The following is a 72089-nucleotide window of genomic DNA, read 5'->3' as shown; positions in this document are numbered from 1 at the left end:
TTCACAATAGCAAAGACATGGAATCAACCCAAATGTCCATCAGTGATATACTGGATTAAAAAAATTTAGTACATACACACTATGGAATACTATGCAGCCATAGAAAGGAAAAAAATCATGTCCTTTGCAGGGACATGGATGAACCTGGAAGCCATTATCTTAGCAAACTAACTCAGGAACAGGAAATCAAACACATTTCTCACCTGTAAGTGGGAGCTGAACAATGAGACCATGTGGATACAGGGAGGGAAACAACACCCAACGGGGCCTGTGGCAGGAGGATGGGGAGGGAGAGCATCAGGAAAAATAGCTAATGCATGTTGGGCTTAATATCCAGGTGGTGGGTTAATCTGTGCAGCAATACACCGTGGCACATGTTTACCTATGTAACAAACCTGCACATCTTGCACATGTACCACGGAACTAAAATAAAATAAAATACAAATATTGAGTAGGCTGATAATTGGAGGATAGAATGACAAATATAAGAGGGGGTGAATAAGAAAAAACTACAATTAATATAGTTCAAACGCAACTATCATTAATTTAAAAACTGTCATTAATATAGTTCAAACGCAACTAAAGAATCAAACACAAATGCATAAGAACATAGCGGTGAAAACTTGGAACAACTTTAAAATAAAGCAATAATGAAAATGAACTAATAAACATGGAATATTATAATAAATATTTCAAAGAGTATTTTTTTTGGTCTTGCAAAAAAAATCAAGAAGAATCCTAATTGGAATGGCTTCTATTTATTAAATGCCTATGATTTTTCAAGCACTTCACAACTATTATCTCTAATCGCTATATGATTTTGTTTAATTATATATTTTAATTTACACGATGCACATTACTGGTGGCCCAGAATAATTTAAGAAGCTGGGTCAGGCGCAGTGGCTCATGCCTGTAATCCCAGCACCTTGGGGGCCAAGGCAGGCAGATCAACTGAGGTCAGGAGTACAAGACCAGCCTGACTAACACAGCGAAGCCCCATTTCTACTAAAGTATAACAATTAGCTAGGCATGTGGTGGCAGGAGCCTGTAATCCCAGCTACTTGGGAGACTGAGACATCACAATCACTTGAACCCGGGAGGCAGAGGTTGCAGTGAGCCGAGATCGGGTCACTGCACTCCAGCCTGGGTGACAGAGTAAAACTCCTTATCAAAAAAAAAAAAAAATTTTTACAAGTTCGCACTTTAGGACATATTAGACTCAGAAGGGTATACTATCAAAAACTGAATATCTGAGAAGTCTAAGAATAAAAATGAGAATCTATGAATTCTGAGAATTCATAAGAAATATCTAAAACTGACGTAAGCTCTAGATGTCTATGATTCTAACAGTTGGAATTTAGATACAGGCCACATTTGACCAATGACAAGTGAAAGTTGCCATCATAGCTGGGATCGCTGTAGTCAACAAAATCTCAGATCTTAGAACATAAATTCATTGCATTGTCTCCTGGGTCTTCATATAGCAACAATCATGATCATAATACAAATTTCATCATAGCCAGCCCAAACGGTGCCAGCAACGTATTTCCCTAAGTCAGGACAATTTTCACATCACAAATTCCAAGGCTACATACATGGAATAAAAACACATATTTGATAGATGTTTTCTGAGGCCACAAAGTCATGTCAGATCAACATTTGCTGAGTCCTGATTTCTTCTAGTATTGATATTGAACAGTAACCAACTTTATTTGATATGGAACAGTAAGAGTACACTCTCAAAATTTTATTTTCCTGATATTTTGCATGTCAACTAATGGGAGTGACAACAGATTATTTCACTTTTGGTGTTCTCACTTATTTTCTATTAGTTAATTGTACCAATCATGTAGGAACACTTAGGATATGCCTGACTCAGTTTCACTTAGTTTCAGAATAAACTTATATATGATTATGTTACTCATTTTCCAATATACATTATACAAATCTGTCACCAACCACCTCAATTTCTATCAGAATTGTGGGAGTGATATTTTTCTCATTGAAGCACCTGGTTTTTGTTTACAGTATAATATTGTAACTGTTTATTAGGATGAGTTGAAGGTGGGCGCTAAACAGAACAATAATAATTTTCCCATGAAATTCCACCCCTTCTCATTGGTGCCATTCACTTACGTAACTGTGGCTGTCAATGAGGATAAAAAAATTTAATCTATCCTACCATGTAAATATATGAATTAATATTTTATTGAGTCTTCAGCTGTTGCATTGTGCTGCTTAGCTCATTTGTCACCAGTTAATTCAATATTTAAAACAGAATTTTAAAATATTTCATTTTATTTGAAAGTGAATATATTTTCTATAATACTGTTATTTATATATTTTTAATATTTTTCCAGATAGAATAGTTTACAACAATTTGAGAATAAATCAATATGGGACAATTAGTATTTGTAGGCTTGATCTTATGATGATGCACTTGTACATATAATTTGAATTGAAGGGAAAACTATTGGCTTCACAGATTTTCCCTACCTAGAATGACTCTTCTGGGAATTTTTTGTTTAATGTGTAAAAAGGATTCTGGGAGATCTTTAAAGGAAAGAGGAAAGCGAATTTGATTATTAATGACATCCTAATGAGTTTGGAGTCATCCTTTCTAAATATGAAGTGAAAGTCTTCAGGGTAAGCTTTCTCTGAGTATTAGTGAGCCTTCCATGTGGAGTGATAATAAAACTAGGACATTCTGTCCAAAATGATTTCATATGTAGTAGTGGAAACTGAGGCCAGGAATGGGGAAATGGTTTAGACTAACCATTCCAAGTGGAAAGGTAATCTAGTACTATGTTCTTTTTCTGAGTATTTTTAAGTGTATATATTTATTTTGAAGAATATCAAGCAATAAATAATCCAGGTTAATTTTTGGTATATGTATCTGTCTTTTTTCTGGATAAGGAAAGTACCAATACTTTTTGCCTTGAATGTATTTTACTTATTTCCATGCTCAATAGAGAGACCAAGGCAACATATATTTTATTATTTATTAATTTTATCATTGTCTCTATTTGTGTATGTGTTTGAGTGTCTATATATCCCAGAAATATTTATTTTTACTCATATGAAGGAATGAAAATGTTATCAATTGCCTAGAGATAACTACCTTAGATCTTAGCCTGGTTTTTAGGTTAGTTAACATGGTAACCAGCCATGTCTTCTATGGCACATTTTTCTAGGTCTTTTTTTTCCACGGTAAAACACATGGCTCCAATTGAATAAACTCTAAGGCTCCTGTAGGACTGAAATTTTATTAAATCTTTATAGATATAATTAGACAAACCACTGTTTGTAGTCTATTTTTGGATATGGAAATATGAAATTAACAAGGAAAATGTTTCATTTCTATAGCCCTTTTCACAGCTTCCTTCACTTCCTTGTTCCTTAGGCTGTAAATCAATGGGTTTAACATAGGAACCACCAGGGTATAAAATACAGACACCACCTTTTCTTGTTCTAGGGAATACTGGGAGTTTGGCTGAATGTAACTAAAGCTTATCGATCCATAGAATAAGGTCACGGTAATCAGGTGAGAGGTGCAGGTGGAGAAGGCTTTGCGTCTACCTGCTGCTGAGCGGATCCTCAGGATAGCAGCAACAATAAAGATGTAGGAGATCACCACAGTCAAAAAAGTGAGCGTGGGAATAATGCCAGAGAAGATCAAAAGCAACAATTCATTCATAGATGTCTCAGAACATGACAGCTTCAACAGTGGGGGAAGATCACAGAAGAAGTGACTGATGACATTTGGCCCACAGAAAGACAGTTTCACCAAGCCAATTGTATGTGTCAGTGAGTTGATTAAACCTCCCATACATGACCCAAATACGAGCACAATACAAACTATTTTAGTCATAGCTACTGTATAAAGTAAAGGGTTCACAATGGCCATGTAACAGTCGAAAGCCATTGTGGCCAGCAAGAAGCCCTCAGTGGTAAGGAGAGACACGAATAAAAAATACTGCACAATACATGCAGAGAATAAGATTGTCTCCCGCTCAACAAAGAAGTTCAGCAGCATTTTGGGTGCAAAAACTGATGAATAGCAGGCATCAACAAATGACAGACAGCTGAGGAAATAATACATGGGTGTGTGGAGTTTGGGAGTTACATAGATTAGAAAGAGCATTCCTAGATTTCCCACCAGGGAAATGGTGTAGATCAACAGGAACAACAGGAAGAGGACCATCTTCAGTTCAGCACGATCTGTCAGTCCCAAAAGGATAAACTCAGTAACCAATGTAAAATTAACATCAGCCATGGATTTGTGTTTCTTGATGCCTGTTAATGATATGGAGATTGGAATTAATTCAGAGTAATGATACCGCAATATCAAGACCATTTGGAATCCCTACCTAGCCATGTGATATGAGTTAGTGACTTCTCTGATTGTCTTACCTATAAAATCAGAAAATTTCAACACTTTATTCAAACACAGTTTATTTACTTATTCCATAAAAAATTCCATGAGTGAAAAAAAAAACCCCAAAAATATTAGGGTCTTAGCTTAAGGCTGCATTTAAAATTCTGGTCTTAATGGGAACAAAAATCTAAACTAAACTGTATTTTACATCTATATAAAGAAAAGAAAAAAACCTAAAACAGAATTAACATTTGACCCAGCAATCCCATTGCTGGATATATATTGGGTATATATCCAAAGGAATATAGATCATTCTATCATAAGGACACATGCATGTGTCTGTTCATTGAGGTAGTATTCACGTAGCAAAAACATGGAATCAACCTAAATGCCTATCAATGGTGGACTGGATAAAGATGTGGTACATTTACACCACTGAATACTATGTAGCCATAAAAAGTAATGAGATCATGTCCTTTGCAGCAACATAGATGGAGCTGGAAGCCATTATCCTAAGCAAACTAACACAGGAACAGAAAAGCAAATACTGCATGTTCTCACTTACAAAGGGAAGCTAAACATTGAGTACATATGGACCCAAAGAAGGGAACAACAGATACTGGTGCCTACTTGAGGGTGGAAGGTGGGAGGAAGGTGAGGATCAAGAAAGTACCTACTGAGTACTATTCTTATTACCTGGGTGATAAAATTATCTGTTCACCAAACCCCCACGACACACAATATATCTATATAATTAACCTGCATATGTACCACTGAACATGAAATAAAAATGGAAAACAAAAGACAGAAGAAAAGCCCAGTTCACAAAAGCATAAGAACTAAATTTGGAAATAGAATGTATGTCCCATAGAAGCCCATTTTTACACTTCTAATTTCAAATTTAATAGTTGCTAATGTCAAATGTATCGAGATATAAGAGTAACTGTACTATGGCATTTAAACCTGAAATATTCGACTAACGTCTTCATGCTTAGTTCCTACTCCACAGTTTTAAAGTTAGATATGACAAAAGCTAAGGACCGAAGGCTCGGGAGTCATCCTTTGAAAGTAACCAGAGGCCCTGGCTTCTCAGAAGAGTGCTTACTGGGAATGAGAGGAGAAGGCACTCTAAACTGAAATGTGAAATATGGCAACAGCAAGTTATAATTGGTCTTTGATATCCAATAGAAATACTTTACCAAGACTCAAGAAAAATAAGTTCTCATACTTTTTCCTGAGAAAAAGCAAAGCAAATCCATAAAATAAAGTAAACGTATACAACATACAGATACATTTGCAATGCTTTCTTTTCATATTGCAATGCAATTCTTAGAATATGCAATGTCTTTTTCAAATAACCAATGCATATCTGTCAATTATTACCACATTTTGCCTGAAAAATTAACTTTTATTTACAAAAATACAAATGTATATAAATTGGTACCATCTTCTAGGCCTAGATTATTGTGCTTTTAGCAGGCTTTGTCCAGACTCTTAATTGGAGTACCATGTACCATTTTTTGGAATCAAATGAGAAAAAAGCCAATTCCTAGTTACTCTAAACCATATTTTAAACATTAAGTCAAGTGTCCTACTAGATAAGCGAAATTTATAGATGGCTGGCTTCCTTACATAGCCATGATACTGTACTGTACTTTCTCTCATTCAGTCTTTGGCATGCTTCGAAAAAGGGTGTCTTAATTTCCCGACCTGGGTTCCAGTAACTCAGAACACCGATTTACCTTTCTGCTCATAACAAAGTCCTGTTTGTTTAAGAAGCATAAACAGTAGAACTGGGAAGGAGTGAAGAGCACAAGGCACCGGTCTCCTTGACAGGGCTGGATTCAGCACTGGATCTATCTACGATGGTGATCAGGGTCAACATAGCAGCCTTCATCATCCTCCTTCTGTAAAGGGAGTGTGTGAGGACACCATGGACAGAGGTGAATCTTCCAAAAGGGTGGGATGGAGTACATTGGCTCTGGGCCTCTTTGAACCAGGTGAGGATATAAATAAATACTTCAAACAAATTGGGATACTGGCAGCTTTGCTTCTCCAGAATAAAAATAATATGTTTGGTCACTTCGTTATCTTTTTACTTGAGAGATACAATTCTTGCAGAGTATGTAAAACTCAGGAAAAGAAGAAGACTACTGAAATAATGACAAACAAGCAGAGAACTTTGAGATCTGGAGCATCTACAGGGATAGGTGAATAATCCCCATGGGAATATGTAGTTATGACTTAGATTACAATTCCTCTTTATGAAAGACTGTTCCACTGAATTAAAACCCTGATATTTTTCATTATTCCAATGAAAGTTACACAACTATTTTGAAGCTAATGTAGAAAAATAGATTGAAGTGTAGTATGAGGGTGAGAACAAATAGCCAAGTTACAAGTTCCTCCTGTCCCTGTAATTTGAAGTGTTTATCAGATAAAAATATACTTTTTCAAGTATAAAATACTTATACTTTTTAATACTTTTAAAAGTATAGATATATGAACCGTTCTCTTTTCTTCATTTTAAAATGTTTTAACTAATTTGTAGAATGCATATGTTATTCAAATAAGTGAGTTTAACTTACCAATAGAAGAAAAAATGTTCAATACCTCAGCTCATTTAGAAACCTCCATAACCACCTCTTTCCATGGTTTATCTCTCTGTAGTCTGCCTAAGACAAACACAAAGACAAAGCACGGACAATAATTAGTTAAATTTGTCTTAAATTTATAGTGATGCATAAATTAAGTAAATGATATTGTAATAGTTACAGGTAGCAGCACTGATATTCAAACTTATTCTTTACAATATGAGAATCATAGGTACAACTTCCTTGGCATGAAAGTAAGAGGAAGATGATCAAAACACACATATGTTTATTACAGCACTATTTAAAATAACAAAGACATGGAATCAACTCTAACGCCCATCAATGATAGACTGGATAAAGAAAATGTGGTACATTTACACCATAGAATACTATGCAGCCATACAAAGGAATGAGATCATGTCCTTTGTAGGGACATGGATGAAGCTAGAAACCATCATCTTCAGCAAACTAACACAGGAACAGGAAACCAAACACCGCACGTTCTCACTCATAAGTAGGAGTTGAACAATGAGAACACATGGCACATGGAGGGGAACATCACACACCGGGGCCTGTCAAGGTGTGGGGAAGGGAAAGCCTTAGGACAAATAGCTAATACATGTGGGCCTTAAAACCTAGATGATGGGTTGGTAGGTGCAGCAAACTACCATGACACACCGTATACTTATGTAACAAACCTACATACATGTTCTGCACTTGTATCTCAGAACTTAGAGTAAAATTTAAAAAAAAATCAAAACATAAACTTGTCAGGCCAGGCATACCGTAATCCTAGCACTTTGGTAGGTGGAGGTAGTTGGATTTCTTGAGCTAAAGAGTTCAAAACCAGCCTGGGCAACATAGCAAAACCCCTTCTCTCCAAAACACACAAAAAACCTGTGGTCCCAGCTACTCAGGAGGCTGAAGTGGGAGGTTTGCCTGAGCCCAGGAGGTCGAGGCTGTAGCAAGCTGAGATTGCACCACTATACTCCAGCCTGGGCGACAGAGTGACACCCCTTCTCAAAAATAAATAAATAAAATGAAAATGAAAAACACAATTGTATTAGAAGATAATTTTAGACAAAAAGTTTAGTTATGTATTTGTCTTAGTTCAAATTGTTGCAGGAGAAAGGAGTCAAGATGTAGACCTCAAGAGAGGGTTCCTGGATCTGATGCACAAAGGAATTCAAGACGAGTCACAGAGTGTGATAAGAGGTAGTTCATTGAAAGCTACTCAAATACAGATCATGGTGTCCTCAGAAAGCAAGCAGAGGAACGTCTCGTCTTTAAGCTTTATTTATGTTGAAATCTTATCTGTGTAAAAATGAGGCTAAGCTATGTCTACCTGCAGGTGAGCTGACATCGTAGCAAAATTTATTATTCTGCTGATTTAAAGAAAACTATCCTTGGCATTTTAGTGTCTAAGCAAATCAAAGCATAACTATAATTACCTTAAAAGCAAAGTTGTTACACAATACTGAAGCATCTAGACTTTTTTTTTTTTGTCAGAGGAGTTTGTCCTTACACGCTTTATTCAACTGCTTCCTTAACTGTAATCATCTTATGACCATGGGCAGTGACAGGGAAGGAATGTGCATTGCTAGTTTTAAGATGGAGCTGATTTTAAAGTGGCGTCACCCTGGCTTTTCTGTGTTTGTGGTTCCCTAACAAAATGGGAATAAAGTCCCTGGAGTTAATCCTCTCATTAAAAGGATATAGTACATATATTATTAAAAATTCTTCTTTGTTTCTTGAGGGATTTAGGAAACTGAAGAACTTAATGGCTCCCCTAAGGCATTTACTTTCCTGAAGTTTACAATGAATAAAGGGAAATGTGGGGCAAGTGTGGGGGGAAAACCAAATGCATGATCTCTGAAAAAATTCAATAGAATTGCTCGTGGTGCTTCCTTGGTACTCTCTCATGCTTTTAAGAACACGTTACTTGGGCCTAGTTGTCCAAGTAATAGAAAAAAAACAGCAAAAAAAAGCAATAACATAAAAATATCAAATCAATTCCATTCCTTGTTTCCTTTCCAAGAATATCATCAAAGAAAATTAAAACTACTATTTCTTAAAAGGCTTTCTTAAAATTAACCCAGTCCCCCTCTCCTGATTTATTCCTCCAGTCCTGCGGGTGTCCCCTGATGGAGTCAATATTGTGGCTTTTTCCAGCTTAAACTGTATCGTGAGGGATTTTGGTGACAATGTTTCACATGTTTCTCTTACATATGTGGCTACATAAGAATGGGCCTTTATTCTTTATACTAAAAACAATTAAATTTCATCTTCTTGAATTAAAATGTGTTAGTTTCCTAAATTAAAGGTTAATGGAGCAGATAGTAGGGGTGAGGACTGGGTGATATTCTAAGATGAGTTAGTACAGGAGATGATCCATTATCTCAGAAACCTTAAAACATTCTAAGTACCTATGATGCATTCTTTTTTTAAAATATAATTTATTTCCAATCTGTATATGAAGAATAAATAAATAAATATTATTTTCTCCTAGAAAATTGTAGATTAAGGAAAAAAGAATCTGAAAATACTTTATAAACATCTATATTTGCAGGCATTCAGCTGACAAGAACTTAAACAATAAACAAAACAAGCAACCCAAAATTTAAAACAAAATACAAAAAAAAAAAAAAACCACAGCAAGTAAGTACATTCAGAAGAACCTAATGGCTTAGTTAGGATATTTAGAGTATTTCTGAGAATGCAATTGAATTTGTCACATGGAAACACTCAATTGCATTATTTCAAACTTATTTAGCTTATATTTGTCAATGTTAGGTTTTTTGTCATGTAAGAAGTCTTTTTGTGAAAAATATTATTTAGAAGTTATATTAATGAATGCATTAGGTCTCTCCATATTAAAATGTCATATTTCAGAGAAATGTTTTTTAAAGTAAAAGCTGTTGACAAATATAATACAATAAATTTTAATTATTTTAAAATGCATATAATTGAATGAGTTTTGACAAATGTGGACTCCAGGGCAATTACTAGCACAATCAAAATATAGAACATTTCCATCATCCTCCAGACCTCTTGATTTACTGCCAAGAAACCCTTCTCTCCTACTGTCAAACCCAAGAAGCTTCAAATCATCACTATATTCCTATGTATGAGATTTGCTTTTGTAGAGTTTCATAAGATTGAAGTAATTCAATGTATGTTTGTTTTTTCTTGATTTTTTTCAATCTCAACAGGTTTTGAGAATCATTCACATTGTTGCATGTATTGCTAGTTTTTTTAAATTGTTGAGTACTATTCCAATGTATGAATTTTGTACATTATGTTTATTCAGTCACCTGTTGCCTAACATATGGACTGTTTGCAATATTCAGTTATTATTTATACAGTGGCTATAAATATTAGATTAAAACTTCTGTTTAAACATAACTCTCTGTTCTCTTGGATAAATATCTACTAGTTAAGTCTTCCAATAAGTCAACATGTATACCTATCCATTTGTTTAGCCCTTCTCCAATTTCTTGTAGCAATGCTTTGTAGTTTTGGTTTTTATAATTGAGTCTTGACTTATTTTGTTAAATTTATTTCTAAATATTTTTTTGCATTTTTATACTAATTTTAATGAAAATATTTTTCTAATTTCAGTTTCAGATTGCTTGCTAATAATATGTAGAAACATGACTGATTTTTATATATTGTTGTATGACTTGCTTAGGAATTTTTAGATACAGAATAAAGTCCCTTGAGTATAATGAGCATTATACTTCTCTTTTTCGACTTGAATGCTTTTAGTTTCTTGTAGATTTTATTGTTCATTTCTTGATTAATAATTTTTTTCTTCTTCTAAATTTTTCTTTGCTGACATTTAGGCCTGTCAGAACTAGACTTTGTTTTTGTGTATTGTATGTTATTTAATAGGAATCTCCAGTAAAATATTGGATAAAATCGCTCTACCAAATGTAGAAAGTCTTGTTTATTATCATTTCAGGACTTTTTGCTTTGTTCTGTTTGATTTTTTTACTTCTTTCTCTTCTCCTCTGACTTCTACAATATATCCATTAATATCGTTTATTATGTCCACAGATTTCTGAGGCTTTGTTCACTTTTCTTCATTCTTTGTATTTTTTGTACTTCAAATAGAATAATTTCCGTTGATCTGTCATCAACTGTACTAATAGTTTCATCCATCATCTCATACCCATTTTTGAATCCTTCTAGTGGATATTTAGTTTTAGTAATTGTACATTTTATCTACAGAATTTCCATTATGTAATTTTGTTGTTCACTTTCTTTTTATTGAGATTTTCTATTTAAAAATCTGATTAATAATTACTGTCATACTTTCTTTTAATTACGTATATGCATTCAATTATTTGACCATATTTTTGTAGTGATGGTTAAGTCTTTTTGTCTGCTGAATCCAGCATCTGGGTCATTCAGAGAGTTTCTACCGACTGATTTTTTTCCCCAAGTAACATTTTTCTGTTTCTTTGCAGGCCTTGTACATTTTTGTTGAAAACTATACATTATATAAAATATATTTTAGATACTCAGCATTTTATATGTGCAGCTTTATTAAACTATCTTGGCTTTTTGATCTGATTTGTTTTAGTTATTGTTTTAAATATATGTATAAAAATATTTCCACTGCCTTGGCTACTTGCCTTTTACTCTATAAATAAATTCTTCCATATTAATAGAGTTTAATTTTCATTGTGATGTTCAGAACCTTTTGTGTCCTATTTAAAAACGACTGTTGCTAATAAGTTTACATTTTATTATTCTACCTTTCAAATTTTCTGTATTTTGATGATTTACCTTATGTTTTAAACTATGAATTTTTGCAATACTAAATATAATACACTGTTCCTTTTTCTGTTTATCACACAATGCTAGAGATTTAGATTTAACTCCATTGATTCAGTCTATGTTTTGTATGAGTATTACCATACATTTATATTTAAATTTATCAATAAAATGTTGGTGTTGTGCAGCCAAAATTTAATCACTATTTATAATTATCCACAAATTTCATAACTACTCTCCCCTTTACTTTCTATCATGTTTTGGTTACAATTCTGTTTTCATCTTTTTGTCTAAGAACTATGTTTAACTATGTTAAAAAAATACACACACAGACATATATATACACACACACGTTGTAAAGTACCTTAATTTTAAGTATACAGCTTATTTAAAGCTTTATATTTATGTACATCAGTAAAACTACCACCCAAATTATGATACAGACATTTTCAGCACTTCAAAATGCTTCCTCATAGTCAAAATATTTAGTTTTACTTGTTGTTAAAACATGTACAAATGAAATCTTACATATAGGCTTATTGTGTCTGCTTTCTTTTTCTGAACATAACAGTAGTGAAATTATCTATGTGAATGTTTATATTAGAAGTTTTTCTAAAGCTATACAGTCTTTTATTTTGTAAATGTATTAACATTTGTTAATTAATTTTCTTAATGAATTTTTTTCTAGTTTATAAATATCATTAATAAAACTTCTAAAGAGTATTTTTGTGTATGCATTTTGGTGAACACGCACAATAATTTGTAAGTGGAAGCACTGGCACTGGGACATAAGTTAGGCATATGATCTGCTTGTTGTCAAACAGTTCAAAATGCTTTTCCATTTTTACGTAGCTGTCAGAAATATTTGATGTTGAACTTTTTAATATGTTTTTTGGTTATTTTGAATGCTTTCCATTGCAAAACATTCTCTAGGATTTTTGGCTTCTATACCCAATGTTATCTTATAATTATCTCTCTTTGTAATGTATTTGTTAGATTTTAATATCAGTGTTTCAGTGTACTTAAAAAATTAATTCTTCCTTTCATCGTCTCTCCTAATTTCACTTTCTTTCTTTCTGTTTTTCTTACTCCTTTAAATAATCTTAGAGTTATATTCCTTATCCTCTAAATATCTGGAAAACACTGTCAGAGAAACAGCTGAACCTGAACTTTTATTTTGGATATATTTTATTATTAAAAATTCAATTTCTTTAATATATTTAGAAGTATTTACATTTTCTAATTCTTTCTACCTGTTTTGGTACGTATTATTTCTCAAAAATACTTCTTATTTTATCTAAGATTTCATCATATTGCATTTTAAATAATTATAGAATCTCTAATGATATTCTGCTTTTTACATGGCATTAGCAACTTACATTTTCTCTAATTTTTCTTGATCAATTTTGCTACAATTGCATCATTTTTCTTCCACTTTTAAAAGCATACATTGCTGTTACTCTCTTATGAAATTTCTATTTTATTTTTTCTATTGAATTTCTACTTTTTTCTATTTTTTTCAATTTAGTCTGTTTTAAAAATATCAACTTTACATTTATGTTTTAAAAAGCATAGTTTATTGATGAGTGTGTTGATCGATCATTTCCAAACATGTAGAGATTTTTTAGCTGGCTTTCTGTCATCTATTTAAAATTGAATTTCACTGTGACTAGAATATATATTCTGTATAATTTCAATGTTTTAAATGTATTTTATAACACAGCGCAGTCAATTTTTAAATGTATCATGTGCATTGGAGAGAATTAGCATTCTGTAGTTGAGCTTGGTATTCTATGCATTTCTATCAGGTCAATTTAATTGCTCATGCTGTGATTTTATTTTTCTTGGCTTAGTCTATCAATTATTCGGGAAGCTTTTATAAACCCCCAGCTATATTTGTTAAACTTATTCTCTCTCTTCCATCAGCTTTCTTATAAGTATTTTGAAGCTATTTTATTAGAAAGATACACTTTTGAGACTATTCTTTCTTCCTATTTATTTATTTTACCAGAAAAAAATAATACTTGTTGTTGATTTAATTGGTAAATATTTTTTACTAGTCCTCACATGTTTGCCCATGTGGCTGTTATTCTTTTTGTTTGTTTGTTTTTTTCCTGATTTACAGTTTTATTTTATTCTACCTTGTTCATACAGGATAAAACAAAACAGAATAATATTTTGCACAAAAACTCAGATAACATGGCTTACAACAAAATACAGTGAGTCATCCTCATGAGCATGTGGACTTGCTGTATCTCTCTCACCTTTAATTTTTTTTTAAGTAAAGAGCTACAAAGATGGAAAAATCAGCTGTATGAAAGGCTGTTGACAGTAAGATTTCTGAGGACTTACCAAAAGTGGTGGCTGTTGGTGACCTTGACAAAAGCATTATCAATAAGATCAAACGCCTGAATAAAATGGGTTTTATAGAAGGAAAAAATGGGGTGTTGTTCTTTCTTATCTTCTGTTTCCATTTGGAATAACTTTATTTCACTTAAAAATTATTTCAGTATTTCCCATTTTGTGGTTTGACAGAATCTCACATTTTTCAAGACCTTTGTCAATAACATCTCTATTTTCCTGTATATTTTTGACAATTTTTTCCTAAGAAGAGAAATTTAAATATTTACATTTTTCTTTCATATTTTTAATATGTCATTCCATTTCCCCTGCTTTCATAGCTTCTTTTAATAGTTTGCAATAATTCTTAGTGTTGTTCCTTTGAGCATGATGTGCCTGTGTGTGAGTTTCTCTGCATTTTTTTTTTTGGCTTGGGATCTTGTAACCTTGAATATTTTGTTGAGGACTCATCAGTTTTAGAAAAGTTTTAGTCATGACCTTAAGATATTTATTCTATCTAGGCTCTTCTCTCTCTCTTTTTTTTTTTTTTTTGAATTTTAACTACATTATATTTTATACCATTTGATTGGGTTTCACAAGTATCCTATGATCTGATCTGTATTCCTAATTTTTTTCTCTGTCTGTGCTTTAGTTTAGACAATTTATATTGATGTGTATTTGAGTTTACCAATCCTGTCTTCTGCTTTCTCTAATATGCTCTTAAATTTTCCTTATAAATTCTTATTATATTTTCACAGTTTGTGGGTTTTTAGAAATCCAATAGTTTCTATTTTTATTAATTTAAATTTCTCTTAAAATATTTTGTTAAATGATTTTTATTTTAAAATTTTCTTTCACCTATTAATCACATTTTTGAAGTATTTTTCTAACTTCAATATGTAGATTTTCTATGGGCCTGCTTTATTTTGTGAATTTTTACTATTGATTGTACTTTCTGACTCTTTGCATATGAATAAATGGATGATACAAACTGAAAAGGACATTACTTTCCACAAGGGAGGGTTTTGCTTTTTCCTGCAGGCAGAAAGGATGAGGTGCCGATTGTATTAATTCAATTATTAATTGAGTTATTATTGGCTTGGTTTATAGAGAGACCTCATTTTCTTCTTCTCATCACTGTTTCTGGGCTGTGGACTTCCCAAAGTTTTGATTAGGAGGCTGGTCTCTTGTCTCTGTCTCTCTCACCCCATCTTGCCCTTTAAACATGCAGGTGATTAAATTTTAACTCTTTGGATGTGTGAACTCAGCTTCATTTCCCATACATCTTCAAACTGCGGTAAATATTTTTTCTTTTTAAATGTAAATAATTGAATTTTATTAGTTTTCCCAGGATTCTATTCCATTGAAACATTTAACCTATAACAATATAAAGGATAAATTTATGTTTTTAGTTCAAAGTTTTTTTTTTTAATACTTTAAGTTGTGGGATACATGTTCAGAAAGTGCAGGTTTGTTGCATAAATATACACATGCCATGGTGGTTTGCTGCACCCATCAACCCGTCATCTACATTAGGTATTTCTCCTAATGCTATCCCTCCCCTAGCCCCCTACACCCCAAAAGGCCCCAGTGTGTGATGTTTCCCTTTCTGTGTCCATGTTGTCAGGCCTCTGAGCCCAAGCTAAGCCATCATATCCCCTGTGACCTGCACGTACACATCCAGATGGCGGGTTCCTGCCTTAACTGATGACATTCCACCACAAAAGAAGTGAAAATGGCCTGTTCATGCCTTAACTGCTGACATTGTCTTGTGAAATTCCTTCTCCTGGCTCATCCTGGCTTAAAAGCTCCCCCACTGAGTACCTTGTGACCCCCACTCCTGCCCACCAGAGAACAACCCCCTTTGACTGTAATTTTCCTTTATCTACCTAAATCCTATAAAATGGCCTCACCCTTATCTCTGTTCCCTGACTCTCTTTTCGGACTCAGCCTACCTGCACCCAGGTGAAATAAACAGCCACGTTGCTCACACAAAGCCTGTTTGGTGGTCTCTTCACACGGATGTGCATGAAACGTGTTCTAATTGTTCAGTTCCCACTTATGAGTGAAAACATGCAGTGTTTGGTTTTCTGTTCTTGTGTTAGTTTGCTAAGAACGATGGTTTCCAGCTTCATCCATGTCCCTGCAAAGGACATGAACTCATCCTTTTTTATGGCTGCATAGTATTCCATGGTGTATATGTGCCACATTTTCTTTAATCAGTCTACTACTGATGGGCATTTTGGTTGGTTCCAAGTCTTTGCTATTGTGAACAGTGCCACAATAAACATAGGTGTGCATGTGTCTTTATAGTAGAATGATTTATAATTCTTTGAGTATAAACCCAGTAATGGGATTGCTGGGTCAAATGGTATTTCTAGTTCTAGATCCTTGAGGAATCACCACACTGTCTTCCACAATGGTTCAACTAAATTACTCTGCCACCAACAGTGTAAAAGCATTCCTACTTCTCCACATCCTCTCCAGCATCTTTTCTTTCCTGACTTTTTAGTGATTGCCATTCTAACTTATGTGAGATGGTATCTCATTTTGGTTTGGATTTGCATTTCTCTAATGACCAGTGATGATGAGCTTTGTTTCATATGTTTGTTGGCTGCATAAATGTCTTCTTTTGAGAAGTGTCTGCTCATATCCTTGGCCCACTTTTTGATGGGGTTGTTTGAAGGGGTGGCTGCCCCTCCACACCTGTGGGTGTTTCTCGTTGGTTGGAACGGGAGACTTGAGAAAAGAAAGAGACACAGAGACAAAGTATAGAGAAAGAAAAGTGGGCCCAGGGGACCGGCGCTCAGCATACAAGGACCCCCGCCAGCACCAGTCTCTGAGTTCCCTTAGTATTTATTGATCATTATCGGGCGTTTCTTGGAGAGGGGGATGTGGCAGGACAATAGGGTAATAGTGGAGAGAAGGTCAGCAGGAAAACATGTGAACAAATGTCTCTGCATCATAAACAAGGTAAAGAAAAAAATGCTGTGCTTTTGATGTGTATATACATAAACATCTCAATGCCTTAAAGAGAAGTATTGCTGCCAGCATGTCCCACCTCCAGCCCTAAGGCGGTTTTCTCCTATCTCAGAAGATGGAATATACAATTGGGTTTTACACCCAGACATTCCATTCCAGAGATAAGCAGGAGACAGATGCCTTCCTCTTATCTCAACTGCAAAGAGGCCTTCCTCTTTTACTAATCGTCCTCAGCCCAGACCCTTTACGGGTATCGGGCTGGGGGACAGTCAGGTCTTTCCCTTCCCATGAGGCCATATTTCAGACTATCACATGGGGAGAAACCTTGGACAATACCTGGCTTTCTTAGGCAGAGGTCCCTGCAGCCTTCCTCAGTGTTTTGTGTCTCTGGGTACTTGAGATTAGGGAGTGGTGATGACTCTTAACAAGCATGCTGCCTTCAAGCATTTGTTTAACAAAGCACATCCTGCATAGCCCTTCATCCATTTAACCTTGAGTTGACACAGCACATGTCTCTGCAACACAGGGTTGGGGGGTAGGGTTACAGACTAACAGCAACTCAAGGCAAAAGAATTTTTCTTAGTACAGAACAAAATGGAGTCTCTTATGTCTACTTCTTTCTACATAGACATAGTAACAGTCTGATCTCTCTTTCTTTCCCCCACAGTTGTTGGGTTTTTTTTCTTGTAAATTTGTTTAAGTTCTTTGTAAATTCTGGATATTAGCCCTTTGTCAGATGGATAGATTGCAAAAATTTTCTCCCATTCTGAAGGTTGCCTGTTCCCTTTGATGATAGTTTCTTTTGCTGTGCAGAAGCTCTTTAGTTTAATTAGATCCCATTTGTCAATTTTGGCTTTTGTTGCCATTGCTTTCGGTGTTTTAGTCATGAAGTCTTTGCCCATGCCTATGTCCTGAATGCTATTACCTAGGTTTTCTTCTAGGTTTTTATGGTTTTATATCCCACATGATCTGTTCTACCATTTTGACTTTTTCCTCCTTCCTCTGTTTACTCCAGTTCTATCCTTTTTGTTGTTTTATAAGCAATCCAGGATACTTCCTACCTCTTGGAATTTGTTCTTGGCTATACCGTTTTTCCAGAAAGCTCTTCCTTTAGGAATTTTAATGGCACTCAGATTCTTACATCATATTTCTTTATCTCCTAAAAATTTTATCATACTAGTGACACAAGTTCAAAATCTATGTCATTGTAAACGCTTTTCTCTCAAAATCAAAACAAAAACCACAAGTCTAATGATTTCTGAAGTCCTTTTGATGATTTTCATTAATTTTCTCTTGAATATGTCTCATTCTCTCTGTTACTCACCCGTAGCACTTCTTATCTGTCTCGTACTATTTTTTTCCCTATAGGTTCAGAGTAATTTTTCCCAACCTGTTATTTTACCTTCTAATATTTTGATAACAATGGAATCATGGAAACTTTCCCAAAGCATATAATTCACATTTCATTTAGAGCTTCATTTATTAGCCATTGAGCCTTAAAACATGTTATCTTATCATTAAAGGACTTTCATACATTTGGTTCTATATAATTTGCCAGCCAACCTTATTGTCTATTGAAATGCCTAACCTTGTTTTTACTCTAACCCCTTACTTTGAATTTTGTCCTGCTTGTCTCTTTAATCACCTAGCCTTGCTTCTCATGTGAATAAAACTCTCTCTAGCTGGGAAGGCTGGACAAACTCCATTTGACCCCTTAATTTACAAGACACTAAGGGCTCCTTACCCAACCCCCTTTCCTAAGGAGTTGACCTGGGTAAACAGATCCTCAGCATTTTAAAAGAACCCAATTAACTGATAAGGTTCTAACACCATCAATGTATGAAGTTCCCAGGATTTTTCTCGAAGAGATAACAACATAAAACCTTGAGTTCGTGTCTGGCATAGACCCTATATCTAATTATAATGAAAGATTTAGAACCTCGCACCTGGTACCGTTGCTCTTCTTGTAACCATTTGTCTTTTAAGTTGTTTATCTCTCTGTAACCATTTAGCTTCTTTTGATTCTTGCATGTTTTTACTTCTGTAGAATTACTGCATTTAAGTCCCCCTCCCCTTCCTAAACCTAGGTATAAAAGTTAATCAAGCCCCTTCCTTGAGGCTGAGAGAATTTTGAGCATTAGCCGTCTCTTTGGCCGCCGGCTTAATAAAGGTCTCTTAATTCGTCTCAAAGTGTGGCGTATGTTTTGACTCGCTTGGGCACAACATATTGCTTTTGCTTAAAAATTCCATGCTAGAGCCAAACATATACTTTTTAATCTTTAAATAATCCCTCCCTTTTACCAGATTTATCCATTCTTCTTTCCTCTAACAACTTTTTGTTCACAGTTTAAATGTTTTTAGGTTTATATCACACATGTTATGCCCAGACCGTTTGTTCCCCAAAGAAGACCACCAGAGTCCAGAGTCAAAGCCAAGCGGCAAGGATCTTTATTACAAGTTCGAACCTGGTCCCTCCATTCCACCGCATACAAGAGGGCCCCCAACAATGCGAGTGTTTGCTTTTTTATAGCCTGAAAGTTACAGGGGAACAAAGGAATTCTTTTGGTTCCCGCTCTTTCAGTAAAACTTTGAACGGCTGTCCCCTCATCTGTCCCCTTATCGGAGACTTTCCTGGTGGTGTTTGTACTGGGCTTGTTTGTTTTGAGCCCGGGGGAAGTTTAAGAGATATATGGTGATATGTGGTGGGATGGGAGGATGGGATGTGTTTGTACTGGGCTTGTTTGTTTTGAGCCTGGGGCTGAGGAATGTGCCCAGCTCTTTTCATTCCCCCCCTTTCTTTTCAGGTATTTTTTTAGAGCCAATCTTGGGTCTTATAAGTCTGATTCTGTTTCAGCGTTTACAGGTTGGTATTGGGCTCTGAGGACCATGAGTTGTACAGTGTTAAACCTTTCTTTAACGAACCGCAAAATTCTGTTAACAACACAAGGTCCTACGGTAAGCAGAAATAGTAGACTCAGCAGGGGTCCAGGGAAGGGGGCTAACAGAGAAAACATAGATGAGTTCCACCATTGGTCTGCAGCTGAAGCAAACTGCCGTGTTCTTACTTCTGTGCTTAACTTGCGTAACTGTTGGACTCGGTCTTCCACGAGTCCTGATTCATTTATGTAGAAACAACAGTCTTCCTTTAGAAACATACACGTTCCCCCTTTTTTAGCAGTGAGTAGGTCTAAGGCCCTCCGGTTCTGCAAGGTTACCTGTGCTAGGGACGTGAGCTGCCGCTGGAGGGAGGCAAGGGACTTAGCTGACTCCTCCATAGCAACGGCAAATTGTTGGTACAGCTTGTTACTTTCTATAAGGGTGTGACCTAGGGCTCCCCCAGCCAGTCCGGCCGCCATGAAGGATGTGGTGAGGGAGATTCCTGCAATGAGGGGGAGAAATATGGCTCATGCAGGTCTCGGTCTAGGGTCTGGGTGAATAACAGCACTAGTCCAGTTACCGGTATACCCTAGGAACTCGCCAGCAGTAAGTAGAGTTAACCGGGGAACTAATGTGACAGGAAGACACAGTAGGTTGGTAACAGAGGGGCTTGATATGTTTTTAGATAATGTTCCATTACACCAGAAGAATATGCCTGACGGAGCCCTTAAGGTGATGTTAGGGGGCGTTGCAGTGATGTTGCAGAGGCTGGAATTAGTTCCTGAGAAACAGTAGGGAAACTTCTCTTGACTGGGGTTTAGGTATAGTGGCACGTTAGGGATAGGGGCATATGAGAGGTTTTGGTGGTTGTTAGCTTGGGCAGAGGTGGATGATCCCCATGGCAGGGGGACAGCGGTTAGCGGTGGACGCCCTAGAGTGGCACATAGAAAGCAGCCAGACAGGCTGTGAAGTCCTGTAAGGTTGGCAAGTTCTAATCCTTCTTGCAATAATTTTAACCAGGAAAAAGGACGTAAATCTTGTGTCAGGCGGTTTTCTTGTCGCTAGATATTTCCATGGACCAGGGGCCGTACCTGCACTAGACCCCGCCACAGATAGAGGTGACTGCTAGGCCATGTGGAGGCGGAGGAGTAGTATACAGCCCCGTGTTGAGGCGTGGTCCAGCAGGAGTTCCAGGGGTCTCTAACTATCCATGTATATGAAAGGTCTCTATCTCGTCTGTGATGGAAGGGCCATCTGGGATCTATCTATTCTTCTCCACCCCACCATTGGTATTTATGGATGTTACAATAGTTATAAGGGCAGCCGGCACTTTGGTGCCACCAATAGTGCTTACAATTGTATTCAGTCTGATCATACTCGAAGCATATTATTTGTGCCACTGGTTTGGCTACTGGGAAATTGGTAAAATTTAGTAAAATTGGGCTATTGCACCCTGAGGAGGGGCAATCTGCACTGGCCACTAATTTCCCGGGCTTATGAGGTTGCCCAGGGTGGGTTTGGTTTTCATAAAGCCAGAATCTCCAGACAAAGGGATTAGGAGCTGGCTTTATGTTTTCCCCAGCGGCCACTAGGGCGACTAATGTTAGAGTTAGACTACCTAACTGCATGTTTGCAGTGAGTTATGCTGCCGGCACAGGGTGAGTTTTAAGGGGTTGTTCTTAGCTCTGTCCACAGTCCACGTGTCCGGTGCTTCAGCCGCCGCTGCCGTGATTGGCCCCAGAAGGTCGGAGGTTGGGTCCACTGGCTTGACGTGGGTGTAGTGGATCCACGACGCAATGCCTTCTACCTTCAGGGCGGTGGGTGTGGTCAGGAGTACTTGGAGTGGTCCTTTCCACCTGGGCTCTAGGGTCTCTTGTCGGTGTCGCTTAACCAGGACCCAGTCTCCCGGCTGGTACGGATGGGGTGTCGGTGGGGGACTGGTCTCATATAGCTCTCTCAGCTTGGGCCAGATTTCTTGGTGAATTTTCTGTAAGGCTTGTAAGGAAAATAAGAATTCAGAGAACCAGGGGTGGAGGTCTGCCATACATGATTTCGTAAGGGGTGAGGCCCAGTTTGTAAGGGGTATTACGGGCCCGGAACAGAGCATAGGGGAGAAGGACTACCCAATTAGCGCCAGTCTCTATAGTCAATTTAGTTAAGGTCTCTTTTAAGGTCCGATTCATCCTTTCTACCTGTCCTGAACTCTGGGGCCTGTAAGCGCAATATAGTTTCCAATTTGCCCCAAGGATGGAAGCCAAGTCCTGACTTACCTTAGCGATGAAAGCGGGCCCATTATCTGACCCTATCTGGATGGGGAAGCCATACCTGGGAAGGATATCTTCCAGAATTTTCTTTGCTACGACCTGAGCAGTTTCTCTTTTGGTTCGGAATGCTTCAGTCCACCCTGAAAAAGTATCTACAAAGACAAGTAAGTACCGGTACCCGTACTTTCCTGGCTTTATTTCAGTAAAATCTACTTCCCAGTAGATACCGGGCCTGGTTCCCCTGAGCCTTGTTCCTGCTGCAGCTTGAGATTGGGGGTATGCATTGTTGAGCTGGCAGACTTTGCAACTTGTCACGATACTGCTGGCCGTCTCAGCTATATGTCTGATTTTGAGCTTGGAGCGTCTGATCAGGTCTATCATCCGCCGGGCCCCCAGGTGGGTGGTTCGGTGGATGTGTTCTAACACCTGTTGTCCTAATTTTTCTGGTAGGATGGTTTGGTCATTAGTATCAGTCCACCACCCATTCTGGATTTGTTTCAGGGGAAGTTTGTCAATCCACTGGAGATCTTGTTCTGAATATTCAGGGAAATATGGCAAGTCCCGGGGGCCCGGGTCAGGGAGCTGGAGTGCAAGGAGTTGGCTGGGAGCCTTCGCCACATTTCTTGCAGTTTGGTCTGCCAGAAAGTTGCCTTGAGCAGTTGGAGTAGTTAGTTTCTGATGCCCTGGGCAATGTACAATGGCTAATTTTTCTGGCCTCCATAGGGCTGTTAGCAGGGCTAGGATCTCTTGCTTGTTTTTTATCTCTTTTCCTTCAGCCGTCAGTAACCCTCGCTCCCTGTAAATGGCCCCATGTATATGCGCCGTTGCAAAAGCATATCGGCTGTCTGTATATACTGTCAGCTTTTTCCCCGCCCCTAAGGTAAGAGCTTGGGTGAGCGCTATCAGTTCGGCTTTCTGGGCCGATGTCCCCGGGGGCAGGGGTTCCACCCAGATTACCTCAGTCTCTGAAGTTACTGCCGCCCCAGCGTATCTCTGGCCTTGATGCATGAAGCTGCTCCCATCAGTGAACCAGACGAGGTCGGCGTCAGGAAGTGGGTGGTCCTGCAGGTCTTCTTGAACTCCGTGCACCTGAGCTAGTATCTCGGTGCAGTCATGGAGTGGGGCGTCCAGGTCCGGGTTGGGCAGCAGCGAGGCAGGGTTTAAGGTTGTTGGGGGCAGGAAAATTATCCTGAGAGGATTTAGTAGTAGTCCTTGGTAGTGGGTGAGCCGGGCGTTACTCATCCATCGATTAGGTGGCTGTTTGAGTACACCTTCGATGGCATGTGGAGTAATGACCCGCAATTCTTGCCCCATGACAAGTTTATCAGCATCTTGCACCATCAGAGCCGTGGCCGCAATCATTCGGAGACAAGGGGGCCACCCGGCAGCTACTGGGTCTAACTTCTTTGACAGGTAGGCAACTGGCCTCCGCCAGGGGCCTAAGTTCTGAGTTATTACCGCCTTGGCGACACCCTTATTTTCATCCACGTATAAGTGGAAGGGCTTGGTAACATCAGGTAGTCCTAGTGCAGGCGCGGAGAGTAGGGCGGTTTTAATCTGTTGGAAGGCCAACTCGGCTTCGTCTGTCCAATTAAATGGCTGTTGCCCCCGTATCGACCAAGAACTGGACTGGGGACCCCTCCACTTGCAAAGTTACCCTAGGTTCGGGGAGGGGGTCCGAACCCCGTCTTCCCTAGTCTTCATCTTGAGTGACTAGTACGGGTGTAGACCTAGGGGGTCCGGGTCCCTGTCCTCGTGGTTTCTTTTTGGGGCAGTCTCTTACCCAGTGGCCAGCCCCCTTACAATAGGCACATTGGTCTTTGCTCAGATTATCATGCCGGGGGGGCCGCCTAGGTTGGGTGTACTCTGGCTGTAGATGCTCTTTCTGTACCACTGCTGCCAGGACCTTGGTCATTTTTTCAGTGGCCTTAAATTGCTTTTCGTCTGGAGTATCTCTGTTATTGTAAACCCGCTGGGCTATCTGAAGGAGGTCCTGAATCCGCTTTCCCTCCAAGTCTTCTAATTTCTGGAGTTTTCTCTTAATATCTGGGGCTGCCTGATTTACGAAAGACATTACAACAGCTGCCTGACTTCCTGGAGCCTCTGGATCTATGGGGATGTACTGTCTAAAAGCTTCCATTAATCTTTCTAAGTAGGTAGCTGGGCTCTCTGTCTTTCCCTGCAGAATAGAATATACTTTAGCCAAATTAGTGGGCTTGCGAGCAGCTGCCCGGAGACCCGCCATTAGAGTCTGGCGATAAAGGTGTAGCCGTCCCCTACCTTCTGCCGTGTTGTAGTCCCACGCCGGCCTGGTCAGAGGAAAGGTTGCGTTTATGAGGTCGGGGTTGGCAGTCAGTTGACCGTCGTCCCCCGGGACCAGCTTTCTAGCTTCTATCTGTATTCTCTCTCGCTCTTCCGTGGTGAACAAAATTCGGAGGAGCTGCTGACAATCATCCCAAGTGGGCTGGTGGGTGAACATGACACTATCTAGTAAAGCCAGTAAATCTTTGGGGTTGTCTGAAAACCGAGCACTCTGAGTTTTCCAGTTATACAGATCACTGGTGGAGAATGGCCAGTACTGGAGCCTGGGGATTCCTGTGTCATCCGGGGGTCCTATTTCCCGAAGGGGTAAAGCCACCATGGAGTCAGGCGGCTGAGGGGGCTAGTCCGTGAAGTGCGCCCCCGCGTCCTCCCCGCCGGCCCTTCAAAGTTACTTTCCCTTTCAGCGGGCCCGTGTGTGCCGGCCGCCTCCCGTCCGCCTGCTCCCTCCCGCAGCTCAGCCAGGGGGGCTGGGGCCTGGGGCCCGGAGTGGTATGGAGGGGGTTCTGTGAACAGTGGGTCCCTGCTGTCAGGTAAAACAGGATGGGGCGGGGGGCAGTTGGTTGCTTGGATTTTAGTGGTCGAGCAACTAGTGCCTTACAGGGTTCAGAGGCCAATTGGAAAGGGGACAGCCAAGGAGGCAGGTTCTCAACAAGGTCCTGCCATATGAGGATATATGGGATTTGATCTAAGTGGCCCGCATGCCCAGGTAGGAAAATCTTGGACTTTACCCTAGTGATGACAGCAAGTCGGAAGGTCCCTTCGGGTGGCCACCCCACATCAAAGGCAGGCCATTCGGAGTGACACAGAGTAATTAGCTTTCCTTTCCTGATTTCTATACCAAGATCATGGCCCCTTGCTCTAACTTCTTTGAAATTACTCGTAAGGAGAGATAGAGGAGTGCTCTGGGTATTACCCATCCTGTAATAATTTGTAGTCTCTTCCTGTAAAGGAATGTGGGTTTGAATCCCTGTAAAGGAAATCTGATCTGACTTATTAATGATATCTAATCACAGGCGCACTTTGGCAGCCCTGGTCAGAAGCAGCTGCTGCCCGGCAAATCGGGGCAGCTCAGATCAGGCCAAATCGGGGCAAGCTCAGATCAGAGACAGATGCTGCCCGCCAAACTGGGGCAGCTCAGATCAGAGACAGCTGCTGCCCGCCCAACCGGGCAGCTCAGATCAGAGACAGATGCTGCCCACCAAACCGGGGCAGCTCAGATCAGAGACAGCTGCTGCCCGCCCAACCGGGCAGCTCAGATACGGCTGCTGCCCGCCAAACTGGGGCAGCTCAGATCAGAGACAGATACTGCCCGCCAAACCGGGGCAGCTCAGATCAGAGACAGCTGCTGCCCGCCCAACCGGGCAGCTCAGATACGGCTGCTGCCCGCCAAACCGGGGCAGCTCAGATCAGAGACAGCTGCTGCCCGCCAAACCGGGGTAGCTCAGATCAGAGACAGCTGCTGCCCGCCAAACTGGGGCAGCTCAGATCAGAGACAGCTGCTGTCTGCCAAACTGGGGCAGCTCAGATCAGAGACAGCTGTTGCCCGCCCAACCGGGCAGCTCAGATACGGCTGCTGCCCGCCAAACTGGGGCAGCTCAGATCAGAGACAGCTGCTGCCCGCCAAACCGGGGCAGCTCAGATCAGAGACAGATGCTGCCCACCAAACCGGGGCAGCTTAGGTCAGAGACAGCTGCTGCCCACCCAACTGGGCAGCTCAGATACGGCTGCTGCCCGCCAAACCGGGGCAGCTCAGATCAGAGACAGCTGCTGCCCGCCAAACCGGGGCAGCTCAGATCAGAGACAGCTGCTGCCCGCCCAACCGGGCAGCTCAGATACGGCTGCTGCCCACCAAACCGGGGCAGCTCAGATCAGAGACAGATGCTGCCCGATCAACCGGGCAGCTCAGATACGGCTGCTGCCCGCCAAACCGGGGCAGCTCAGATCGCAATATAGATCAGATGAGAGCCAGGGGACGTCTCCCACCAGTCTCCGCTGGCCGTCCTATAGCGTGTCCGCCAGGACTGTGCCAGCTCCAGTTTCAGACCTCGCGAGTCACAGATTCGGATTCAGAACAGACACAGACAGACAAACGGAGACGAGCCAGCTCACCTATCAGTAGATTGATCCTAGCAGATCCGTTGACCAGGGGTCTGGTGGGCTTGGGGAATCCCGGACGGGCCCCCAGATGTTATGCCCAGACCGTTTGTTCCCCAAAGAAGACCACCAGAGTCCAGAGTCAAAGCCAAGCGGCAAGGATCTTTACTACAAGTTCGAACCTGGTCCCTCCATTCCACCGCATACAAGAGGGCCCCCAACAATGTGAGTGTTTGCTTTTTTATAGCCTGAAAGTTACAGGGGAACAAAGGAATTCTTTTGGTTCCCGCTCTTTCAGTAAAACTTTGAACGGCTGTCCCCTCATCTGTCCCCTTATCGGAGACTTTCCTGGTGGTGTTTGTACTGGGCTTGTTTGTTTTGAGCCCGGGGGAAGTTTAAGAGATATATGGTGATATGTGGTGGGATGGGAGGATGGGATGTGTTTGTACTGGGCTTGTTTGTTTTGAGCCCGGGGCTGAGGAATGTGCCCGGCTCTTTTCACACATACAAAGTGACTGGCACAGTAGAAGTGTGTTGAATGAGTAAACCATAAATAATAATAAGAGTAAATTATAAATACTATAGTTTATAGTAAACCATAAATCATAATAAATTACTATGGAAAAGGACTCATTTCCTATAGCCATTTTTTCTAAGATACTATTAAGAAAAGCAAATTAAACACAAAATGGAAGATATTCATTTTTAATTGAATGACAGCCCTTTTAGAATAAGACATAATAGTATAATCTAAGAAAGTCATACCATGGGAACATGTGAATTTTTATCTGAAAATTTCCTCTGAGATGAATTGATAAACACCTATTGTTAGAGTATTACTTTGGTTTGAATCAGTGACACCTTCTTTAAATCCATGGTGAGCTTTTTCAGAGTTCAGCATGAAAATTTGTTAGAAAAAAAAAGTCTCATCTTTTGAAATAATGATTTTATTAAGTCATCAACACAATAAATTGTGAAATAAAGTGATTTTCGGTCTTCAAGTCAAACTCATCATTCCTGATCCAAACTGTACAAGAGCATCTGGAGTATAGTTTTATTTATAATTGTTTGATATCATTTTAAAGATAGGCCATATATTTGCAGGTAAATGTTAGGTTAGCAAAGCTATATGCAGGACTGAGTCAAGTGGGGTTTTTCCTCCACCATATCAACCTTTTGGCTGCATCTTTTACATCCTTATTTCTCAGGCTATAAATAAGTGGGTTTAGCATGGGGATCACCAGTGTATAAAACACAGCCGAGACTTTCTCCTGTTCCAATGAATACTGAGAACTTGGCTGGATATAACTAAAAGAAACAGACCCATAGAATAAGGTCACAGTGGTTAGGTGGGAGACACAAGTGGAGAAGGCTTTGTACCTTCCCTCAGCTGCATGGAATCTCTGGATGGCAATGATGATGCGGATATAAGACACCATAATGGCAATGAAAGTGAACATTGCAATGAGCCCAGAGAAGACCAAGAGCAGCATTTCATTGATATGAGCATCAGAGCAAGAAAGCCTCAGAAGAGGAGGAACATCACAGAAATAATGATTCACAATATTAGGACCACAGAAGTCTCATTTGAGCAAACCTATTGTGTGTGTCAGGGAATTAATGAGCCCACCAAAGTAAGAAGCAAGGACCATCTGAATACAAACTTTTTGGGCCATAATGACTGTATACAACAAGGGATTATCTATGGCCATGTAATGGTCATAAGCCATCATGGACAGGAGAATGTTCTCTGTGGTTACATGTACTGCAAAAGAGAAACTCTGTAGAACACAGCCAGAAAATGTACTGGACTTATGTTTTGATAGGAAATTGACTAGCATCTTAGGAGCAAAGACAGTAGAGTAGCAGATATCACAAAAGGAGAGGTTGCCAAGGAAGAAGTACATTGGAGTATGAAGTTGGGCATTTAACCAGATTAAAATAATTATACCCAAATTATCCAACAAAGTGATGAAATAAATCAGAGTGACAAGCAAAAAGAGTGGGATCTGCAAATTAGGATTTTCAGTTAACCCTACCAGGAGGAACTCCTTCGCACCTGTATGATTCCAGCCTCTCATTTTTACTCAGGTATATATAGTTCCTTAGTTGCAGAACAAGATATTACTCTGATGGAAAAGGAATGATTCCTTCATGATCCAGTATCCAGAACAGCATGGGAAATTTAGGGTTACCCTGTACTTAAATAAAGAAAGAACATTTACTTTAGAAGTGGCTCATATATGTGCTAGACAATCTATGTATAGTGATTCAAATTTTTGGTACTAGAGATTGTTTTATTCCTTGGTTTTTAGTTTTCACATCACAAAATGTGGGAGGGGGGTAAGAAATCTCTTATATTTCAAAACTATTAAAGGTAGAATTAACATTTAAATCCAGATGTGACTGGTAGCAAATCTCAAGTAGAATGAATAGAATGTCCACTCATCCTATGACATATATAAGCCTTCTGCTAATGTGGGTTACAAACAGGAGCATCTAGTGACAACAAATCTTCCCTTGTTCCGTGACTAAACTGTCCCTATTATTTCATACCCATTTAAGCTCATGAAAATGAGTTTCATCAAATGCAGCCCCATTTCTTTCCAAATCTCAACCTTAGACCTCTTTTTGCCTCACCTTCTGCCCTGATTGCCAACTTGAAAGAGCAATGATTGTGCCCTCCAGTAAAATTGAGTTGAGAGAAAAAGGCAGGTCATTCCTTTTATTTGCTATTTAGTATTAAGGCTGATCAAAAATAGCAGTGTTAACTCTACAACCTTTTCTTTTGCAGCTTTGTGTAATTTTGCTTTAGCATCTTTGTTTTTTACCAGCATTGAAACAAACCTGAACACCCATTATAAAGAGTCGAGGTATATTGTGAGGCACCAAAACTATATCTATTGTATGTTTCTTGTTTGCAAAATCATAGACTGCCACTTAGTTTCACATGTTTTTGACATGATGTGCTACAAATTCAATAACATTTATTTATTTATTTATTTATTTATTTACTGGTATTATTAGTAGAGATAGGGTTTCACCATGTTGGCCGGGCTGATCTCGAACTCCTAACCTCAGGTGATCTGCCTGCCTTGGCCCCCCAAAGTCCTGGGATTACAGGCATGAGCCACTGTGCCCAGCCTTACTACTATTATTTTTTTAGGCAGAGCCTCACTCTGTCACCTAGGCTGGAGTGCAATGTTGTGATCTCGGCTCACTGCAACCTCTGCCTTCCAGGTTCAAGCGATTCTCCTGCCTCAGCCTACTGAGTAGCTGGGACTACAGGCGTTTGCCACCATGCATGGCTAATTTTTGTATTCTTAGTAGAGACGGGGGTTTCACCATGCCGGCCAGGCTGGTCTCAAACTCTTGACCTCGTGATCCACCTGTCTCGGCCTCCCAAAGTGCTGGGATTACAGGTGTGAGCCACTGCACCCTGCCAATTCAACATTTGTAATGAAATATCAACAATTTAATTTATTCACATATATATTCATGCATTCGATAAATATGTATTTCTACTCTGTAGCAAGAAATATTCTATTTGCTAGAGATAAAACGTGAAAAAGACAAATGTCATGCTTTCAAGGAGCTCACATTCAGTTAAGAAAATAAACATGTATTGATATACTGTATAAAATGATAACAACTATGAAGAAAAATAAACAAGGAAAGGTGAATAGAAAGAGGTGGTAGGTACTCTATTATATGTGTATACATTTTCTATTGCTGCTATAACAAGTTACCCCCAAATGAGAGGCTTAAAACAATAATTGATTATCTTACAGTTTGGAGGTCAGAAGCCAGAAATCAGTTTGCTGGGTCAAACTCAAGTGTGCGTGGGGCCACACTTCTTCTGAAAGCTTTAGGAGAGACTCTGTTTTACTGCCTTTTCAAGCTTCATGAACAGTGCTATTTTGGCTCCTTCTATCTTCAAAGACAGCAGCATAGCACTTTCATTAGTCATCACACTGCTTTCTTCTATAGAAAAATCTCCCTTTGCCTCCCTCTCACATTTAGTATTTACCGAGATAATCCCAAGTAATCTCCCTTCCTCAAAATCCTTGCCTGACTCATCTCTGAAAAGTATTTTCTGTTATATAAGATAGGATTCACAGGTATGGGATTAGGATTTGAATATCACAGGGGCCACCGTTTAGTCTACCACATATAGGTTGTTCAAAAAAACTCTATATAAGATGAAATCTGAACAGAAAGCTGATGTGACTAAATCAGTGGTTTGACTAAATATGTGGCTATCTACAGAAAGACTTTTTAGGAAGATGGCACAGCAAGTTCAAAATCCTGAGGTGGGATCATGTTGAACAAGAAGCTTCAGGAGATTGACTGAACTGCAGAGAACAAGATGGAGAGTGGCCAGTGGGGAATAAGAGATGCTGTATTTATCACACCTTGCCTTGTTTGAGGTTTGGATGCTTTCTCAGTGAGATGGGAAGTTGCTTTGCATATATACTCTATTATATAGTGTTTAACTGTGTAATAGGATCCACATATTTGACTTATATTTTTACACCTCTGAGAATAAATCTCAGCAAGGCAAGAGCAGAAACAGGGAGGCTATCTAGGAGGCTATTTCAGTTATCCACTGGAGAGATGACTATGTCTTACATTAAGGTGGCAGTAGGAAAAACTATAAGGAGTGACTCTATTCAGTAACCATTTTGAGGTAGGAACCAAAAAGATGGAGAGTTGAACATGAAATAAAATATTATTCTAAGGGCATGTGTGTGTGTGTGTTTGTGTATATTTTTTGAATGAGGTTGTTATTTTCCAAGATGTAGGAGACATGAGAGAATGTATTTGGCAAAAATTTTTTTAAAATTAGATCTATTACTTCAGGAATTATACAGATTGGGTTGGAATTTAGTATTTGATTGTAAGATGTAAAAGTCTTGAACTTGAAAAGATACAAATTTGGAGACGATCTAATAAGTGTCATGACAAAATCTGGATCTTTGCTTAAAAATGTGAAATCACTTCATAGTAATTGCTTTTTAATTCATGACTCCAAGGGAACATTTGAAAATATGCAATCATCATTCATCAATAAAACAATTGGAGATAAGGTTGGTGAGAGATATCACAAAGTTAAAAGCATTTTTTATTATATTAAAAAGGGAATCTAGCCAAATGCCCATCAAATGAGTTAAGGATTTTCAAAATAAAACTCTGTACTATAATTTTGTTAACCAAACCTGAAATAGCTCACTATATGCCCTCAAGGAGGTTGGCTCATAAAATATGGTTATGATGACATAATATTTATAGATGAATTTATTATAAATAGTGCATGTAAATACTGTATTTCATGTACTGTTAATTTTATTATAGAATATTATGTAGAAATAAGTATGTAACTGATTAAACATATGAAACATATTACATATGTAAATTCATGATATACTTTCTTAAGAATATACATGCACTTATACTTTTAAAACAGTATATACTGAATGATTTATGTATAAAAACTGTTTGTAAGACAAAAATGGCCAAAAGTAAAATATGCAAAATAAATAAAAATTTGACAAACAGCAATAACAAAATTGTAAAAGTACACCATCAAAAAATGGTCTTTTTGAAGTCTATTTTATGCAGGCACTCTAAAATTGTAGTGGAAAGAATGAACAATTTGTTGTAGTAAAAAAAGTCCTGGGCTCTGGGAATAAAGTATCTGTGTGGATGTCCTGGTTTTGTTAAACACAAGATGTAGTGAAAAATAATCAGAGAAAATATAAACTAGTTCTTACAATGTTATATAGATATTGTAAAAGAACATTACATCTATGTGATTTCCAAAGACTGTCATGTATAAAATGGGGAAGATGTTCTTTTCCTTGTCATGTAGTTAACATGCATTGCAATTCAATTATATTACATTATTATACATTATATTATTATACTATTTATTATATAATATAATATTATGTGATATAATTATATACAATAATTATATAAAACAGTATATAATATATTATAATAATTATATAATATAATAATTATTATACATTGTTATAACTCCCATTATCCCAAAGCAGTATTAGACACATAATACAATGTAGGGAATTCACATGTTTCACATGATTTATTGATTTTTACATAAGGTTGATGAATTATTTGTATGCTTGGATGCTGTTAAGTTCTGTTGTTAGAATTGTAACAGAAAAGCAGAGTGTTATATGCAAATAAATGAAATAATAAAGTTAAATTGTACAAGTAGCTCTAAGTTACTATATAAATCAAGTATTAAATACCATAAACATCCACACACACAAAAATATTGGTTATAGGTATTATGTAAATATTGCCCTTTTTCGTGAAATGAGAAGACCATTGAAAAATAAACAAACTACAGTTTAAGAAATTGTTTTCTGGCTGTTCAGAAGCAATGCTAAGATCATACAGTCAGTAACAGATTATTCTAGCTTCAAGAGGTAACAGGGAATAACAGAAGTGTAAAAGAAACTTGCACTACCACTTCCTAAACATACTCACAACTAAGAGGAGTCCACAGATATTCTAGCGTGAGGAGGTAACAGGGAATAAGAGAAGTGTAAAAGAAACTTACGCTACCACTTCCTAAACATACTCACAAATAAGAGGAGTCCAAATTAAGCAGAGCACCTAGTGCAGACAACCAGGATTTTATGATGGTTAAAGGACTTATTGTTGGGAATAGAGACTTTTTATGTGTAGTTTCTTTTCACTGGGGACACAGGCTGCAGCTTATTGTGCAGATGTGAGTCTTCAGTGTCCACCAGTTGCATCATTGGTATCCTTTCTTGTCTCCTGATACTGGAACTAATCATAAAGCTACACATTCTCTCAATCGTTGTTCAGTAGATGCCTCTGATTTCACATGGATAAAACGCGAAAATTATATTCTTTTTATAAATGTGATAATTATACTCAGAGACAATTTTTAAGTATATTTTATTTAAATATCAAAGATCTAGGGATAAAACCAAAATGCAGATATTAAATGCAATTGCAGGAACAAAATAAATGGTTCCAATCACATATTTGCTACTCAGACAAGCATTCAAATGTGCTAATGATGGAACAGCTGAAGTTTTCTTTCTTATAAAGTGGGAACATTCACATATTTGAAATTGATGTAGATTAATGCATCATGTTATACTCCAAAACTTTAATAATCTCTTATTGAATTAGTTTTATGAGTGCGATTTTACACACACACACACACGTACACACACACACACGTGCACACACACACACACACAGGGAATTAATTGAATTCCGTGCTCTCTTTCTGTCTTATTTATACTGAAAATGTATGCTATTCTTCTCCCTGATAACTCAGTAGGCACTATAGATCTGTGAATTATGTCTTACACATTTTTTCTAACTCCCATTATCCCAAAGCAGTATTAGACATGTATTACAACGTAGGGAATTCACATACATTTCACATGATTTATTGATTTTTACATAAGGTTGATTATTTGTGTGCTTGGATGCTTTTGTTAAGTTCTGTTGTTAGTATTGTAACAGAAAAGCAGGGTGTTATATGCAAATAAATGAAATAATAAAGTTAAATGTCAATTCAAATATTGTATAAAGTTCACAGAATGATGGCAAAACTACATAAAGTGTGAAGATCCCAATAGACCAACATAAGAATGCCTTTGGATGCAAATGGAAGATATTGCTATGTAAAAATGAGAAAAATAAATTTAAACCCAGCAACACAGTCAATTAATGAATGGAGGTAGGTAAGAATTAATGAATGGAGATTAATTAATTAATGGAGAAATAGAGCATTATTAAATGAAATCAAATCAATGGTACATGCTATAAACCAACCCCTTTATTATTTGCGAAGTCACTGTTACGGTAACCCAAAGAAGGGATCAGTCAGTGTCAATTGTAAGAAGAAAATCTTGTATGCTAGCCAGGAATCTCTTGGCAGATACACAACTTCGGTCTTTTGAGAGACATTGCCTGTAAGAGAATTTGGTAGATAGATGATCAGACTGATCATATTTGTGAAACAAATTTCAAATATATAATTCAGAAATTGATTTAGAACTGGGTTATTTTTGAATTAAAAATATAGTGTGATTTATTGTGTTTTTAAACAGTATTGAAGTAATTAAGATAATGTGAAATTTACCATATTAATAGATTAATGTATTTAGTATACAAAAAGTACTTATATTCTTGTGTTGATATTTTTTCTTGGTCAGATACATAAAAAGCTTAAGAAGAAAATTAAAAGGGATTTATAAATTCAATTTAAAATATTGAGTTTAATTAAAGATTGTATACATTAGGAAACTTTGAGCCCTTGCGAAAGTGATTGTAAAGATCTGCTTGTTATATAATTAGAATAATATATTTGGCAACTTGAATCATAACTTAAACAAATTTGATTATTGTGTTTGTTACAGTAAAACACTACCTGTTAGGTAAAATGAAATAGTTAATTAACAATGCATAGTCTTTTCTGTGCAGAAAAGCCATTCTTGAAAACAACAAATTACTCACATCAAAATAAAATAGATGAAACTATTTGTTCAATATTTCAAAGCAGATTTACTATCTACACTGGTTAAATTCCTTAGTAATATTTTAAGTTTAGCATACTGATAACTTTTTGCTAATTAAATGCTTATAATTTCTGTACATCTAGAGTCTTACATATCATTGGTGAAACTTTGATGATATTGGATTAAAAATTTATATCTATCTTAGTCTATGTCTCCCATGAAATCTAGTGCTAGACAGAAATAAACAAGGAAAGAAAAAGAAGAAAGAGAGGGGGGTAGGGAAGAAAGGAAGGAAGGAAGGAAGGAAGGAAGGAAGGAAGGAAAGAAGGAAGGGAGGAAGGGAGAGACGGAGGGAAAGAGGGAGGGAGGAAGGAAGGAGAGGAATATAAAAGAATTAATTATAATTTCAGCAGTTGTATTTCTACTGGGTAGAGGTAACTAAGCTGATAAAAACAATTTGAGCTCTGCCAGCCATGTTATGCCAAAAAGCCAAAAAGATCACCCAGCTCCTGGAGACAAACGGATTATCCTTGGAAGCTTGGCCTGGGCCGGAAAGGTTGTTTTACATTAAAACAATTCCCTTAAGCAGCCAGGGTGATACATGCATCCTGACCAACATATACTGTTATGTGTAGATCAACATCGGCAGTCCCCTGCACTTGAGAAAAGTCCATGTGATCATCTTAAGTATTCATTCAGCACCCTTGGATATTTTCTTTTGCAAGAATCTTGGCCCCTGGTTCAGTAGAAGGTTTCAGTGTTGCCATACCTTTCTTCCCTGGGTCCACTATTCTATAGGTAAATACTTCTTTCCTAAGGCCCTTTTTAATTAAAATGATATAGATCACTGATCTAATGAGCTGTAAATCACTATGAAAGCTGCCACTTTTTATTATTATTTTTTACTTTAAGTTCTGGGATACATGTGCAAAACTTACAGGTTTGTTACATAGGTATACATGTGCCATGGTGGTTTGCTGCACCCATCAACCCATCATCTACATTAGGTATTTCTTCTACTGCTATCCCTCTCCTAGCCTCCCAACCCCCAACAGACCCTGGTATGTGATATTCCCCTCCCTGTGTCCATGTGTTTTGTTGGTGGGAGTGTAAATTAGTTTAACCATTGTGGAAAAGTGTGGTGATTCCTCAAGGATCTAGAACCAGAAATACCATTTGGCCCAGCAATCTCATTACTGGGTATACACCCAAAAGATTATAAATCATTCTACTATAAAGACACATGCCACATGTATGTTTATTGTAGCATTGTTCACAATAGCAAAGACTTGGAACCAATCCAAATGCCCATCAATGATAGACTGGATAAAGAAAATGTGGCACATATACATCATGGAATACTGTCCAGCCATAAAAAAGGATGAGTTCATGTCCTTTGCAGGGACATGGATGAACCTGGAAACTATCATTCTTAGCAAACTAATACAAGAACAGAAAACCAAACACCACGTGTTCTCACTCATAAGTGGGAGTTGAACAACGAAAGCTGTCATTTTTAAGAGAAGGGAGGAATAAAATTAAGGGCAAATTTGTCCAACACTAAGTCTTTGCTGGCTGTTCTCTTGTGAACCTCTATAAAAACTTGATAGAGGTTAGAGAAATCAATTATAACATTCTGTTAATTCTATGTATTATGATAGATTGCTGTGATGGAATAAAGATGACTGTAAATTCATGGACACTTCTCAAGATGAAAAGTTGGATTTCCTTTGAATACAGGGTATCATTGGTGACTTGCTTTTTCCTCAGAAGACAACAAGAATGACGGATAATGTTTTCAGACCCCTCCAGTTAGGACATGAGAGGCTAGCAGTGTCTGCTGTGATCTTTGGAACACTTGCTGCTTGACTACCCTAAGGCCATTTCTGGAAGAGAACATGTGGAAAGACCAAAAGGAGATGCACTTACACTAAATAAAAAAGAGATACTCAGCAAACTTCAAGCTATTCCAGCCCCAGATGTTCAAGTGATTTCAAATGATACTCTGGATGTTGGGGTGCAGAGAGTCTTCATTTTTATCCAACCCTGCCCAAATTCATGAGTCAAATGAATGGCAATTGCTGGTTTAAGCCACTAAATTTTGTAGCAGAGCACCATATAACCAGAACAAATGCTGAGGTAGCAGCTCAGATCACATGTCTCACAGTTTGTACAGCTGTAACAGCAAGACTTGGACCTCAGCCCTTGCTTGCACCTGAGGTGTGGTGGTGCTGCTTCCTGGCAATGTCAGGATTCTGTTCCAATGAAAGGTCTCAATTGCAGGGCTTGTTTTTCAGCCTTTAGTTCAAGTTATAGAAGAAATTGGAGCTCTCAGAACTAATGAATTTTGAGTTTGCTGAAAAGGGCTCGATCCCAGAGTTTGGCCAGGGTTGTTATTGGATCCCATATTCAGATCAGCTTAAAGAGGATCTATTGCTTCCAGATTATGTTAAAAGCTACATATCCTGCCTTTCATTAATGAAGGTGGATATGACCAGATTGCGTTTGCATTACTTTAACATGGAATGAACTACAAGAACAGTGCATCTGAGACCTCTTCCACCTCTGTGAATTTTCCTCCAACAAGTACTGTTCCAAAACTGCATGTTGTGTGGAGGTGGGATGGTGGCAGAGAAGAGGTATCAATGCACCAATTCCCAACCCAAATGCTATTACATAAAGTTAACAATACTTAAATGCTGATATGAAGTCAATAAATCTTATGTCACATGATGAAGGAAAAAGGAAATAAAATGAAGATATTTCTTCATGCAAGTGTATACATGCACAAACATGCTTTTAACAAAAGAAAAAGGAAATACTCATGACTATTACATCCCTCATATCTGCAACTGGTCATGTGGTCGTAGCTGGTATTGATGACTACCTTCTTCTGCTACACATTCTGTATTCCCTTTGCCTTCAGGAAGAACCTCAGCAAGTCATGGTTTTTTTTTTTTTTTTTTTTTTTTTTTTGCTGGTGGAGTGACCCAAACCTTCAGCCTTGAAGGGTCTGGGCCATTTGTAGTCTCAACTGTATTGGTTTGTTGTAGTTTTCCATTGACCTTAATCACAGGACATGGTAATACTAAGAAACGCCCTAATGGATTGCCTGCATTTTGTGGATATTCTTCCTTTCCTCTATCGTGGAGTAGCAAACTGATTTCTTCTTGATAGTCCAGGTCAATCACCCCAGCCAACACTGTAACTCCTTTCTTAGCCTGTTGACTTAAAGGTAGGAGGGTCCCAAAGTGTACAGGTGGTAATTTTAACTTCCCATTTAATGGAATTGTTGTTGTGTCTCCTGGTGTTAGTGTTCTTCCCTCTGGAACTAAGACCTCTAGGCCAACAGAATGTAATATCATGGAAAGAAAAAGCAAAAATTTTGCCAGTGGATCACTAGGGGTGATGGTGAGTGGTGCCACTTCCACTTCCACCTCTTGATTCCTGTACCCATGAATCCTGTCTATGGGAGAAACAGCACTTTATATTGGATGCTGATTCTGAGCATATAGGGCCTTCTGCAGAACTTTGCCACAGCCCTGCAAAGTAACGTCACCTAGTTGGCACTGTAATTGTGACTTCAAAAGACCATTCTACAATTCTATCAATCCAGGTGCTTCAGAATGATGGAGAACATGGTAAGACCAGTAAATTCCACAAGGATGAGCCCATTGCAGCATTTATTTAGTCATAAAGTGAGTGCTCTGGTCAGAGGCAATGCTGTGTGGAATACTATGAGTGTGGATAAGGCATTTCATGAGTCCACAGATGTTAGTCTTGGGAGAAGCATTGCATGTAGGATAGGCAAACCCATATCTGGAGTAAGTGCCTATTCCAGTGAGGACAAACCTCTGCCCTTTCCATGATGAAAGAGATCCAATATAATAAACCTGCCACCAGCTAGCTGGCTGATCATCCTGAGGAATGGTGCCATACTGAGGGCTCAGTGTTGGTCTCTGCTGCCGGCAAATTGAAAACTCAGCCATGGCCATAGCCAGGTGAATGGAAGTCCATGTTGCTGAGCCCATGTGTAACCTCCATCCCTGCTACCATGGCCACTTTTTTCATGGGCCCATTGGGCGATGACAGGAGTGGCTAGGGAAAGAGGCTGAGTGGTATCCACAGAATGGGTTATCCTATCCACTTGATTATTAAAATCCTCCTCTGCTGTGGTCATCCATTGGTGAGCACTCACATGGTATACAAATACCTTCACAGTTTTTGACCATTCAGAGATGTCCATCCACATACCTCTTCCCCATATTTCTTTGTCACCTATTTTCCAATCATACTTCTTCCAATTTCCTGACCATCCAGCCAAACCATTGGCTATAGCTTATGAATCAGTATATGATCGCACATCTGGCCATTTCTTCTTCCATGCAAACTGCACAACCAGGTGCACTGCTCGAAGTTCTGCCCACTGGGAAGGTTTCCTTTACCGCCGTACTTCAGGGATGTCCTAAAATGGGGCTACAGTGCTGCAGCTGTCCACTTTACAGTGGTGCCTGCATATCGTACAGAACCTTCTGTGAACCAGGCCCTAGTCTTCTCTTCCTCTGTCAACTGATCAAAGGGAACTCTCCACGAGGCCATCGATGCAGTCTGGGGGAGAGAAGACGGGGTGGCAAAAGTGAAGGAGGCAATGGGCATTTGTGGCACTTCCTCATGTAACTTACTGGTGCCTTCAAGACCTGCTAGAGCCAGATCACGTATATACCACTTCCGTTTGATGATGGAATGCTGCTGTGCATGACCCACTTTATGGCTAGATGGGTCAGAAAGCACCCAGTTTATGATAGGCACTTCAGGTTGCATGGTGACCTGATGATCCATAGGCAAACGTTCAGTTTCCACCAAAGCCCAGTAGCAGGCAAAGAGCTATCTCTCAAAAGGAGAGTAGTTATCTGCAGAAGATGGCAGGGCCTTGCCCCAACATTCTAGAGGCCTCCGCTCTGATTCACCTAAAGGGACCTGCCAAAGGCCACAAACAACATTCTTATCTGCACTGAAACCTCAAGCACATCGGATATGCTGGGTCATATGGACCAAATGGCAGAGCAGCTTGCACAGCAGCCTGGACCTGTTGCAGAGCCTTCTCCTGTTCTGGACCCCACTCAAAACTGGCAGCCTTTGGGGTCACTTGATAAATGGGCCAGAGTAGCACACCCAAATGAGGAAGGTATTGCCTCCAAAATCCAATTGGTCTCCTAGGTGTTGTGCCTCTTTCTTGGTTGTAGGCAGCAACTTATCCTTCACCTTAGAAGGAATATCTCAACAGGCCCCACACCACTGGACCCCTACACATTTTACTGAGGTAGAAGATCCCTGAATTTTAGTTGGATTTATTTCCCATCCTCTGGCATGCAAATATCTCACCAATACACTCAGTTTGTTTGCTACTTCTTGCTCACTGGATCCAAGCAACATAATGTCATCAATTTAATGGGCCAGTGTGATATCTTGTGGAAGTAAAAAATGATCGAGATCTCTCCAAACAAGATTTTGACACTAATCTGGAGAGTTGATGTACCCATGGGGTTGGACATAAAGGTATATTTCTGGCCATGCCAGCTGAAGGCAAATTCCTTCTGTTGGGCCTTAAGGACAGGAATGGAGAAAAAGCCATTTGCCGAGTCAATGGCTGCATACCAGGTATCAGGAGATGTGTTAATTTGCTCAAACAATGAAACCACATCTGGTACAGCAGCTGCAATTACAGTGACCACTGGTTAAGCTTATGATAATCTACTGTCATTCTCCGAGATCCATCTGACTTCTGCACAGGCCAAATAGGAGAGTTGTACAGGGATGTTGTAGGAATCACCACCCCTGTGTCTTTCAAGTCCCTGATGTTGGCACTAATCTTCACATTCCCTCCAGTGATGCAATATTGTTTTTGATTTACTATTTGTTTTTAGGTAGAGGCCACTTTAATGGCATCCATTTGGCCTTTCCCACTATAATAGCCCTCACCTACAAGGGAGCCAATGTAGGGGTTCTGCCAGCTGTGAAATATGTCTATGCCAATTATGCTTTCTGGCACTGGGGAAATGACCACAGGATGAGTCCAGAGACCCATTGGACACAAGTCAGATCTGAGCTAAAACTCTATTAATTACCTGTTCTCCATAAGCCCCTACTTTAACTGGAGGACGACAATGATATTTTGGGCCCCCTGGAATCAACATCAGCTCAGAGCCAGTGTCCAGTACTCCCCAAAATCTCTGATTATTTCCCTTTCCCCAATGCACAGTTACCCTGGTAAAAGGCCAGAGGTCCCTTTGGGGAAGGATGGGAGAATGATTAACAGCATAAATTATTAGTAGTGTAGTGGGGCCCTTCCTCAAGAGTACCCAACCTCCCCTTCATTCAAGGGGTTCTGGGTCTGTAAGCTGCTTCAAGTCTGGAAATTGATTGAGGGGCCATGATTCTGTGTTTTTATAATTCTAATTAGTTTTTTATCTATTTGACCTGGAAGTTTTATGCTTACAAAAATTAAGTAGGAATACAGAAGGATTCCTATCAATTTTACTTTTAGAAACACCATGATTAATTAGCCAATGCCAGAGCTCTACACAAGTCAGACTATTCTGATGGCCACTTTGCCTCTGCTGTCCATTAAGGTAGCTATGCCCACCTTGCCTTTGATGGTTGAGTGCTGCCACTTGGTTCCTGCCACCTCGGGATACAATTATTCCCAATGTATTTAAATTTGTAGTTGAGTGACTGTGATTCCCATTGTTAGATCTGACATACAGAGAAGAGCAATTACAGGGCTCTTCAAAGATGTAAGTGCTGCCCTCACAAATCTATTTCACAAAGCATTGGTCAAGGGTATGTCTTCTGGACACTCCCAGTTGGAATGAGTAGGTCTAAAGTGACTAATCCACTCTACCATCCCAGTCTCCCTAAGCCTTTGGATCCTTTCCTCTACATTAAACCAAGGGAGATCAGGCATGTCCAGCTCACTCACAGTGGGCCATCTTTTAATCCGTATTTCAGCTAACCAAGCAAATAAACTATTAGGACCCTTTTTTAACTCCCTTAGCTGCAACATTAAATGCAGAATCCCTACTTAGTGGGCCCAAATCAAAAAATTCCACTGATTCAACTCTATGTTCCTTCCACCATTATCCCACACCCTTAATATCCATTCCTATGGCTGTTCTCTAGATTTCTACTTATATAAATTAGAAAACTCAAGCAGTTCTTTTTGAATGTAGCATACCTTCTCATGAGTCACACTCTGAACCTCACCTCTGGGAGCCTACCAGGACTTTAGTCCAGTTATAGGCCTAGAAGTAAACAGGAGTGTCTGGGGTGGGTCCCGAGGAGAATCAACATTATCTTGCCTGTCAACTGCCTTAGGAGAGGCCATCACTGATGCCTCAGGCAGCACAGGGTTTATCCCCTCAGACAAAGGTGGAAAAGCAGCTAAGGCTGAAAGGCTAAGCCAGTCTAGCCTCTTCATGTTTTTCTGCCTACTTTATATCCTGGCTGCATTGGCAGTTGAGTAGAAGATGCCCACCTAGATTAAGGGTGGGTCTGCCTTTCGTAGCCCACTGGTTCAAATATTAGACTCCTTTGCAACACTCTCACAGGCACACCCAGGATCAATACTTTGCATCCTTCAATCCAGTCAAGTTGACACTCAGTATTAACCATCACACCTGTCTTCAAAGTTTCAAAGGACTGGCTGACTCTCTGGTTAGGGGCTAATGCAGCTGGTGATATTAAGTTAAAATTAATGCTTGTTTACAAATCAAAAAGTCCTAAGACCCTTAAGAATTATGCTAAATCTACTCTGCCTTTGCTCTATACATGGAACAACAAAATTTGGATGACAGCACATCTATTAACAGCATGGTTTATTGAGCATTTTAAGCCCACTGGTGAGATCTGCTGAGAAAAAAAATTCTTTGAAAATATAACTGATCATTAACAATGTACCTGGTCACCCAACAGCTCTGAAGGAGATGCACAATGAGATTGATGTTTTCTTCATGCTTGCTAACACGATATCCATTTTGCAGTCCATTAGCCAAAAAGTAATTTTAACTTTCATTATGCAAGAAACGTATTTTGTAAGACTAAAGCTGCTATAAATAATGATTCCTCTGATGAATCTGGGTAAAGTAATTAGAAAACCTCCCAGAAAGGATTCATCATTCCTGATGCCATTAAAACATTCTTCATTTATGGAAGCAGGTAAAAATATCAACATGAATAAAAGTTTGAAAGAAGTTGATTCCAAACCCTCTTGGATGACTTGAGGCATTCAAGAGTGTAGTAAACACCTGCAGATATGGTGGCTATATTAAAATAACTGGAATTAGAAGTGGAGCCTGAAGATGTGACTAGATATCCAGAATCACTTTCATAAAACTTGAATAAATGAGAACATGTTTTTTATGGATGAGCAAAGAAAGTGGTTTCTTGAGACTAAATCTACTCCTGATGAAGATATTGTGAAGATCATTGAAATGACCACAAATATTTTAGAAGAGTACATAAATGTAGTTAATAAAGCAGTGGCAAGTTTGAAAGGATTGATTTTAATTTTGAAAGAAGTTCTACTGTGAGTAAAAAGCTATCAAACAGCATTACATGCTTCAGATAAATCTTCATCAAAAGAAGAGTCAATCTACATGACAAACTTTACTATTTTATTATTTTTAGAAAATGCCACAGCCACACATCACTGTGATCAGACAGAAGCCATCAATAGCAAGGCAAGTGCATGGATCAGTGTGTTGATGGTTTTATGTTTAAGTCTTTAATCCATCTTGAGTTAATTTTTGTATAAGATGTAAGGAAGGGGTCCAGTTTCAGCTTTCTGCATATGGCTAGCCAGTTTTCCCAACACCATTTATTAAATAGGGAATCCTTTCCTCATTGCTTGTTTTTGTCAGGTTTGTCAAAGATCAGATGGTTGTAGATGTGTGGTGTTATTTGTGAGGCCTCTGTTCTGTTCCATTGGTCTATATATCTGCTTTGGTACCAGGACCATACTGTTTTTGTTACTGTAGCCTTGTAGTATAGTTTGAAGCCAGGTAGCATGATGCCTCCAGCTTTGTTCTTTTTGCTTAGGATTGCCTGGGCTACATGGGCTGTTTTCTCATTCCACATGAAATTTAAAGTAGTGTTTTTTTTTTCTAATTCTGTGAAGAAATTCAATGATAGCTTGACGGGGATAGTATTGAATCTAAAAATTACTTAGGGCAGTAGATGGCCATTTTCATGATATTGATTCTTCATATCCATGAGCATGGAATGTTTTTCCATTTGTTTGTGTCCTCTCTTATTTCCTTGAGCACTAATTTGTAGTTCTCCTTGAAGAGGTCATTCATATCCCTCGTAAGTTGTATTTCTAGGTATTTTATACTCTTTTGTAGCAATTGTGAATGGCAGTTCATTCGATTTGGCTCTGTTTGTCTGTTATTGGTGTATAGGAATGCTTGTGACTTTTGCACATTGATTTTGTATCCTGACACTTTGCTGAAGTTGCTTATCAGCTTAAGGAGATTTTGGCCTGAGATGATGGGGTTTTCTAAATATACAATCATGTCATCTGCAAACAGAGACGATTTGACTTCCTCTCTTCCTATTTGAATATCCTTTATTTCTTTATCTTGCCTGATTGCCCTGGCTAGCACTTTCAATACTATGTTGAATAGGAGTGGTGAGAGAGGGCATCACTGTTTTGTGCCGGTTTTCAAAGGGAATGCGTCCGGTTTTTGCCCATTCAGTATGATATTGGCTGTGGGTTTGTCACAATAGCTCTTATTATTTTGAGATATGTTTGTCAATACCTAGTTTATTGAGAGTTTTTAGCACGAAGGGTGTTGAATTTTATCAAAGGCCTTTTCAGCATCTATTGAGATAAACATGTGCTTTTGTCATTGGTTCTGTTTATGTGATGGGTTACCTTTATTGATTTGCGTATGTTAAGCCAGCCTTGCATCCCAGGGATGAAGCCAATTTGATTGGTGGATAAGCTTTTTGATGTGCCGCTGAATTCAGTTTGCCAGTATTTTTTGAGGATTTTTGCATCATGTTCATCAGCGATATTGGCCTGGCATGTTCTTTTTTTGCTGTGTCTCTGCCAGGTTTTCATATCAGGATGATGCTGGCCTCATAAAATGAGTTAGGGAGGAGCCTCTCTTTTTCTATTGCTTGGAATAGTTTCAGAAGGAATAGTACCAGCTCCTCTTTGTACGTCTGGTAGAATTTGGCTGGTCCTGGACTATTTTTTGTTGGTAGGCTATTAATTACTGCCTCAATTTTGGAACTTGTTTTTGGTCTATTCATGGATTTGACTTCTTCCTGGATTAGACTTGGGAGGGTGTGTGTTTCCAGGAATTTCACCATTTCTTCCAGATTTTCTAGTTTATTTGTGTGGAGGTGTTTATAGTATTCTCTGATGGTAGTTTGTATTTCTGTGGGAACAGTGGTGATATCCCCTTTATAATTTTTTATTGTGTCTATTTGATTCTTCTCTCTTTTCTTCTTTATTAGTCTGGCTAGTGGTCTTTCTATTTTGTTGATCTTTTCCAAAAACCAACTCCTGGATTCATTGATTTTTTGAAGGGTTTTTCATGTCTCTATCTCCTTCAGTTCTGCTCTGATCTTAGTTATTTCTTGTCTTCTGAGGCTTTTGAATTTGTTTGTTCTTGTTTATCTAGTTCTTTTAATTGTGATGTTAGGGTGTCGATTTTAGATCTTTCCTGCTTTCTCTTGTGGGCCTTTAGTGCTGTGAATTTTCCTCTAAACACTGCTTTAGCTATGTCCCAGAGATTCTGATACCTTGTGTCTTTGTTCTCATTGGTTTCAAATAACTTATTTATTTCTGCCTTATTTTCATTATTTACCCAGTAGTCATTCATGAGCAGGTTGTTCAGTTTCCATGTAGATGTGTGGTTTTGAGTGAGTTTCTTAATCCTGAGTTCTAATTTGATTGCTCTGTGGTCTGAGAGACTGTTATGATTTCCGTTGTTTTGCATTTGCTGAGGAGTATTTTACTTCCAATATTGTGGTCAATTTTAGAATAAGTGCAATGTGGTGCTGAGAAGAATGTATATTCTATTGATTTGGGGTGTAGAGTTCTGTAGAGGTCTATTAGGTCTGCTTGGTCCAGAGCTGAGTTCAAGTCCTGAATATCCTTGTTAATTTTCTGTCTTGGTCTGTCTAATGTTGACTGTGGGGTGTTAAAGTCTCCCACTATCATTGTGTGTTAGTCTAAGTCTCTTCATAGATCTCTAAGAACTGGCTTTATGAATTTGGGTGCTCCTGTATTGGGTACGTATATATTTAGTATAGTTAGCTCTTCTTGTTGCATTGATCCTTTTACCATTATATATCACCCTTCTTTATTTCTTTTGATCTTTTTTGGTTATAGTCTGTTTTATCAGAGACTAGGATTACAACCCCTGTGCTTTGTTGTTTTTTTTTTCTTTTTTCTTTTTTTGCTATCCATTTGCTTGGTAAATATTCCTCCATCCCTTTATTTTGAGCCTATGTATGCTTTGCACATGAGATCGGTCTCCTGAATACAGCACACCAATCGGTCTTGACTCTATCCAATTTGCCAGTCTGTGGCTTTTAATTGGGGCTTTCAGCCCATTTACATTTAAGGTTGATATTGTTATGTGTGAATTTGATCCTGTCATTATGATGCTAGCTGGTTATTTTGCCCATTAGCTGGTGTGGTTTCTTCATAGTGTCGATGTTCTTTAAAATTTGTTGTGTTTTTGCAGTGGCTGGTACCGGTTGTACCTTTCCATGTTTAGTGCTTCCTTCAGGAGCTCTTGTAAAGCAGGCCTGGTGGTGACAAAATCTCTCAGCAATTGCTTTTCTGTAAAGGATTTTATTTCCCTCCACTCATGAAGCTTAGTTTGGCTGAATATGAAACTCTGCATTGAAAATTCTTTTCTTTAAGAATGTTGAATATTGGCCCCCACTCACTTCTGGATTATAGGGTTTCTGCTGAGACAGCCGCTGTTAGTCTGATGGGCTTCCCTTTGTGGGTAACGTGACCTTTCTCTCAGGCTGTCCTTAACACCTTAACATTTTTTCCTTCATTTCCACCTTGGTGAATCTGATGATTATGTGTCTGAGGGTTGCTCTTCTTGAGGTGTATCTTTGTGGTGTTACATGTATTTCCTGAATTTGAATGTTGGCCTGTCTTGTTAGGTTGGGGAGTTTCTCCTGGATGATATCCTGAAGAGTGTTTTCCAAGTTGGTTCCATTCTCCCCCTCACTTTCAGGTACACCAATCAAATGTATGTTTGCTCTTTTCACATAGTCCCATAATTCCTGGGGGCTTTGTTCATTTCTTTGCATTCTTTTTTCTCTAATCTTGTCTTCAAGCTTTATTTCATTAAGTTGACCTTCAATCTCTGATATCCTTCCTTCTGTTTGATCGATTTGGCTATTGATACTTGTGTATGCTTCATGAAGTTCTCGTGCTGTGTTTTTCAGCTCCATCAGGTTATTTATGTTCTCTTTAAACCGGTTATTCTAATTAGCAATTCCTCTAACCATTTTTCAAGGTTCTTAGCTTCTTTGCATTGAGTTAGAACGTGCTCCTTTAGCTCACAGGAGTTTGTTATTACCCAATTCTTCTATTTGTTATTACCCAATTAGTTCCATCAATTCATCAAACTCATTCTCTGTCCAGTTTTGTTTCCTTGCTGGCGTGGAATTGTGATCCTTTGTGGGAGAAGAGATGTCTGGCTTTAGAAATTTTCAGCCTTTTTGCATTGGTTTTTCCTCACCATCATGCATTAATCTACCTTTGGTCTTTGATGTTGGTGATGGAGTTTCTGAGTGGACGTCCTTTTTGTTGATATTGATGCTATTCCTTAGTTTTCCTTTTAATTGTCAGGCCCCTCTGCTGCAGGTCTGCTGGAGTTTGCTGGAGATCCACTCCAGACCCTGTTTGCCCGCGAAGGCTGCAGAACAGTAAAGATTGCTGCCCGTTCCTTCCTCTGGAAGCTTCGTCCTAGAGGCACACCTGCGAGATGCCAGCTGGAGCTCTCCTCTATGAGGTATCTGTCAACCCCTACTGGAAGGTGTCTCCCAGTCAAGAGTCGCAAGGGTCAAGGACCCACTTGATGCAGCAGTCTGTCTCTTAGCAGAGCTTGAATGATGTGCTGGGAGGTATGCTGCTCTCCTTAGAGCCAGCAGGCAGGGACATTTAAATCTGCTGAAGCTGCACCCACAGCCATCCCTTCCTTAAGGTGTTCTGTCTCAGGGGGATGGGGGTTTTATCTATAGGCCCCCAACTGGGGCTGCTGCCTTTTTTTTAGAGATCCCCTGCCCAGAGAGGATCTAGAATCTAGAGAGGCAGTCTGGCTACAGAGGTTTTGCAGTGCTGCGGTGGGCTCCACCCAGTTCAAACTTCCTGGCAGCTTTGTTTACACTGTGAGGGGAAAACTGCCTACTGAAGCCTCAGCAATGGCGGACTCTCCTCCTCCAACCAAGCTCGAGCATCCCAGGTCAACTTCAGACTGCTATGCTTGCAGGAAGAATTTCAAGCCAGTGGATCTTAGCTTGCTGGGCTCCATGGGGGTGGGATCTGCTGAGCTAGACCACTTTGCTCCCTGGCTTCAGCCCCCTTTCCAGGGGAGTGAATGGTTCTGTCTCGCTGGCATTCCAGGTGCCACTGGGGTATGAAGAAAACTCCTGCAGCTAGCTCAGTGTCTGCCCAAACAGCCACCGAGTTTTGTGCTTCAATCCCAGGGAGCTGGTGATGTAGGCACCAGAGGGAATCTCCTGGTCTGTGTGTTGTGAAGACCGTGGGAAAAGCATAGTATCTGGGCCGGAGTGCACCCGTTCCTCATGGCACAGTCCTTCATGGCTTCCCTTGGCTAGTGGAGGGAGTTCGCCGACCCTTGTGCTTCCCGGGTGAAGCAACACCCCACCCTGCTTCTGCTCACCCTCCATGGGCTGCACCCACTGTCTAACCAGTCCCAATGAGATGAGCCAGGTACCTCAGTTGGAAATGCAGAAATCACCCACCTTCTCTGTTGATCTCACTGGGAGCAGCAGACTGGAGCATCTCCTATCTGACCACCTTGCCAGCCACCAAACATAACTATGATATGCACTGAGAAATCTAAAATTTTGTGTGACACTTTACTGTGTCTGTTGCTTTATTGTAGTGATCTAGAAGAGAACCCACAGTATCTTCAAGGTATGTCTATAAATATTAGATTATTTAATTTTCAAACCATATACATATACCAGTAATTTTACATATATAACTTTACTTAATACTCAAAACAATCCATTTCATTAGGTGCTATCTTATTGTCTCCATGTCCAAGGTCAAATTCAATATAACTAATCCAACCATTTATATTTTCATAATTATTACAAAATGCACACTTTTTTATTTCACATGTATATGGTGTATCACTTTAACTTTGTCAAAATAAGACAAAAAGTAAATAGAGACTTCAGACTGAAAGATCAGAATAAACCACAAAAAATCTGATAATTTAATTATCAAAATCGATTACAGAGTAAAAATTGTTTATACTTTAATTGCCTTGCATTGTAAATTTACAGAATAAAAGATCAGTGTAATTTTCACCTCTTCTTGAAGATAGAGCCTCAAAGACTATGTTAGCAACATGAATATAAATAATTAGGAAATTCTACAGTTTATAATCTTGATAGTATTCACAAACTTGTTTTTCACAGTTACCCACTCTGAATGAAAAAGTAGGGAATTTCTTGCAGTAATCAACTTAGCCCAAAGACAATGTGATATATCTTCATTATGACTTAATAATAATTAGACTATTGCTACATGTCTTCTAATTTCTTGAGAGCCAGTGAAACCACCATCAGTATCCCTAACAGATTATTGGTATTATAAAATATCTCTATTGACAAATGCTTTGTGAGTACAAATATAGACTCACTGTCCAAATAAAATAAGGCTGTATTTTCCCAGTCATTCATCTGTCTATCCATCTATCCATCCCTCTGTCCATCACTTAAATTTATGTCTGAGGTTGCAATATTTTGAATTTTTGAAATCAGACCTTGGCGATGACCTTGAGCAGTAGGATGCTTAGTGTTCCAATAATGGAACTCTATGCATAAATGGCCTAAACACACAGATAAGGAGGACATGCAGTATACCAGGTGCCAAACAGGTGGTGGAAAAAACAAGCCAATATACACATGCTCTGCTGCCAAGTAGCTTCTAATACCGATTGACTGACTGAAAAGTCAATATTTACCTTCAATACAACATCGTAAAGAAGAGAATCAATGTACAAAGCATTTTAGAAACACTAATTGGATATAAATAATGATTATGTTTAATTAGGTAATGTATTATAGAGTAGAATTGTGGAGAGAACATTTTTGGAAGAGAGGATGAAGCATTTTAATGCACTGAGTATAACAAGTTATCTTTATTTCTGAAAATGTGATAAATTTAAAATAGTTAACACATAAGATGTTCATGGCATAATTGCTGTTTATGAGATTGGAAGGGTTAGATATTGACTATTCTTAAACGATTTAAATACCATTCATTTGAATATCCAATTCTTTCTAATAGCTTTTTGAGAGCATTTTTCACATCCTTGTTTCTGAAACTATAGATTATTGGATTAATCATGGGAAATACAACAGTATAAAACACTGCCACCACCTTATCAGTGTCTAGGGAATAGCTAGTGGTGGGCTGTAAGTACATAAACAGGAGCGCTCCATAGAATAAGGTGACTGCTATGAGGTGGGAAGCACAAGTGGAGAATGTTTTGCTTCTGCCACCTGAGGACTTGATGCTCAACACAGTGATGAGGATGCAGAAGTAAGAAATAAATATGACCACAAAAGTGCTGATCTGGATGAAGCTGCACAAAGCAAAGAGCAGAAGCTGGTTGATCTGAGTGTCTGTACATGATAAAGCCAGAAGAGGTGGGATATCACAGAAAAAATGATTGACGATATTGGAGCCACAAAATGACAGCCTGAATGTGAGGCACACATGGACCAGTGATGTTGTACTTCCACTGAAATATGCCAAAACAATGAAGCAGACACAGACTCTCCTAGACATCAGTGTAGTATAGAGCAGTGGGTTGCAGATGGCTGCATAGCGGTCATAAGCCATTGCTGCCAGGATAAGGCACTCAGCATCAGCAAAAGAAGCGAAGAAAAACATTTGTAGTGCACACCCATAAGGAGAGATGCTTTTCCTGGATGCTAAGAAGTTTGCCAGCATTTTAGGAGTGATTGCTGTAGAACAGCTGATGTCTAAGAAAGATAAGTTGTTAAGAAAATAATACATGGGGATTTGAAGGCTTGAATTAATATTAACTAGAATTATTAAGAGTATATTTCCGACCATAGTTAATGTATATACCAGAAGGAATACAAAGAACAGTGTGACTCTGAGAGGTAGATAATCTGTGAATCCAACAAATAGGAACTCAGTTGGCATGGTGTGATTACTCTCCAACATCTTAGTTTTCTTGTTTTTCCCACTGGACCTAGATAGTATCAGCAGATGTGAGTTAACTTGAGTTATGGATGAACCAAAAGTATCTTTATTCTCTCTTCTAAGGAATCAAATAGAAGGTCAGTAAAATCACAGAGATGTCATTTTTTTGTAAATTTTGATTGTGCTTTTGTCATTTGGTTAAAGGAAGTATAATAATTAAAGATCATCATTGATAGAAGAAAATGTTATTTAGATGGTGGTGTTTTATAATGTAGTACCTCTTTAAAAGCGCTGCACTTTACGTGATGATAATAGTTTTTTCAAGCTGAAAGGGATAAATGTAGCTCATGTAATGAGACCTAGTGGAATAATGAGAGTTGGCAAAATCTTCAGAGGCAAACCTCTCTTTTTGCAATCCTAAAATCACATTCTTCTACATAAAGGAGAGTTGAGATAAAATATGAAAGAATGTCCATATTTAAAACTGTGTAATCACACAGAAGAATATCTGTGATGTTGGGAGGTTACTTAACGTAGTAGTTAGGAGCATGGTAATTATGCAAGTGATGGCTGGATTTACAACTTGGCTTTGCTATTTACTGTTTGTGTGACTTTGGTATAGTTATTTGACTTTCTGTGGTAGTTAAGATGAATAAATAAATATTCCTAGTAAGTAGACATCCCTACATCACTTATGTGACTACACATACAAGTCACTGTGTGAGCGCTGATAAAATAAAATTTATTAAAAATAAATAAATTGACTCCGTTTTGATTATTTTGGGGTTTTTTTGTCCAAACACCATGAAATATCCAGATCATTCTCAATATTCATCTTGTCTTTGACATCATAGATGCATTATTTGTTTTCTGTTGTAAAAATAGGTCGTGTGTGTGTGTGTGTGTGTGTGTGTGCTATACACAAATGTATTGTTTGGCATACTAAATCTTTTACTCATGCCCTATCATTGTTGTTTTCTTTTTCAAGGTTTAGTTTACTTTCTAATTTCTGAAGTAAGCACTGTTTGGTGTGACGTTCCAGAAACATTAGTATGTTTTGAAGGGCTGCATATGCGATTGGACTTCTAAACTGGTTCTGTAAGGACAAACATTGTATGGAAAAATGAAAAAATAATCAAGAACAAGAAAAGCTGAGATGATTTTAAATAAAATACAATGCTAATGGAATATTAAGCAGGAAGTTAGATCATTTGGAAGTAAGAAGTGTCTACAGTGAATAACTAAGGGAACTTATGAGATCTATTGTCTCTATCATGCCTGATAACCTCAGAACCTCCTTTCTCCAGCCAAATGGCAAGGAATCTTCTAAATGTACTGAAAAGAGAAGCCAGCCTTCTTTGTGAACTCAGATTTTTTAGAAGAGCAAATAACTTGACAGGGTAAGAATGCAATGTGTGTACCTAAAACTATAGTGAAGAAATCCCAACTCTGAAAAAATACTAGAAAAATGTACACATTTGCAAGCTTTATATAATATTCAAATCCTCACAACTGGATGTATATTTTCTCTATTATTCCTGGCCAACCCTAGCAACTTTCCACACTTACATTTCCGATAGGATGGCTAAATCGAATACACAGGCTCATCCAAACAAGTGACATTTCCATTAATTATTTTAATGAGTTTATATATTATATCCAAAAACAAGTTATGGGATCAAAGTCTTATTTTTCTTCCTTGAGTCCCATGACAACTACAAAACGATTTAAAGAGGTTTTGTAGTCAATTGTCCAGTGAGAGACTGAGCATCCCAAGACAACTTTCCTTTTCCTACAGGATTTATCTCACACTGCTCTGAACTGAAATCAGAAAAATCTCCCAAAATGAGTTGGACCCCACTGGATCTTAGGGAAATCTCATTTGACAAACCTCCTATTTCTAAAAGATGTCTATTAATAAACTTTATTTGCTATTCTCTTTGAAGGAGATAGGCAGATAGCAGAAATATTAGTACTGATTTCACTCAATCTTTTCTTTACAAATGGCATTGTGCTGAGCTTAAGCACACAGGATTTGAAGTTAGGCAAATGAGTATAAATAACCTCAGGTCCAAATATAATTTTCTAGAACTCATTGAAATTCTCTATGCCTAAATTATTTGTTATATTTAATTAGCATATTAATATATTATAAGACTGAAATCAAGATTGAACTAGGTAGCTTTACAGAAGTTGGTATGCTGTAGATGCATCAAAATGTATGTTACTATATATTATAATTATTACTATTAATGCTATTATGATTATTTAACAATTCAATATCTGACTTTGAAATGACAAATTCTCCTAGTTTGTTTTTATATGAACAAACACAAACAATTAACCACACTGCAGGTGAATATGTGATTTGTGCTTATAAAATCTGAGGTTTAGCATGCTGCTACAGAAAATTATTACACCATTGTTTTTCCAAAAATTATTAAATAGGCATAGTCAGCTTCCTTCTCATAGCGATAAGGTACACAACGAAATAGGCAGTGACTTTTTTTTTCTAATTGCCATGGATAAGGTAAGCTTAGGTCTATGCTACCACCGTCTTCTGCCCACTCTTAGCCCACATACATACACAAACTGAAACACACCACACACACACACACACACACACACACACAGAAATAGTTAGCAGAGATACATTTTATCTGAGGTAAATTCATGGTCTTTGCTACATTCACAACAAACATTTTGTTAATGCTTTAGGGAAAAAATCACTTACCTCAGCACCATCAAGAACTTTGAATTTTATCACTTATTTTGCACAATGGGCTATCAACATTTTTCTCTAGGTTTTAGAAACAATTCTTTTAAGGGATGAGTATATATATTCTAGTCTGTGACAAGTGAGACAGTATCCCAAGATAATTTCCAATCCCAGTAGGGTGTCTGATAGTTAATTTTTCTCATCCTAGTGGTATAGGTATGTGGCTTAGCTGATTTCTCTTAAATGAAAAAAGGTAAAGGGTAATAACACAATTGGCTATACTGTAACCAGTAATAACATAACCTGTCTTCATCGAGAGATGTTTGATTAAAACTACAATCTTTTAATTCTACCAGCCAAAAAAAAAATTCTTCTGTAAATTCTTATTTCTATCAGTTCTCATTATGAATTCAGTTACTTAATGATACTTTGAAGTATTTGTGATATTATCGAATTCTAAAGTACAAGCTCAATATATTAAGAAGAATCTCAGGCAGTCTAATGTTTGGTTGCTTTTCCATTGTTGGAGTGTCTAGAAAGAAATATGCCTTGAATGTTAAGCTACTAGAGTAAACACTGGTGACTCAGGTAACCTAGAGCAGTTGTGCCATTTCATGGCTATGGGACCTTGAACTACTCATTTAAACTAATCTTTACTAATTTTTAAATTGTGAATAATAATTGCACATATCAAATTCTTGTCAAGATTGAGATGACTCAACGTCACTTGTTCAACAGATGGTACTTGTTCCATGGCTCTAAGTTTTCTCTAACAATTATAGCAGTGTTTGCAACAGTATTTCTTAATACTTTATAACACTGCTGTAGATTGTAACGTTCTTTACATGATTGATGATAGCATAGTCTATACCTTATGATTCTTAAGATTGACAGACTAGGGAGTGGATAAATACAGGATCCCACCTGGCTTCTCTTCTATACATGGTAGGAAAATTGAAATGAGTTTTGTAGCTTCCAGAAGGGCTTTCTATTTAATAGGTGGACCTATGTTAGAAATAGAAGGTTTAAACAAAGTTGTCAACCTTTGAGAGCATCCAGTAAATGGTTCAAAAATGCACTCATTCATATAGAAGACGAATGTAATCTCAAAAATTGAAAGCAGCTTATTCTGGGTTGTGTCTTTTATGTGGTAGGAAATATAAGGTTTAGAAAAAGAGGCTTCCATGTAAGGAATCACAGAAAGCCCCCAGATGCCTGGACCTACAGAAACAAGGATTCTAAATTGCTGATATTTCCAGTTTTCCGTATTATGTTTTGTCTTCAATATGGTGGATAACTGTGTTCGTTAATGGGATAACGAAAGGCAAATTGATTTTTTTCTTCAGAGGTTGAAATGTAAAAATTTAGAGACTAATATTGACATTTTGTGTTTCTCCTGCTAAGAACAAGTAAAATGACTGAGGAAGTTTGCTTTCCTTTTGTGGGTTAGGGAGGGGGAGGAAATACTATACAGATTAAAAGCTACAAGGAGGGTACCATGGGCTGTACGGTAAGAAGACCACATCTGGAATGATAGTTTTAAATAGAAATAGAGAGTTGATCAAATTAATAAAGAATAATTAACTCATATTTTTGAAGACTCATTTTTCTTCTGTACTGGCAAAATAAAAGAACCAAATGTAATTACATTAGAAACTTTGCCACCTATATATTTTTAAATGTGAGTATTGTGCAGTAAAGGATAAACTCAACTATCTGGGGTCTTCAGCACTGGCCCTGACAACCTCTGAAATATCCTGTCTTCGAATATCCTGTCTGATAAGGGCATCTTTATATACTTTGGCTCAGTTTACACTCATGGTATGATTTATTCTGCTTGCCTGTTTTTGCGTACCTGGGGCTTCTAGGTTATGCTGTATTCATATGGGCCATTTGAAGACTACGTATCTAAGATCAGGTAAGTGGGTTCTCCATGCCCATGTGACTGACCCTCAATCAAACCCTGGAAACAATTATTTGGTAAGCTTCTGTGATTGGCAATACCCCATACTTGTTATCAGACAATACTTCTGGGAGAATTAAGTATTGCCTGTGTGATTCTACTTAAGAGGACAAGTGGAAGCTCGTACTTGGTTCTCCTGGAAACTGACCGATACACTCTTTTCCTTCTACAATTTAATCCATATGTTTGTGAAACAGGTTCGCTGTGTACTGGTTACCAACTTGTCTGGGCCCAGTGAGACAGAACACCCATACACACGAGTTGCATGAAGCAGGCAGCAAAGGACAACAGAAGCCCAGCATTTTTTGAAAGCTGGGCTTCCAAAGTTCAGGAAAGAGGCCCAGACTGAATGGGGTTTCATCTGCATATGCCTCACTTGCACTGCAGCTGAGGGAACCCAGAAAGCAGCCTATCCTGGTTTTGTACCCTAGGGTTAGAAGAATTGCTGGGGCCAAAGCCTTGAAGGACAGTCTGTTTCTAAAGTGAAGGAGGCATTGGCCAGAACAACACGGGCTCTGTTCCAGCTGCCTCCCCTATCTCAGAATGTTATATGTCCAGTAGGTTCTACAGTTATTTTTGAGAATTACATGTGAGGGAGGAGGGACAACTGGACTACTCAAAGGCTACCTGGAAAACTGTCCTCCAATCTTTAGTGGTAATAAACCATAACCATAAGCATAATAGCTTTTCTGAGTTCTGTGAGTTCTTCTAGTGAATCGTTGAAACTGATGATAGTCTTTGGGATCTCTGATACAAGTATTAAGTTCTAATGTCCTCAAGTGTATTTTTTAACAAGATTTCAACCATCTTTATTTTATATTAGGTAAAATATATAAAAATATATGACAGTTATAAAATATTTTATTATAAAATATTAGGTAAACATTTAGTTAAATCCAAAAATGTCTATATAAATCAGAAAGCAAAAGAAATACTTATAAACTCACCATAGAAATTAATTAAAAAACAAAAAATCCTGAATATTGCCAAAATTGGAAATTCTCTATGATCATCTTCATTAGCTTGCTTCCCTGACAGTGGCAGCTACTTTTCTGCATTATTCCCTATATTTCAATTTTTTTTTTTTTTTTTTTTTTTGAGATGGAGTCTTGGTCTGTCACCCAGGCTGGAGTGCAGTGGCATGATCTTGGCTCACTGAAACGTCTGCCTCCTGGGTTCAAGCGATTCTCCTGCCTCAGCCTTCCGAGTAGCTGGGACTACAGGCGCGTGCCACCAGGCCCAGCTACTTTTTTTGTATTTTTAATAGAGGGAGGGTTTCACCATGTTAGCCAGGATGGTCTCAGTCTCCTGACCTTGTGATCCACCCACCTTGTCCTCCCAAAGTGCTGGGATTACAGGCGTGAGTCACCACGCCTGGCCCCTAGATTTCAATTTTGAAAATAATTTCATCTATATTCCTAAAACGATTCTTTTAATAAATCTCCTTTTTAAAATTTTTGAACATTGTAAATGTGATATCACGTTTGTCATCTACAGTGCTTCTGTTTTTTTTAATATTGCGTTTCTCACATTCTCCCATGTGCGTACGTATTTCTTCACTGTAATTTCATAATTTGTTGTATTATTTTTCTTTGCTGTATCACAATTAAATTGCTTATTACCCAATTTTAGGACCAATGCTACTATTAATGTTATTTTACTCTTCACTAAGCACACATGTACAAGAGTCTGCATTGATTGCATATAGGGTATACAACTTTAAAATATAGCAAATTATTTTCTAAATTTCTTTTTTTTTCTTTTCTTAGTACCATTTTAATATGTAAATAAAATATATACGTCATTGCAACATTTTTTTATTTGTTTTTATTATTGTACTTTAAGTTTTAGGGTACTTGTGAACAATGTGCAGGTTTGTTACATATGTATACATGTGCCTTATTGGTATGCTGCACCCATTAACTCGTCATTTACATTAGGTATATCTCCTAATGCTATCCCTCCCCACTGCCCCCACTCCACGACAGGCCTCGGTGTGTGATGTTCCCCTTCCTTTGTCCAGGTGTTCTCATTGTTCAGTTCCCACCTATGAGTGAGAATATGCGGTGTCAGGTATTTTGTCCTTGTGATAGTTTGCTGAGAATGATGGTTTCCAGCTTCATCCATGTCCCTACAAAGGACATGAACTTATCCTTTTTTATGGCTTCATAGTATTTCATGGTGTATATGTGCCACATTTTCTTAATCCAGTCTATCATTGCTTGTTCATATCTACAATCTCAACAACAGAACATAACACCTCAGATTACTTGTATTTGCTAATGCTTTTTATACGCTGAAATTTAATATTTTCTGCCAATATAATGGGGGTGATAGATATTTTTAATCTTTAACACACCTGGAATAATTTGTTGTGTATTATATGAGGTAGGAATCTTAGACAGTACATTTTTTGCAGTTTTTAAAAAAATGTATGTTCTCTATCTTCAATGGTGCTCTATGATATATTAAATTTTCATTTTTGTGTGGGTCTGGTTCTAGGTTCTCTATTGTGATCACTTGTCAATGTTCCATTTTCATCATTGCTACACTTTCCTATTATAGCATTGATATAGGCTTACTTGGTACTTCTTCAGGAATGTCTTGGTCCTTTTTGTTCTGGGTTATTACTAAAAAAATTATAACCAGCTTGTCACATTAATTGAGAATATTATTGAAATATTATTTGGAATTATGTTGTATTTATAAACCAATATTGTAAAAAGTATATCTTTATAAGAATCATCCTCATAAACATGGAGTCACTGATTATTTACATTATTGATGATCTTTTAAAAATATTTTATAATTATTTCCATAAAGGTTTAGAGTATCTGTTGTTAATTATATTTTCCTAAGGGCCTTGTATATTATAAAAGTTTTCCTTTAAAAATTAACGTTAAATAATTTCTGCTATGGCAAGGAAATACAATTAAACTCCAGATACTGATCCTATATTCAACAACCCAAAGTCTTTTATTAATTCATCTAATGTGTCATTTTATCCCCTTGCATGAGTATATTTCTTATACTTTTTTTTTTTTTTTTTTGAGACAGTCTTGCTCTGTCGCCCAGGCTGCAGTGCAGTGGCACGATCTCGGCTCACTGCAAGCTCTGCCTCACGGGTTCATGCCATTCTCCTGCCTCAGCCTCCCCAGCAGCTGGGACTACAGGCGCACGCCGCCACGCCCAGCTAATTTTTTGTATTTTTAGTAGAGACAGGGTTTCACCATGTTAGCCAGGATGGTCTCGATCTCCTAACTTTGTGATCCGCCCACCTCAGCCTCCCAAAGTGTTGGGATTACAGGCGTGAGCCACTGAGCCCGGGCTTCTTATACATTTTTTAAAGTTTTGTTTATATTTTGTTTTGTTTTTCCTCACCTAATACAGCCTCCAATAAATTATTACCTTGTAACCTAGAATTGGAGATATTGGACAGTGTTGTCATTTAGAAAATTTTAAAGTGAATACCTTTTAACTTCTGTTTATCAGCCTTTATCATAAAATGTACATTCATTCATAAATTCTAATTGAAGTTGTGATTAAGCCTTTCAATGCATCTTACCTAGCTTGCCCTGAACCACTATTGACATAAAGAAAGACAGAAAAATCCCATTTGTAATCACAAATTATTTAAAACAAAAGTTCAAGCAACTAAAATAATAACATTTTAGCCATTAAATTGGATGCACAAGAAGGCCATAACATTAAAGGTTATCCACTATTTTTGAAAGCATTGTCATTTCAACTTTTTGTCTGGAAATTTACAGTGTTAATTCTGCCACCTTTTGAGACAGATTAACCATTCAAAGGGAATGTCCAATAAACCTCATTATTCATAATATTTGAGGCATTTTAGCTTGAATTCCAAGAATATATAGAGTAATTATTATTAAAAGGATAAATATCATAAACAATGATTATCCTGAGAGAAAACTAAACATATGGTAAAGAAATTAAGACTCCTCTAGAACTCTTTTTACTTTACTGTAACAAATCCCTTTGGAAATTATGAATTATTACATTTCGCATTAGGGAAAATATAGAGTTTAGCATTAGAATGTTTTTTAACTATGTTAATTTTATTCAGTCTCAAGGGAAATCAATAGATATTCCAATTATTTAATAAATCACATATTTTTGTTTTTCTCTATTAAAAGACCCACATGTATATTTCAACAACAAAATGACTATAAGATCAATTTTTCTTCATTCTTCATTGCAATTTATTATATGCATTTGTTTTAGTAACACAATGAAACTTATTAGAGTAAAATATTAGGATCCTGAAGTCATCCTTATATAAATGACTTCTACAAACATGCTTCCATTCTAAGAAGTAATGAAAAATGAATTTAATCATTTATAAAACTGACTTCAATAATATTTTTAAACATTAAAAATGAGTTAAATCTATTAATTCTTTTATTCATCACTTTATTCATAGAAAGAAGGGTGTAACTATGTAAATCTTCAGAGATATTATTATGTTAAAATAATAAAACAAGTCCATTGGATTTAGCTAAAACCGGGTTACCAATGATATTGAAGAGAAAATTCAGTGATAAAGATACAGTACAGATGCAGGGATCTCAAACTTTATGGCATCTCTACCCAAAGATATAGTCCCTTCTTCTTGGAAAAATAATCCTAAAAAGCTGAATATTTTAGCCTTTAAAATGTTTATATTTATATAATGCAACTTAATGCATTATAACAGAAATACCAAGAACATCAGTTATTATCAAGGCAATTTTCCGAGTTAGTCTAGACCTTTCTGGACATTTTACATTTTTTATCACTGTAGTAGCCCATGTTTTTTTTTTTGTTGTTATTGTTGTTGTTTATATTCCCTGTATTATAATTAAAGGAGACATCAGTAGTAAAATAGTATTTCCTGTGCCTATGAACATTATACCCCCATTAATAAAATGACCCCTTAAGATGTTTCCCTAAGTCTGACAAAAATCACAGAGGTCATGACTCTTCAATTAATTATTATGGTGAAGGAGTTAAAGGCAAGCACCATACCACATAGTTTGGATTAAGGATTAGAATTTGGAGAAAGTTTATAAACCAGACGATTTTGATAGAGGAGACATATAACCCTTACATCCTCATTGCTACATAGTGATATGGACAAACTGCTGGGTATATGGTGGGTTTGCATTCCAGAAGACAACCTTGTCTCCATTGCTTAATTTGTTTATGGAGTCAGTATTTGCATGTGGCCTAAATGGATGATGAATATTACAAACTCAGATGCCAAAGTATGAATATGGGTTGGGGTTTAGGAGAGTGCTGATAATTTTTGGTTTCCCAGAATCTGAATCCTTGAAACTCAGAGGAAGATTCAAACCTCTGGTGGATAATGATGTGGGTAGAATAAAAGTTACTGGTTTTCTAGTCAATTCTGCAATGATTTTTGGAATAATAAGAAATTCTTCCTGCTTACAGCTATTGTAGATATTTATAAAAGTTGAATAATTCTGAGAATATAAAATAATATAGGCCTTCATTAATTCAAAGCCTTTATAGTTTAATGGAAAACTCATTTACCTGTTTTAAGATTCCCACTGGTCACACAGCTTTATCATCTGTTAGAAAATACATTTTACATATATTACTGTTCCATCAGGTTCAAACATTATACACTTATATGTCTTAAAAATAAACTGAATGTTTGATTCATTCAAGACTTCCTTTATAAAAGGTCATTCATTTTATATAAATATAAAAGATATATATATGATTATATATGTGATAATCCAGATATGAGTCAAAGAAGAATAAGACAAATCATTTTTTAAGTTTTTGGGTTCGGAAGTCATGTTATCTAATTGAGATGGCAATGTTATTATTTGTGGGCAAATTCTTTAATCTATGGTAAGATGTAAAATTAGTTGTCAAAAATTATTAGAAAATTATAATCAGATTACTACGTTTGTGTGTGTTAACAAGGAATTTGTGTATATCTGGCATTATTCGTATATGTGTTATTTAGTATAATTTGTTTTATAATATAAAGAGTCTTGCCGCCCCCTCTCCATATATATAATTTGATTTAAACTTGAAATTTAAATTTGAAATCTAAGTTATTAATATTGTATTATTTGAAAGTTCTTAAATTTAGTTCTACTTATAAGTACAGTTTATTAAATATATGTATGATTTGTTTTATTACTTTCCATTAATTTGAAGCATTCGAAATAAAAAAGTCATAAAATATAAATGTATAACTCCCATTTAAACTATTTGAAGATTTTTAATTAACTACTTTTGTAAAGGAGATCAATCATTATGCAAAGGCCCCTCAGAAGTGATGGTTAAAATCTACTAAGTATATGTAGAAAATAAGCCTTAAATATCAAAGTAACAGTTTCAAGATTTTACAGTGTTCCATCTTATAACTGAAGAGACTTTGAATAGACTTTTGTGTAAACAGTACCACCTTTCCTCATCTAAAATATGGGGGAAATAATTATGACAACCCCAACAAGTGATGTAGAACATTTATTGAGAATTTAAATATAAAACTATCCTATAATGCTTAATGTATTATGAATTCCCTATATGAGTAGACTCCTTTTCATATGGACCCCAAGTGTGGTTTATTTTACTATCTTGAGAATTGAGATCTAGAAAATATGAACTTTCATCCCCTTGTAGAATCAGAATCACAAATAATAATTTCAAAAAGACCACACAAATTTAAAATTTTAAAAAGAAATTAGGTTTTCTTATTCATTATCCTATTTGCTTAGGATAGAGTATTTCTTTAAACATTGTAGAATGGATATTAGCAAGTTTCCCTTTCTTGTTACTTATAATGAGAAATAGAGCTAGATTGGAAGTTAAACATACAGACAAAGGAACGCACACACACACACACACACACACGGAGAGAGGGAGAGAGAGAGAGAAAGAGAGAGAGAGAGTGACAAAAGGGATACGGGATGTTAAACAAAATTTATCGGAGGCCATTTTTTTGAACTGGTCTCCTAAATGCCAGGTAATCAAACTAAACTTGAAACAATCCTGTTTTCCAAATACACAGGAGATTTCAGCCAAACTGAGTCGGCCTGAAACGGACCGTGAACCCTAAAAGTAGCTTTGAAATAACCAAGCTTTTTTTTTTTTTTTGAGACAGAGTCTTGCTCTGTCTCCCAGGCTGGAGTGCAGTGGCACGATCTCGGCTCGCCGCAAACTTGGCCTCTCGGGTTCAAGTGATTCTCCTGCCTCAGTCGCCCAAGCAGCTGGGATTACAGGCACCCGTCACCACGCCAAGCTAATTTTTTGTTTTTTAGTAGACATGGGTTTTCACTATGTTGGTCAGGCTGGTCTCAAACTCCGGACCTTGTGATCCTCCCACCTCTGCCTCCCAAACGAGCCACCGCGCCCAGCCCCAAGCTACTTTTTTCCCCCTATTTCTGCTTTCTCCAATCCTTTTCTGCCTGTAAAGCCAAGCTCCTCTGCTCAGCTCAATGGATCTCTTATCCTATTTTATAGAAGTGATGTTACCCAATTCTAGAGTTGCAAATAAACACCGATTCTATATTTAAAATCATTTGTGTAATTTTGCATTTTGATAGGGAAGAATAATAATTTGGTGTTAGGCTATGCATCCAACTGGAATAAGCTAAAACTACAGAGAAAGAAATAATGTAAATGGTCAATACATAACATTTTCATTGACTTTAAATGGGACTTTAAAATTACATAGACGTCAGAAATCACCTTATGATACAAGCGCTAAATAATCTCACTCTGTCATCCAGGCTGGAGTGCAGCGGCGTGATCATGGCTCACTGCAACCTCTTCCTCGGGGGTTGAAGCGATTCCGGTGCCTCAGCCTCCCGAGTAGCTGGGATTGCAGGCATGCGCCGCCACCAGGCACGACTAAATTTTTTGTATTTTTAATAGAGACAGGGTTTCGCCATGTTGGCCAGGCTGGTCTCAAACCCCTGACATCAACTGATCCGCCTACCTTGGCCTCCCAAAAGGTTGGGATTACAGGTGTGAGCCACAACCCCCAGCCTGGGTTTAACTTTCTTTTGAGACTTAAGTTCCTGCCTTTAGAGAATTGACTCCTCAATTAATACTTACTATCTAGTCCCCAAGATCACCCAATCTGCTTGAAACAAAACAAAACAAAACACAACAAAATAAAAATGCAGCTTCATGTATTTAATCAGAAGGTTCAATCTTAAAATTTTTCCAGTGGATGGTTCAACTTTACACTGCATTTTAAAAATAAAGTTTCTTTTTTATATTTTTTAATCTGCAAGTGAGAATCCCAGTTTAAAAAGAAAAAAATAGACTACTTTGGTAAAACTCTGCATGGGACAGAAGTTATAAAGATTTTTTGCTGTTATTCACTTCAGTGGACAGGTACATTTTCTGCTACATAGCATTAATTTGATAATGTACTTTGTAACTAAAATAACTGTTTGGATTACTTTAAAACATTAAATATCATTCTTTCTTTAGGATATAATAGATGTCAAAATGTGTGTTATTTGAAATGATTACTATTATTGCAGCAGGTGGCAATGTATAAATTTTGGAGTTAAATGTATAGAGCTGTTTTAAAGGCAAGAAAAAAAATGTATTTTAGTTAAACTCACATACCTGCAAAGAAAATAGGAGTGATTTTAGCATTAATATGTCAGTCTTTTGGATTTGAATGGAGGCTGGTATAGAAAAAATAGTACAATGTATGCACATTTACAGAAACTGAAGTATGTAGACTTAGATCAGAAATTTGAGAGACCTACAACCCAAATTCAATAGAGACCATTGTTTATTAAATTCACATGCTCATCCATTTATCTTCTAATCATCCTTCAGTCACTTTAATTACTACGCCATATTATCCTAGGTTTTTCCATATGTGAATATCCTTATTAACATTTCTATTTTTTTCTATAAACTTTCAAAGGGAGAAACATTTTCATCTCATATAAAGTTCGCACAAAATATATTTGTCATAAATGACCAGAAAAAATTATACCTCACTGACTGAGTTCATCCTATTGGGATTAGCAGACACGCTGGACCTACAGATTATCCTCTTTCTGTTATTTCTTGTGATTTACACATCTACTGTACTGGGAAATATCGGGATGATCCTCTTAATCAGGATCGATTCCCAGCTTCACACACCCATGTATTTCTTCCTGGCTAACCTGTCCTTTGTGGACATTTGTTACTCAACCACCATCACCCCAAAGATGCTGGCAGATTTATTATCAGAGAAGAAAACCATCTCTTTTGCTGGCTGCTTCCTACAGATGTACTTCTTTATCGCCCTGGCGACAACCGAATGCATCCTCTTTGGGTTAATGGCCTATGACCAGTATGTGGCCATATGTCGCCCGCTGCTTTACTCCTTGATCATGTCCAGGACCGTCTGCCTAAAAATGGCAGCCGAGGCTTTTGCTGCAGGGTTGCTGAACTCCATGGTCAACACTAGCTATGTCAGCAGCTTGTCATTCTGTGGCTCCAATGTCATCCATCACTTCTTCTGCGACAGTCCCCCACTTTTTAAGCTTTCTTGCTCTGACACACACTTGAAGGAAAGCATATTTTCCACTTTTGCTGGTGTGAATATGGTCGGGGCTCTGCTTGTCATCCTCTCCTCCTATTCCTACGTTCTCTTCTCCATTTTTTCTATGCATTCAGGGGAGGGGAGGCACAGAGCTTTCTCCACGTGTGCCTCTCACCTGACAGCCATAATCCTCTTCTACACCACCTCCATCTATACTTACCTGAGACCTAGTTCCAGCTACTCCCTGAATCAGGACAAAGTGGCTTCTGTGTTCTACACAGTGGTGATCCCCATGTTGAATCCTCTGATCTACAGCCTCAGGAATGAGGAAGTAAAGAAGGCTTTAGCAAATGTAATTAGCAGGAAAAGGATCTCTTCATTTCTGTGATTTTTTGCCTAAAAATCTGAACTAAAGAGCATATTTTAGTTATTTTCAAAGTCTAGTTCATGCTACAATTTTTATTAGAATATTTTCTCATTAAACACATTCTGCCAATACTCAAATATTTGTATGCAGTTAGGGATAAAGCAAATTACCCAAACTGGTAAAAGACCAAGGGGCCTTTACTCTATAATCATTCTAAATCTTCGCTGAGTTCTCATAGTTAGGGGCTTATTTTAATTTTACCTTGACTACAAAGAAGAAAGGGATTAAGTGTTTAGAAACCAAAGTCACAATGTCACATAATACTATCCATATACAGTATTTTTGATTATCCATTGTTTGTATTTTCCTCATTTATTATCTGTAACAGATGGTTAAATATCACATACAATAGAAATATTTTGAATTAAAATATAATTCCCTTTTTAGGTGGTCAAATTGTTACTTGGAGGGTTGCCTAAATCAAATTTTAAGACTATACTGTTAACAGACACTGATTTATCCACCTTTTGTGTCTCTCCCCTTCCATACAAATCTATATTCATTAAAGTATTCATGTTAATTCATACAGAAATAAGCTATTAGAAAAGCTACTGTCCTATCAGAATGCATCATTTACAGCTCTTTTTCCATTCCCATTTATTACTCACAAGGTTTTTTAGCTCCTCTGCTAAGGCCTGAATGTTCCCCTCAAAATTTATACGTTGAAACTTGATCACCAATGTGATAGCGTCTTTAGGATGTGATTTTATCATGAGGATGAAGCCGTCATGAGTGAAATTAGTGACCTTACAAAAGTAGTGTGAGAGAGCTGTTTGCCCCTTCTGCTATGTCAGGAAACAGCAAGGAGACACCACCTTTGAAACAGAGAACAAGACGTCAACCAACAAATCTGCTGGTTCTTTGATCCTGGAATTCCCCAGCCTTCAAAACTGTGAGCAATAAATTTCTGTTACTTATAAATTACCCAGCCTAAGGTATTTTATTATTGTAGCCCGAGTGAGCTGAGCCACCCTATTCTTCCTTTCTCTCTTCTAGATTAACACATACACACAGGCCACAAGCCACAGGCAGACACATTTAGGTGTTACAGAGTTTAATCGGTGTATACTTTCAAAAGAGGTAGATTAATGGTCACTGAATAAATCTGACATTTTCTTTAAATACTTTCATCAATTTTCTGTATACAGAAACTGTTATTAGTCAGAATAAAATAAAAGTAAATTGAAGTCAATATCAATATTACAGCTAAGCATTATTAATAGGGAGATAGGGAGTTGGCATAGTAGACATGCAGAGGAAACTGAATGAGAACCAGGGCTTCCTAAAGAGACAGCCATACTTATCTGGAGTATCTGAAGGAAAAATTTTCATGGTCTTTGCCTTTGCTGCTGAAATTATACCAGATAGAAGTGGTGACGTTCTCATCATCTGAGATGTGGACACAGCATGCATTATACACTATCATAAAGAGGTCATTCAGGTGAATTTCATAAAAACAATCATATTTTCTTGCAGCCAAACTGAGTTGGCCTAAAACGGACCATTTGAATCCTAAAAGTAGTTCAGTGCATTTATGTAAAAAGGTTTGGAGTGTATTTTAAAATTTTATTTAACCTAAAATAAATTTAACTTGTAAAAGTATTTTAAAACTCCTAATTATTATATTGGATCTGATTTTCTAATTCTCTTCCTTCTTTGGAATCTGACAATGCTTGCTGAATACTTTCTTATGGACTTAATAAGGATTTCTTTTTGTCTCTTTACTGTACTATCTCTTGTTTTATGATCTTGTAAGTTTCCTAGTGTTTGCTTTTGCTTGATTGTTTAATGTTACCACATTCCAAAAATACACAGATATAAATGTTTTGTCTTGTTCCACGGTTTTTGAGTAATTTATTTATTCTTTAAAATTAACGAGAGCAGTTTGAAATATATGTCGTCAGGTTTTAGTAGTTTGGTCAATACCTTTATCAGTGATTAAGTGAGGCCAAATAGAGACTAGTTTACAAAATCAAAATATCACAGAACTGAAAACTTGAGCAAACAAGTTGGAAAAATATGAAAGCCTCCAAATTCAAGAATTAACATGGATCCAAATAAAACAAACAAACAAAAGGATATTAGTAGATAGAGTCTTGTGTTAAGGCAGTAAATGTATAACATATTTTGCTATTACTATGTAAACATATTTTTCAATTTGGCTTGATAAATAAAAACTAGTAAACACATCATTTTCATGGGTGTTTAATACATGAGATGTCATAGACTTTAAAAATAGTAATTAAATGAAGTAACAATCTCTGAATTCACACTGGGGAAATAAAATAAAAATACTATGTTAATTCATTGTCAATATATTTCAAAAGATAGAGATAAGCAAAGTTATGTCAAGAAGGTAATACACAGATGGTCGAGTGTATGGAAAGAAGTCAAACACGAGGTAGATAAATTGATGTGAGAATATTTAATCTGTAGAAAAGGAAAGCACAAAAATATATTCATTTTATTGATAATATACAGAAAAAAATATATAGAATCAAACACAATGTATGACATCAAAAAGCAGAAATGCAGAAATTTGTTTATGAACTTAGATACAATTTACAGCTTTGGTTAAAAATGTGATATTTACTATCTCTACAATTCTCTTTAAATTGTGTGATTTAATGCTGCTATGAAAAGTTGCAAATATCCATGCACTATCTCTAAACCTTAGAAGAGTCCCTGGGATATTTCAGCAATTTAACAAAAATTATTACTCTCATATTTGTTACTAAAACAGGGGGTGATGGATATTAATTAAACGTTGTAAGCAATAAATCGATCTGATAATCTGTGTGGAAAATGCTAAATTTCTGAATCAGACTTCAAATTCTCAGTCTCCTGAAATTGTATAATCATTGTAACTGTAGGTTGTAAAACAAATACAAAGTAAATAAAATGCATACTATTAGTTATGCTATGTTGATAGTATGTCAGATTTCTTAATATACTGGTTAAAGAAGCAGAAAGATAAAAAAAAAATACAGACTCAGAGAGGGCATGGAAACAGAAGGTTTATAACAATAGAAGCTGGGAAACGTAATGCTTATAAACAGCATAGAAATGTGAATAGGCTGGGTGTGATGCTTCACACCTGTAGTCCCAGCACTTTGGGAGGCCTAGATGGGCAGATCCTTTGAGTTCGTGAGTTTGAGACCAGTCTGGCCAACATGGCAAAACCCCATCTCTACTAAGAATACAAAAAATAGCCGGGTGTAGCGGCATGCTCCTGTAATCCCAGCTACTTGGGAGGTTGAGATGGGAGGATTGCTTTATCCCAGGAGGTGGAGGCTTCAGTGAACACAGATTGTGCCACTGCACTCCAGCCTGAGCAACAGAGCAAGAACTTTTCTCAAAACAACAAAAAAAAGTAAATAAAGGTTGAAAAATTATCTTACAAATCGTAAAATCATTATGCCCAAATTATGTGTTATGGAAGTCTGTGTAAGAATCATCTGAAATGCTATATTTGGTGAGCATTAGTCAAAAAGAACAGACAACACATTTTAACAGCAAATGCCAGCCTAGGCAACATGGCAAATAGCCATCTCAAAAAAAGAAAAAAGCACAAATAACAAAGATATATCTATGGTTGTTTGTAATTACATAGTTTTATCCTGTAATAGTAGGGCTCAATAGAGCCAAGTAACAGGGACTGATAGAATGAGGCTGTGATGGTTAATTGTAGGTGTCAATTTAACTGAATTAAAGGATACTTAGGTAATTGGTAAAGCATCATTTTTGAGTGTGTCTGTGAGGGTGTTACCAAGTAAATTAGAATAAAAGTGAATTGAAATCAATATTAATATTAAAGCTAAGCATTATTAATAGGGAGATAGGTAGGGAGTTGCCTAGTAGGCATGCAGAGGAAACTGAATGAGAACCAGGGCTTCCTAAAGAGACAACCATACTTACCTGGAGTATCTGAAGGAAAAATTTTCATGGTCTTTGCCTTTGCTGCTGAAGTTATACCAGATAGAAGTGGTGATGTTCTCATCATCTGAGATGTGGACACAGCATACAATATAGACTGTAATAAAGAGGTCATTCAGGTGAATTTCATAAAAACAGTCATATTTTCTTGCTTATTGTTCAATGCATTCATGTAAAAATGTTCCAAGTGTAGTTTAAAATTTTATTTAACTTAAATTTAACTTGTAAAAACATTTAAAAACTCTTAATTATTATATTGAATGTGATTTTCTAATTCTCTTCTTTCTTTGGAATCTGGTAATGTTTGCTGAATACTTTCTTATGAATTTCATAAGGATTTTTTTTGTCTCTTTGCTAGCTCTTTTATTTATGATTTTGTAAGTTTCCTAGTGTTTGCTTTTGCTTGATTGTTTAATGTTACCACATTCCAAAAATATACAGATATAAATGTTTTGCCTTGATCCATAGTTTTTGAGTAATTTATTTATTTTTTAAAATTAATGAGAGCAGTTTGAAATATATGTCATCAGGTTTTAGCATTTTGGTCAATAACTTTATCAGTGATTAAGTGAGGCCAAATAGAGACTAGTTTACAAAATCAAAATATCGCAAAACTGAAAAAGTGAGCAAACAAGTTGGAAAAATATGAAAGTCTCCAAATTCAAGAATTAACATGGATCCAAATAAAACAAACAAACAAAAGGATATTAGTAGATAGAGCCTTATATTAAGGCAGTAAATGTATAACATGTTTTGCTATTACTGTGTAAACATATTTTTCCATTTGGCTTGATAAATAAAAACTAATAAACACATCATTTTCATGAGTGTTTAATACATGAGATGTCATATACTTTTAAAATAGTAATTAAATGAAGTAACAATCTCTGAATTCACACTGGGGAAATAAAATAAAAAATACTATGTTAATTCGTTTTCAATATATTTCAAAGGATAGAGATAAACAGTGTTATGTTAAGAAGGTAATACACAGATGGTCAGGTGTATGAAAAAAATCAAACACGAGGTAGATAAGTTGATGTGAGAATATTTAATCTGTAGAAAAGGAAAACACAAAGATATATTCATTTTATCGATAACATACAGAAACAAATATATAGAATCAAACACAATGTATGACAAGAAAAGGAGAAATGCAGAAATTTGTTTATGAACTTAGATACAATTTACAGCTTTGCTTGTAAATGTGATATTTACTATCTTTACAATTCTCTTTAAATTGTGTGATTTAATGCTGCTATGAAAATGTTGCCAATATCCGTGCACCATCCCTAAGCCTCAGAAGAGTCCCTGGAATATTTCAGCAATTTAACAAAAATTATTACTCTCATATTTGTTACTAAAACATGGGGTGATTGATATTGATTAAGCTTTGCAAGCAATAAATCAATCTGATAATCTGTGTGGAAAATGCTAAATTTCCGAATCAGACTTCAAATTCTCAGTCTCCTGAAATTGTATAATCATTGTAACTGTATGTTGTAAAACAAATACAAAGTAAATAAAATGCAATTTATTAGCTACCTTATGTTGAGAGTATGTCAGGTTTCTTAATATACTGGTTAAAGAAGCAGAAAGATTAAAAAAAAAAAGAATACTCAGAGGGCATGGAAACAGAAGGTTTATAACAACAGAAGGTGGAAGCTGGGAAACGTAATGATTATAAACAGCATACAAATGTGAATAGGCTGGATGTGATGCTTCACACCTGTAGTCCCAGCACTTTGGGAGGCCTAGATGGGCAGATCCTTTGAGTTCATGAGTTTGAGACCAGTCTGGCCAACATGGCAAAACCCCATCTCTACTAAGAATACAAAAAATAGCCA

At 37.4% G+C, this 72089-nt stretch overlaps 4 protein-coding genes across 4 annotated transcripts; 1 reads left to right on the top strand and 3 right to left on the bottom strand.

Moving 5' to 3' along the window:
* Window positions 1-3337: 3337 nt before the first annotated feature.
* Window positions 3338-4276, bottom strand: LOC466052 (olfactory receptor 5J3-like). The gene has a single exon (XM_521454.6). It carries the CDS (start codon window positions 4274-4276, stop codon window positions 3338-3340), a length of 939 nt encoding a protein of 312 aa, XP_521454.6.
* A 16956-nt stretch (window positions 4277-21232) lies between these two features.
* LOC134807347 (uncharacterized) lies at window positions 21233-24861 on the bottom strand. The gene is made up of 2 exons (XM_063784007.1): window positions 24498-24861; window positions 21233-21948 (listed from the first exon to the last, which is right to left on the bottom strand). The coding sequence occupies exons 1-2, from the start codon at window positions 24856-24858 to the stop codon at window positions 21572-21574; spliced, it is 738 nt and encodes a 245-aa protein (XP_063640077.1). The 5' UTR covers window positions 24859-24861; the 3' UTR covers window positions 21233-21571.
* Window positions 24862-43893: 19032 nt separating this feature from the next.
* OR5AS1 (olfactory receptor family 5 subfamily AS member 1) lies at window positions 43894-54440 on the bottom strand. The gene is made up of 2 exons (XM_054661728.2): window positions 54382-54440; window positions 43894-51696 (listed from the first exon to the last, which is right to left on the bottom strand). Exons 1-2 carry the CDS (start codon window positions 54390-54392, stop codon window positions 50694-50696), a joined length of 1014 nt encoding a protein of 337 aa, XP_054517703.1. The 5' UTR covers window positions 54393-54440; the 3' UTR covers window positions 43894-50693.
* A 10882-nt stretch (window positions 54441-65322) lies between these two features.
* Window positions 65323-66267, top strand: LOC466543 (olfactory receptor 5F1-like). Its single transcript, XM_003317968.6, has one exon. It carries the CDS (start codon window positions 65323-65325, stop codon window positions 66265-66267), a length of 945 nt encoding a protein of 314 aa, XP_003318016.6.
* Window positions 66268-72089: the final 5822 nt, after the last annotated feature.

This window comes from Pan troglodytes, chromosome 9 (assembly GCF_028858775.2).
Source record: "Pan troglodytes isolate AG18354 chromosome 9, NHGRI_mPanTro3-v2.0_pri, whole genome shotgun sequence".
In the NCBI taxonomy this organism is placed as follows: Eukaryota; Metazoa; Chordata; class Mammalia; order Primates; family Hominidae; genus Pan; species Pan troglodytes.
The sequence above is the reverse complement of the archived record's forward strand: the minus strand, read 5'-3'. Positions and strand labels throughout refer to the sequence as shown.

Excerpts from the sequence above, each read along its gene's own strand:
- LOC466052 (XM_521454.6), bottom strand. The coding sequence starts at position 4,276 with ATGGCTGATGTTAATTTTACATTGGTTACTGAGTTTATCCTTTTGGGA.
- LOC134807347 (XM_063784007.1), bottom strand. The coding sequence starts at position 24,858 with ATGGTGGCTTTACCCCTTCGGGAAATAGGACCCCCGGATGACACAGGA. Across the intron at positions 21,949-24,497 it reads GGACTACAACACGGCAGAAG|CCTTACAGAAAATTCACCAA; the intron begins GTAGGGGACGGC and ends TTTCCTTACAAG.
- LOC466543 (XM_003317968.6), top strand. The coding sequence starts at position 65,323 with ATGACCAGAAAAAATTATACCTCACTGACTGAGTTCATCCTATTGGGA.